At 37.6% G+C, this 72,089-nt stretch overlaps 1 protein-coding gene and 1 long non-coding RNA gene across 3 annotated transcripts; one reads left to right on the top strand and one right to left on the bottom strand.

Moving 5' to 3' along the window:
- Positions 1 to 21,409: 21,409 nt before the first annotated feature.
- LOC123628530 lies at positions 21,410 to 68,364 on the bottom strand. 2 transcript variants are annotated; one of them, XR_006731688.1, is made up of 3 exons: positions 68,260 to 68,364; positions 25,280 to 25,389; positions 21,410 to 21,857 (listed from the first exon to the last, which is right to left on the bottom strand). It is a non-coding gene; the product is annotated as an uncharacterized LOC123628530 (long non-coding RNA). The 2 variants fall into 2 exon arrangements; XR_006731687.1 differs by lacking the exon at positions 68,260 to 68,364 and adding an exon at positions 26,110 to 26,165.
- NAP1L3 (nucleosome assembly protein 1 like 3) lies at positions 26,865 to 28,965 on the top strand. Its single transcript, XM_045538287.1, has one exon. The coding sequence runs from the start codon at positions 27,086 to 27,088 to the stop codon at positions 28,457 to 28,459; it is 1,374 nt and encodes a 457-aa protein (XP_045394243.1). The 5' UTR covers positions 26,865 to 27,085; the 3' UTR covers positions 28,460 to 28,965.
- Positions 68,365 to 72,089: the final 3,725 nt, after the last annotated feature.

Below are 72,089 nucleotides of genomic sequence, written 5' to 3'. Positions count from 1 at the left end.
AGCTTCTCAGAAGTATTCCTGGCATACAAGATACGACCAAAACAAATTAAACAGTCATTTCAAATTCTAGCACAGGCAGAAAAAAATTTTAAGCTATTTACTTTCCAAGGTCTGGCTAGTTTAGGGAATTGGATTCCCTCAGAACAATGAGATCATTGTCCAGTTTTCCACGTTTGTCAGCTAAAATTGAATCTGAGGCTTTGAAAATTTTTCAAAAATCTCTGACATAAATTTATATATTCTCTAAATTCAGAAGTAGATGTATATCAATTTAAAATGTAATATAAATTTGTAAATTTCATATATAAAATAAACATATGCCCATTCAATAATATATATGCAAATTACATATTCTACTATGCTTCTAAATATACACACAGATAATTATAGAACAAGACTCTTACACAAGTTTTTTAAAATATATGTTTGTTACTCCAAAATATTAGTAAAACCTTGGTGTTTTGATATTTCTTCTCCCTTTTTCTTTTCACCCTTAAACATTATAGAAGTTAGTACTTATAATAGCATTGATTTTTAGAAAAAAAGTTTGTATTAGAATATCCATTTACATAGAATCATTATTCTAAATAACAAGAGCTTGAAGGAGTCATAGAAAGAATATCTACCAGTCATTGGCCCAGATCTAGCCCATATAGGACTACTTCGTATTTTAATTGATCTGACATTTAAAAATCAAGAGATAACACTTTTTTAAAATCCAATTTTCATATTTCTTTTGTAAAATCGAAAGGTCCAGTAATACCAGGTCTACATTCCAGTGTGACCACAATCAATAGGGACTGAGTAGCTGCCACTCCCTCCAAACAGGGCTGTGCTCTTCAGTATATCACAGCCAAACAGGCCACCTCAATTATTTGTTGCATGCTTGATCCTTAGGCTCATTTGAGTTGACAAGCCTGAATTGATCCAACCTTCTCACATTATAGAGGTGGACTAACTCAGAAGTCAAGTGACTTTCCTAAAGTCATTCAAGGGGAGAGCAAGATGAGTAGATATGGTCCTTGCCCTCAAAGAGTTTATAATCTGCATCAGGGAAATACAAATATTTATAATAAAGTACAGAATATGATAATTACCATGACAGAAGCATGAGTAGAACGCAGAGGAAGTTGCAAGAATAAATCACATCTTGTTGGGAACATCAAGAAAAGCTTCATAAAGGAAGCATCACTTCACAAAGTAGGACATATCAGAAACCAGTTTGTCAGGCTTCTCAGCATAAACTCTAGCTCTGACACTTACTAGCTTTGTGGCTGAAGCTAAGTTACTTAAACTCTCAGAGCCTCAGTTTTCTCAACCATAAAATGAATATAACAATCGAATTACTGAATAGAATTTTCAAGAGGATTAAACAAGAAAATAGAAGTAATAGAGTTTGTACATAATAAGCAACTAGCAAAATATTCTTATTTTTTATGAAGAAAATAGAGTATTTACAGATGGAAAAGGTGGTTCTACCCTTCAGAGCGAGCATCTAGTTGGGAAAGCATAGGGCATGGTCAGGAAACAGCAAGTACGAAACAGGGTTAAATTATAAATAAAGATGGCAGCTGGGTGAGCGGCACACTCTTCAGGTCCTTCTACCACACAGCAGCTTGAAGCACTCCCCACTGACACATTAACCAGGAACAACAAGCCACCAGAATCACATGATCCCATGGAAGCCCTGATCTGCCTCTCTGCTCCCTCCCTCCCTTCATCCTGCTCCTTCCTAAGACTACCTGGGCCACTGGGACTCTGCAGAAAAGGGGACATGGCACACATGCAAGACAGAGACCAGTGACGAAAATCAGAGTCCTCCCCAAAGCCAGGAGGTGGGGATGGGGCAGGGTGCTCCCTGCCAGAGACAGCATTTGAGGACAAAAGGGAAAGTAAAAGCCACTCCACCCAGCTGACACAGCATCTTCTACCCTGGCACCTGCAAGACTGGGAACCCCCACACTCCCCAGCCACACACGTGCACATTCTCACAAAAACAGGTGTCACCAATAGCTGAAAACCTAATTTATTCCCACCACAGAAACTGTGTCTTTCCCGGACTCTGCAATGGTGAATCTGTGAATCCTGGAGCAGGCCGCAAATTCCCGATGGTTTCTCTTATACAGTCAGTTCTGCTCTGAACAAGAGTTAGGTCACACTTAGATTCCAGTGTTGGGGCTGAGAAAATGATTCCGTAAAACGAAGGCCTCAGAGGTAGCCAAATTTCTCTCTGACCTTCTCCTGCCCTCCTCTCTCAGGCTCCTCCTTCTTCCCTGAGCCAAGCCACAGAAACTAGAATTCCTCTTCCTTAAGACTAGTCATAGAAACCACATCCCTGTTCCACAAAGCCAGCCATAAAATTTAAATATATTACTCTAATTTTCTGCCATCTTTTGTGTAAGAACTGGCCATAAAGAAATTAATACCTTCATTCCAGAAAGTTCCTACCCCATATATGAGAGGAAGAAATGCTAGAACAGAGAGGCTAAGAAGAATCTCAACAGAGAGGCCTTACTAAGTTTCCCCACTCGCCCTATTTTTATTAGCTCATCTCCTTTTTACCTAAGTACATTTCTAGTTGGCTGTCCTTGGTCATATAACCTAAGCATAAAAAAGGACAGTTTTTCCTGTATCTTTGGGTCTTCATTCTGACTTCTGTGTCACATAAAGCTATGATCAAATAAATGTTCTATGCTTTTCTCTTGTCAACCTGTCTTTTGTTATAGGAGTGTCAGCCATGGCCCTTATGATGGGGAGGAAGGAGATCAGCCCCCCAGCCCTTACACCACTAAACAAGGATTTCAAATACACACACACACACATACACACACACACTTACCTCTCACAGACACACAAATAGATCCAACAGACACAAGTGGGCACAAACATGGCACCTCACCCAACACAGACAAAACCAATAACTGGGAACTTAAAGTAACCTTACCATAGAAAATTTTTATTTTTTCTCAAGTTTTGCAACAGTGAATCTCATAAAAGACTATACTATGATTATACATCTTGGAAACCAAATTTTATTTTGAATAATATACGTCATAAGTGATAGACTAGGACTTCACAATATTTGTTCGATGTGACCACACTCCCTTTTACCTTAGTTGATTCACAGTTTTACACATGCGCTTTGCCTTCCATTTTGTTTGACTATAGTTATTAAGCAGATAATTACTTCAAAATAGCCAAGTTGGTATTCATTTAAGTCAAAACTCCACTATTTCTGTCTATTCAGTTTTCCTCAAGAAATTATACAGCACTTTCTATGTGTAGGCATAAAAACAATATCACTTATTCAACAAATACTTATTAAAAACCTACTTTATTTTCTATTTCACTAAACAAATAGTTCATGAGTATCTACCATGTGCAAGGCATTGTGGTATCACTAGGGATACAGTGGTGAACAAGACAGATATTGTCCCTAAAATAGTTGGAGTAGGGAAACTGCTGTTGGAAACAAATGTAAATTGTATATTTCATTCTTATGTAACAGTACCAGTGGGTCAACAGGTTGGCATGGCAGTGGTCCTCCATATAGTTAATAAGGGACATAAGCTGACAGAGGCTTGGCCTTTTATAACATATAGTTTCCAAGGTCAGTCTCAGGATCATCTCCATTCTGGCCAGCAGGAAGATGAAAAGAGAATGGAGGAGGCCACTTTCATGTGGAGGAATAAACAAAGCTGAGGTCTGTAGCTAGCACACATCACTTCCAATCCTATTCCATTGGCTAGAATGTCATCACACAGTTGCACTTGTGATGCAGTAGTCTAAGAAATTTAATTCCTATTAGTATTAAACTGCAGTGGTCTAAGAAATTTAAATCCTGACTGGACAGTCACTCTAAAGTGTGGAAAGTGGGCAGCTAGCTGCCTTTGCCCACAATCCCTGTCCTCATGTGGCTTTTGCTCTAGTGGAGGAAGCAGATATTAAGATGTATTATTGAAAACTGTGATAAGCATAATAAAGAGAAGCACAATAGAGTGTGAGAATGCAAGATAGGAAGAGCCGACCAAGTTGAGGAAGTCATAAATGTCTTTCTTTAAGAAAAATAATCTAAGATCTGAATGAGTATGAGTTAACCAGAAAAAATCGGGTAAGTGTGTGCCTTCCAAGCTAAGAAAAGAGCCTGGTCAAAGGCCCTGTGGTAGGAAGGAGCTTAGACAGACCAGGGATTTAAAGAAGTCTAATGCAGCTGGGGTGCAGGGAGCTAAAGCAAGCACAAGAAGAGATGAGGCTGGAGGGAGTGCATATGGGTCAGATCATTCAAAGCTTTGTAGGTCTTGTTAAGACTTTTGAACTTCCCCCAAGATCAATAGCAAAGAAAATCACATGTTCATATGTGTAATTTGAAATGGCTGTCCTGTGAAAGATCATTGAAATAGAGCAAAAGCAGATGCAGGAAGAAACTTATACAGTTTTGAAGTAGTCTAAGTAAGAGTAGACTGTGCTAGATTAATGGTGGCATAGCCAGAGAGAAACAAAATTGAGAGATACTTAAAAGGAGAAACTGAGAGAGTTAGTGATAGATCGAATATGGCAAGGAAAGGAGAAGAAAGAAGTATCAGAGAGGAATTAGGCTTGCCTGCCAGAATAGACAGTGGTGCTACTGGTAGAGACCATTATTTGAAGAGGTAAATTACAATTGTATTTTTGAACATGGTGAGTTTGAGATAGCTTCAGGACAAGAAAATATATCATGTAGGCAGTTAGCTCTAAAAGCCTGGAGCTAGAGGAACAACATATGCTAGAGATAAAATTTGGAGAGTCTTCTGAATAAGGTGGAATTTAAGTGTTACACGTGGATGGGGTCTCCTAGGGAAAGAGTACAGCTTGAGAAGAGAAGTCCTAAAACTGACTAGGTAGTATAAGAAGAACCTGTAAACAAAAGAGAAAAAGAAGGAAGCCAAAGATGTAGAGCATTTCAAGAAGTCAATGGTCTTAACTATAGAATGTTGGCAATCAGGGTCAAAAAAGCTGGCATAGTTGTTCTTTTCGCTGTTAATCATACAAGCTGATTTCTAAACCTTGGATCTTACATCTTGTTGGCTTTATAATGGTGAAAGTTTTAGTAAGGAAATTCCTTCAGTCCTCCTTCAATTTATTTAAAGAACAGAATTCTGAGTTATGGGAAAAGAAAGTAGGAGCCAAGAAATAAAAAAAGTACTCCAAGTTCCCCCATGTACACTTGAACATGGGTTTCTATATCCAAGTTTGCTATAGGAAAAAAAAAAAAAAAACATGTAACCTGTATTCTTTTTTTTCTTTTTTTTTTTTTGTTAATAGACCATAAAAAAGTATTTATTAAAAAACTGCTATTTCAAAAATGTATGCTTTCTAGAATATTCTGAGTACACAGATGTGACAAGCTTGCTTGGGTAACATATCTGATAATTCTCATTGAGTTATAGAGTCCTTATCTTCTAGAATCTAGAAAAAAAGAGCCTTCTCAAATAGTTTTCATCTTGAATAGCTCCACTGACAACCATATTCACTCTGGAATCATTCAGGCTGTTACTATAGATACAGATCTACTCTAAATACAAGAGGTTGGGAACACTGGAATAGGTAATTATATTCTCTATTTTTAGATGTGACCTTTTATCTCTGGTGTTTATTAAGTCATCTGAGGGGTCCTAAACTCCTTTAAGAATATGACCAATTATACAGACCCTGTCTCCCCAAAACTGCATATATTAACAAACACAAAATTTAGCAAATGGTAGCCTTCATGAACTTTTTAAGGATCAGTGAATATTAGATTAAGTGTTGCTGCTCTATAGGACCTATAGACTGTAAGTCTGTTGTAAATTTTTAAATTATTGTGAGCCTACAGAAAGTAGCTGTGGTAAATTTATTGTGCTATGTAGAATAATTCAATTGTCGGCTGGGTGTGGTGGCTCACACCTGTAATCCCACGGCTTTGGGAGGCCAAGGCAGGAAGATCACTTGAGGCCAGAAGTTCAAAACCAGCCTGGGCAACATAGTGAGACCCCATATCAACAAAAAAATGGAAAAAAATTATCTGTTGGGCATGGTGGCACGTGCCTATATTGCCAGCTCCTTGGGAGGCTGAGGCAGGAAGATCACTTGAGCAGAGGAGTTTGAGGCTACAGTGAGCTCTGATCACACCACTGCACTCCAGCCTGGATAAGAGAGTGACCCTGTCTTTGGGGGGAAAAAAAAAGTTTGATTGCGTAACCTGTATTCTTAATGCGGTTTCTTGGGAGCATTTTCACTTTTCCCATTTCTGTAATTGTGATTGCCTCTCCTTAAAATGGGACCAACTAATCAAATGGTTGCCTCTTAAAAAAGTAAAAGCTGCTGTGCACATTACAATAATCACCAATTAATGCTAACACAAGTTTTGTGACTGGATGATGTTCTCCCTTCTCCTTTCTCCACACGGAATGAGATAAGAACATTAGTTTAAAATCAGCATCTATTTGCAGAGTCAGTCTGATTTCCAGTTATGCCATTGCATTCCAAAAGAAGAAAGAACAAAGAAACAACTGCTATCAAATGGTCCCAGGCTGCTATCAAATCGTCCGAGGTTTTGTTTTTTTGTTGTTGTTAAGTAAATTTAAAGTAATAATGATAATCATAAAAATAAAAAAACTCAGGTTCTGCCAACAACCCACACTTTACTCTTCTTGTTTTGGAGGCTATCAGTTTTAGCAAATGTAACCGTTGGTCCCCGGACCATACCAGTCACAGAGAGTAATTAAGGACCCAGATTACATTGATTGGGCTCAAATTTCCCTTTTGATTTTCATTCCGCTTTTAAATTTTATTGAGCATCTACCATGTGCCAGGTACTCTTGTAGGTGGTAACAATAAAGCAATGAAACAAATAGACATGAAGTTGGGCCCTGACGGAGCTTGTGTTTTAATTTATTTTGATTTTGTAAGGCTAACTTCATCAGCACCACTTTGTGACTTTGCTTGTATGAAATTTGGATAATTGGAAGGAAAAAAAAAACCCTCAAGGATCCATCCCTTTACCTTTTCCTTTGTTACTCCTGCTGCTAGAAAATACATCCTGAGTCCCTTAGGAATTAAGACAGAAAATTATTTGTGTGGCCTAGCTCTCTGCATCACTTTTATCCTTCCTCTATCCTTCCTCTATATTTTAAACCAGTAGACTTAGCTTTTAATTCCCCACCACAACAGGGTGAATTCCTCTACTTCCCACAGGGTTTTATTTTGGTTTGGTTTTTGTGGTTTTTGTTGTTGTTGTTGTTGTTTTCAGTGGGGTGGGGGAAAGCAGACTTCATCTTCCCTTTTGTATCTCTCAGCCTATGTGCCCCCAAATTCCCTTCAGAGTCTTCTCCAAGCCTGTGTTAGCATGTTCTCCAGCAGACAGGACTCCCAATAACCTGACATCCTAGCACTCTCAAAGTAAACCATTTGCACCACTGTTAACAAAATAACAGGGAGAGTGGCTACCAATTCTTCAAACTCCACACCAGGAGTGGGAGCTATCATATTCCCACCTCTTCCACTTCCTGTTGCAACCAATAAAGGCCATTCCCACCATAAAATAATAAATGAATGAATGAATGAATGAATGCATGAATAAATAAATAACAACAATAATAGCAATGCAGCCAGGTGCCGTGGCTCACACTTGTAATCCTAGCACTCTGGGAGGATGAGGCAGGAGGATTGCTTGAGCTCAGGAATCAGAAACCAGCCTGAGCAAGAGACCCTGTCTCTATACAAAAAAAAAAAAAAGAAAGGAAAAAAATTTAAAAAAAAACCACCAACAATTCAGAACAAGAAAAATTCCCCCCGTTTTTGGAAATCTTCATGGTATTCTCACCTCCAAACAGCAACTGTGGGGTGATAGTAGAGAACATAAAAACAAAAAAGCATAAGGAGGAACATGTTTTCCTCTGCCTGCCAAAGAGGCAGCAGAATTGTGATATTAAAGGGCATGCGCATTTTTAAAACTTTTAATACTGCCAAATTGCCTCCAAAAGTTGTGTCAAGTGACACTTGCACCAACAGAGTGTGAATGATAATATATTAATTGTCTATCTTTGTCAACTTGACTGGTTAAAAAATTAGATCTCTCATTTTATTTTGCATTTTTCTATTAGTAATGAGAGAAATTCTTTATGTTTATTGAGTCTTGGTATTTCTTGTTTTGTGAATTGCATGTCTATGTCCTTTTGTCTCATTTCTGTTATCACTTCACTTTTCACCCACTGGCAGATACCTGAGATGCCTCCCCCAACACTCCACTCAAACTGCTCTCCGCAAGGTCACCGTCCACCTCCTTGGACACTCTTTGGTGCTATCTTACTCAGCCCCTCAGCAATCTTAATACAGTTAACCACTTTCTTTTTCTTGAACACCATCTACATTTAGCTTCCATGGCACAATACCACCCTGGTTTTCCTCTTACCTACCTCTCTAGCCATTCCTTCGCATCTTTGAGGACTTTTCTTCCTCTGTACATTCCTTAACAGTTCCATTTCAGAGTTCTGTCCTAAGCACTCTCCTCTCCTCTTCTTACAGTATTTACTGTCTCCAGATGACTTCATGACATACATTACCATTTCTATGCTGATTCCCAAATCTGTTTCCACACATCCTTTCTCCTGAATTCCAGACCCATATAACCAAACACATTCTGGAAATTTCCATTTTCATTCTTTTAGTTACCTACAACTCAATATTCCAGAATATTATTCATTATCTTACTTTCCAAAGCTGTTCCTACTTCTTTTAACCACCACCCCAGCTACCTCCTATCAATAGCCAAGTTCTGCTAATTCTACAATCTAAATAAATTTCAAATTCATCCACTGTTCTTCATTCCCATTGATGTCCCCCTTTTGTAGGCCATCGCTATCTTTTTTTCTAAGTCATGCAAAAATCCTTTTAAATGGTCTTCTGGCCTCAGATCGTGCCCACTCCAGTTCATTTTCCACATTATAGTCAGTCATATTGGCTAAGACCCAAGTGTAATTATTGTATTGCTTCCCTACTTAGAGCAATTCAGTGGCTTCCTTAAGAAAATTCAAACTTTTTACCATAGTTTGCAATGCTTACATGATCTAACTTCTACCCTCACACCCTTTGCTTCAGCCACACTGAAATGTCTTAATTTTCCCCAAATATACCGTGCTGTCTCTCAATTTTAGGCCTTCACATATGTTGTTAACGATGGCTAGACTACTACTCATCTACTCCTTCATTCTCCAGCCCCTTTCTATCTGTGTCCAGCTACTATCTACCCATTTTTAAACCTTTCAAATTTAGAGGTTACTTCTTTCAGGAAGCGTTTCTGGCTTCCCAAATATGTTTTACGTCCCTCTCCTATGTGTTCTGATTGTAGTTTCATCAAACTAAACTGTAATTACTCTATTTACTTATCTGCATCTCCCACTAGACTGCAAGCTCCATGAGGATAGAGAGTGCGCTGTTGTTGATTTTGTTGTTACCATGGTGTAAATATAGTAGCTGTCCAATAAATATTTTATATTAATGTTTGTTGATTTTTCTACTGATGTGTTAATCTTTTCTCGTTGAATTATAAAAGCTCTTTACATACTGAGGATTTCAGTCCTCTGTCATTTTGTTGCAAATGTTTTCCTACCAGAGAAACTACTTTTCCCATGTTTTCCCAACAAAGTATACCCTTTACTAACTCCTTTCTTTTATATGTGTTGTTCTCTTTGTTCATGAATTTACTCACTCCCTATGTATCTTTTACTACCCACTCAAATGACATTTCCTCTATGAGGCTTATTTAACTTCTTGGGAAAGAATTATTCACTCCTGCCTGTATACTCTCATAGTATCTTATAGGTGTGCCAATTTCAAGACCCAATGTTTTTATTTCTAGAGCAATTATTTTTTCGTATGACTTTCTTCTCCATTAGACTGTAAACTCCTTATACTCAAGAATTTTCTTATTCATTTTTGTACTTCCTATGTCTATCACTATGCCTGGAACGTATTAGTACCTTTAAAATATTTTGTTGGCCGGGCGCGGTGGCTCATGCCTGTAATCCTAGCACTCTGGGAGGCCGAGATGGGTGGATCACTGGAGGTCAGGAGTTCGAGACCAGCCTGAGCAAGAGTGAGACCCTGTCTCTACCAAAAATAGAAAGAAATGATTTGGACAGCTAAAAATCTATATAGAAAAAATTAGCCGGGCATGGTGGCGCATGCTTGTAGTCCCAGCTACTCAGGAGGCTGAGGCAGGAGGATCGCTTAAGCCCAGGAGTTTGAGGTTGCTGTGAGCTAGGCTGACGCCAGGGCACTCACTCTAGCCCGGGCAACAGAGTGAGACTCTGTCTCAAAAAAAAAATAATAATAATAAGTTAGTTTGGGGTCACAACTGAAAAATATTTAATAAAATATATAAACAAAATATTTTCTGTGAATAATCATAAATTCAGAACTTCAGGAAATTCCTGCCTGAATATTAATGTCTCACTTAACAGAAGCCTTGACAATGGTAAGGGGAAAGTCATAGTTGGAAACTAGGGAGAAGTCAAAGAAAGATCTAAGTACACATACTCTCTGTAATTGTGTCTGAAGCATTCATATAAATAGAAAAGTGTCACATACTAATTAAAGATCATAATTCAGAAATTGATCAAGAGTCATGTACATTAACTATAAACCCAGGCTGCAGGTTAAACAAAAATAATCCATATAACCAATAGCTTTAGCTGGAGCTCTCTAACAACTTTAGAGCTTACTGCTTTTAAGTCAAAACTGCAGTTTTGACTGAAGGAGCAAAAATAATTGACAGATATTTATCCTTGTTTGTTAAATTGTCCATAGGCAAAAACTTGAGATTTAAATTGTTTTGCTAATTACTTTTAAAAGCACTTTCTAATTGCCCTTCTTTAAGAAATTGTTTTCACATTTGTTTTGGGTTCTTTTTAGAATCACCTCTTGCTTCTTAACATTTCTAATTAGACTTTACTTTTCAAAACCTGCCACTTCTAATAGACTTTAGAAACTTTTTACTTACACAATTCTTAAAGAGAAGAGTTTACTTTTTTGCACTAAGCCTTTTATTCTGCTTAGTGAAAGCTGAAGGGCATTTGAACCTTGCATTTTAGGATCAGACTGGAGAGCTAGATAGGACCAGTTACAATCAAACTCATTCAACTGCCTTATATTTTACATGAGAAAACTGAGGACCAAGGATGCTAAGTGTCTTGATCAAGGTCAAATACCAAGTAGTGCAACCAGGGTTAGAAACAGATTTTTTGCCTCACATTTTCCATTAAATAACGGTGTCTTTTTCCAAGTTTGGCTAGCCATTTAGCCATGATTCAGTAATTCCAGTAAAAAATGATTCATGATTCAACAAATATATACTGAATATTTACAATGTGCCAGGCACTGTGCTAAGAGAATGTTTTAATTCTTTCAAACTTTGCAACTGCTCTTTGATGTGTTTACAGGGGATGCAGTGAGTGAATAAGATAGACAAGGTCCCTGACCTAACAGTCTGATGCAGGTGCAGAACTATCTCTTTCCTCCCTCGCCCCACCCCTACTTCCCACTTTCACTAACCTCTCTCTCTCTTTTTTTTTAATTTTCTTTTTTAGTAGAGATGAGGTCTTGCTCTTGATCAGGCTGGTCTGGAACTCCTGGCCTCAAGTGATCCTCCCACCTCGGCCTCCCAGAGTGCTAGGATTACAGGTGTGAGCCACTGCGCCCAACCTAACCTCTCTCTTCACTAGCACATTCTGTTCTCCTCACAGGAAGAGGAGTGGCTAATCTCATTGGTCGGATTCAACCACTCACTGAGCCATGTTATTCTAGCAGCCAAGGTCCTCTCGCCTCCAAAAGCAGGAATGAGGCTCTGCTTTGTCTCTTCCACTGAATGCCTTACCCACAGGTAAGAAAGGTAGTACTGTCACCATTTTGGGGCCCCACTGTGTCATCAGACTCTGCTCTTTCTTTTCCTGCTACTTGCCCAGGTTACTAAATTGTCCAGATCAGCACCAGGGCATAGGTATTGTCAATCCAGGTGGTGAAGGAGTTAGGAGGGCCCATTTTGACCTTACAATTAATCTGTGTCCTCTAACAATTTTCCCTGTACTTTGGGGATATTGGCCCCTGCTCTCTTTTCTTTGTGTGTATACTCTTATTGGTTGGAACCCTGGAGAGAGTGAATGATGAGCATACCCTCAAACCAGTCTAATAGGGAAGACAAACATCAAACTAATAACTAAAAAGTAATTAACTGCACTTATACTAAGTATACAGAAGTTTACAGTTCTACAAGGGCATATATATCAGGGAAGACTTCTCTGAGGTAGTGACATTTAAACTAGGACCTAAAAGATAATGATGAGTTTAGGTAGACAAAGGGAAGGGGGGAGGAGCAGAGCATTCCAAGAAGAAGGACCAGCATGTTTGAAGGCTCTGAGGTCATAAAAGAGCATGATATAATCCAAGAACTGAAAGGAGACCAATGAGTCTGCATCAGAGAATGTAGAAAAGTGCTACATCATCCACTATAAAAAATACAACACTTTATTATTACTATTTCTTAGCAATGCATAATCCTGAGTTGCATGACTGCAATTGTTTAAACCTGAATGAAACTGGAGAAGTATTATGCTTGTAGAAATGCCCATATGACAAGAGGCTTTCCTGCATAAATGAGTTAATAATATTCAAAACAACAATAAGACCAGCTAACCAAAATGCCCTTATCTCCAACCAAGCCAACCAATTGAGGTATGAGCCTAACATATCTATAAAATACCCATCCACGGTATATTGATTCCTATTTATTCAGCTCCATCTTCAAACATGAGAATCAATGTCCAATTTATCAACTTCTCAAGATTTGCTTTTGCCAGTCACTAGTGTTTTTTGTGTTTGTTTGTTTTCAGCAGGGCAAATATCAAAAATAATATACCTTTTTTTTTTCACTCATTAACCCTTAGACACAGTATCAATGTGCAATTCTTTTGCCTAACAATATGCTCTTCTCAGAAGCCCAGTAACAGACTACCAGTCTGACTGCACTGGCCACTCCTTACCCTTTAAGTGCTCCCTGAATTTCAATTTTTATCAGTCACTTCTGTTTTCTTTAGGAACCCTATCATCAGTCAGCTTCTGTTTATCTGAAACAACCTGTTTTTTTTTTCTAATTGCTGCAGCAAAAAGCCATTATGGTAGTATTTTAAATTAAGTCACAACTCAGGCATCCACTTGTTTATCTGCACTGTTGGCCTCACACACTATTTCCTTTCTTTGAGAAGTTTAAATTTTCACTCAAGACTCTCTTAATTTATCTTCAGTGTTCTAGATGGTTGAAAAAGCTGGGAAAAGGGAAAATGGACTTTTTTGTTTCATTCCCCACAGCAACAAAGCACAGATTCATAGAATTTATTGCTGAATGTGACCTTGGTGATCAGACCTTCTCCTCTTATCCAAACCCCAATTCCCCCTACTACCCCTACATTCTTGCTCTCAGCAAATGATCTATTTTCTTAAAGTGCAATCCCCTGAAAATGTGCTCCCTGATATACTCTTAACATGTCATTTTTATTTCTATAGTTATCCTTTCTCCCATCCTGTAAGTCTCAAAGGACTAGGCACTACTTCACTTTTTCTACTGCTGAAACATCTCTGATTCCACATTTTTATTTCTATATCCCACTAGCAGATGATAGTGATTATGATGACGAACATTATAATTAACATTTATTAAGTAGTGTTTTCTTTTTCTCTTCTTTCTTTCTTTCTTTCTTTTTCTTTCTTTCTTTCCTTTGTTCTTTTTTGGAGATGGGGCCTCACTCTGTTGCCCACACTGGAGTGCAGTGGTGCAACTGTAGCTCACTGCAGTCTTGAACTCCTGGGCTCAAGTGATCCTCCCACTTCAGCCTCCTGAAGAGCTGGGATTACAGGGGCATGCTACCACATCTGGCTAATTTTTAATTTTTTTTCCTAGAAACAGTGTCTGTCTATGCTGTCTAGGCTGGTCTCAAACTCCTGACCTCAACTGATCCTCTCAGCTCAGCCTCCTGAGTCACTGGGATTACAGGAGTGAGCCATAACACCCAGTTTTTTAAGCATTTTCTATGTTCCCAGAACCACTTTATTTTATTCCCACACCAATAATGTGATATAAATACTATTAGTATCCCCATTTTATAAAAGCAGAGACCATGATCCTCATAAATATCAGCACTCTAGGTGATTTATACTTTCTTCTTTGTATTCTCTGTTCTGTTTGGATTGTTTACAATAAGCTATATACAACTTCTAAAATAAAACACAATAGAAACAATAGAGATTTTTTTCATGGATGGGAGGATCAGGATAGTGTATCTCTAGTCTTTGATTCTTTCTCTACTACAACCACAAAATGGGCCATTCCATCCATTAAAAAATATTTGAGTGCCTACCATGTACAAGGCACCGTGAGGGAAACAAAGAAATATAAGAGGAATTGATGACATTTAACTGTGGTGACCATGCCATCAAGAGTTTAGAAGAAGGGCTGGCTGGGCTCAGTGGCTCATGCCTGTAATCCCAGCACTCTGGGAGGCAGAGGCAGGAGGATGGCTTGAGCTCAGGAGTTCTAGACCAGCCTGAGCTGGACTCCATCTCTACTAAAAATAGAAAAAATTAGCCAGGTATGGTGCTACGCACCTGTAGTCCCAGCTACCTCGGAGGCTGAGGCAGGAGGATTGCTTGAGCCCAGGAGTTTGAGGTCACCATGAGCTAAGCTGATGCCACAGCACTCTGGCCTGGGCAACAGAGCAAGACTGTCTCAAAAAAAAAGAGTTTAGAATTTTTGCATCTATATTCATAAGGGATATTGGTCTGTAGTTTTCTTTTAGAGGAAGAGGAGTTCACTGTGTCCAGAATGTACTAGGACTATAGCAAACCCTTTGATGTGAGGGTCTCTAAGATATATGGAAGAGGAGAGCAGTTCTCAGACAGAAAGCCATGTCCCTATTCTGATTCTCACCATTCTTTCAAGTCCCCTTTCCCCTCCTAATTGAGACAACATTAGTAAAAACTAACACTGGGCTATGGGCATAATAAGGAGGATATTTGAGCACTGGCTTGATTATTTTTCTCATCTAAGACTTTCCTGACAGTTTCTAAGTCATGAAACTAAGCCTTGTATTATTTCACATTAAACAAACTTCTAGCTTGCTTTCAAAATGGCTTTTATTTGCGTGCTTTAGGCTCAACTTCAAGCAGAAACTCTGAAAACACATATAGAAGAACATGTAACAGGAGATAAAAATAGCGTCTCCCTCAATCGTGCCTCCCCAAATAAATTGCAAGGTGTAGTTAGCACAGCTGCAAGCACAGTGCTGGGCACATTAAAGATACTTAATCACTTGTAAGACCATTGATCACTAACTTCTATACCTTTAATTACCTCCGTTCCAACAGTTCACAATAAATTACCAACTCCCACAAGAGTAGGATTTCATAAAACTCAGGCAATTTATCTCCGTTAAGATTTTGAGATTTTAAAAAAATTAACATTTTTTGAATTTAAGCTCTTTTCAGTACCAAAATAAACTTTAAACCATAAATAAAACCCATACAGAATCCGGGAGCTCACTATCTTAATCCTTTGATATATTTAATATATCTCTACAAAATCTAGATCAATTTAATAGATCAGAACATAAAAGTTTATTCTCTTCTTTCACCAACTATATAAATTCTACTGTGTGAGTTGCCACAGCAAAAATCATCTCAGAAATCCTTAAAGTTAGAAGTTACTTCAATTCCATCATATCCAAAGGCCGAAAGGTGGCTTCACTCTTTCTTCAGTATTGATCTTCCCTCTCATTTTTCTCCTCAAAACTGGCACTCTCTTCTAGTTTGGAGCTCTCATACCTGGAATGTCAATATCTGACAGTATCTTTCACAGTAGGCAAGCTCATTTTCATCACAAAGACCATAATTACAGGAGAGAACAGTAAAATCTGTTCCTCTAAAAACATGTTTATAAGAATAAAAAGGCATACAATTAATCATTACATCAGCTGTAGCTGTAAGCTTTGGTTTCATTTTTAAGTCCCCACCGCAGGTAGTTGCAAGTCTAAAAGGAAGGCGGCTCTAGATTTAACATATCAATTTCTTTACTGAAGAATTTTGAAGGAAAGATTGCATTGCAAAATTATAATTAATTTGGGAAAAGTCATTTTTCCACATTGGCAAATAATTAAAGAGTTTCATAAAATGCTTTTCTAGGTTGTATAATACAGTTAATGAGTAAATAAATGTATAGTGAGAGTTAAAAGGCTCAAGGAAGGTTCTTATCCAAGGAAGATCATCCATACAGACTGAAATTATCCTTTTCTCATTCCCTGTGGGTGTAGGCATAAGGCCTGATGGGGTCACAGCAGCATGTGCCTAAGGGAAGGGTGAGGAATAAACACCAGGGCAGGACAGGGTACCTCATACTTGGCTCCAACTGGCCTCATTAGCTAGCAGAGTAAATCTTCCCTGTGGCACATAGCGGCAAGAAGTTCCAAGCAGGCGATACTTGAAGCCAGCAAGGGAGAAACATCATGGTCTAAGGTGAGTAACTCATTCAGAGCAGGCCTCTTGAGCCAGCCAATGGTGGGTCCAAGGAACAAAGTTTGTTGCTTTGTGGGAAGAGACTAGTAGGGAGCTGCTATAGCCAGGCAGAGCATCAGAGCCTCAGAATAATAGAGTCTGGATGAGAAGAAGAAAGACCCAGGACTAGTAAGGAATTAGGTAACTTGAGACAGAGGCTCAGTTTTGCTGATCAGGAGAGGTTGTAATTCAAAGAGTGTACCAGATGATGTTGGGTGTGCCTCTTGGAGCTTCAGTTTTCCTCATGTGTAGAAAGGAGATAGTAAATGTTCCTGTTTCGTAGGGGTTTGGTGAGGGGACTTATCCCATCAAAGGACAGAGAGGCACAAATAGCTATTTCTCTATTTGAATATGTGTAGTTATGAAGATAGTTATATAACAGGGAAGCAAGGGGTTCATGGGAGAGAATATAAGAGCAATAAATTTTCAATGGCAATCAGAAGAGATAGGGATCACTGGTATAAACTAATAAGCAGAGGCATTGGGAATTGAACTCAGATCCATATCCACATGATTCAGAAGTCCATAATTATGCATTCTTGTATATATACCATTTACTGAGTGCTTACTATGTGTCAGGCACTATGCTAAGCACTTTACATAAATTATCTCATTTAATCTCACTAATACCCTGTGAGTAAGGTACTGTAGTCATCTCCATTTTACTAATGAGGGAACTGAGGCTAGTGTAGGACAATTAATTAAAGTAAGGGAAGAAAACTGATCACACTACTAGAATTGGATTCATTAATATTGAATGTCATAGGTGGAAGAAGTTTGCATGAAATACCTATTTGTTCCTTGAAAACAAAATTGATTGTGACATCAGTTATGAATTGAAGCTAGCTCAAGATGGCACCACAATGGGAAAATGCCAAGTATCAGGGAATTCAGTGTAACTAGTGGTCATTCAAGGGTATCAAAGTGCCAAGAACTGCCAAAGAATGGACATAAGGCTACTGACTTGAGAGGGGCAGCCTAGCTGGCCAGAGGGCAGGCTAGGACAGAGGTCCTGTTCTGAGCATCATGCTCCAGGAAGGGCTCTTGTTTTTCCTACAGATAACACGAAAAGGTTGGGACAGCATGAAAACATTGAAAAAAGAAGAAGATTTGAATTTATTGAGCCTTTATTAACTAGGCTCTACTAGATTTACATACATTATCCCAGTCACTCTTCCCAACAATGGAAGATATTATTCCTGTTTTACTAAAGAGCAAGCTGAAGATGAGAGAGAGTAATCCTTATTCCAGTGTTACAGAGCTAGAAAATACCAGAGCCAGGACTCAAACACAGGTCAGCATAACTTCCCTCCCGATGTTGCCACAGAAATTGATGCTCAAAAAGTTAACAGAAAAAAAAATAGCAGTTTAGAAGATCTATCATTGAACCCAAGTATAGACATAGCAAGGCTGTCATACTGAAGTGGTATGAAGGAGATATAGAATCTGAAGCTCATGCCCGAAGTATAATAATAATAGTAGTAGTAATAGTAAAGATAATAGCAGCTAACATATATTGACCACCCTCTATGTGCCAGGCATTGTTCAAAACATTTTACATATTTAACTCATTAACTTTTCACAACAACTCCCTGAGATAGATACTATCATTGTCCTCACTTTACAGTTGAATGAACAGATACAGAGAGGTTAAATATTTTACCCAAGTGGCGGAGCTAGTATGGGAAACTGGAATTCAAGATACGGTTCAAGGAAACTCCCCAAAAGGCAATTCTAACTGTACAATTGTAAATTATACTGATGTAGCAGAAAAAAATAGAAGCAAATACCTAAATAAGCCAGAGTAGCTGTCCAGGATGATGGATGACATGAGGAAAGTAGACTCCTTTAACTCCTATTTAGTTTCTGTCTTCCCTGTCAAAGAGAATTATTTTCAGGCTGAAAAGGGTGAAAAACAACCATTGCTAAGAAGTAACTGAAGCCCAAGATGGTTGAAGGGATTGTTTAAGAAAAAAGAGAGCCAAAAAACAAAAAAAAAAACCTACTGTTCTAATGTTTTCAATGGCTTTGGTCACCTGAGATGTAGGAGTTAAATCCAAGAATGTATGCAGTTAACGAACCTATATTAATGATCTTTGAGGAATCACGAAGAATGGATGAAATCTTGGCAGACTGCTAGAGATAATATACTGCTTGTTTTTCTATTTTTTAAACAAAAAAAGGTAGATTATACAATTAAATATAGGCAAAGTACCTCCATTCTACTCTTGCCCCCTTACAATTCATTCTCCATACACAGCAAATAGATTCTTGGAATAGTATAAATTAGACCATGAAACCTTGCTGCTTCCTACAACCCTGATTGAACTTAGAATAAACTTTACCCTCTTTCTGTCAACCGTCTTTTTTGAGAATGAGAGTTTACCCTCTGTACCATTGCCATTGTGACCTTACCTGCCTCCCTTTAAAACTCATTATTTATTTTTGCCCCATAATTTATTTTTTCACTATGCTCTAATCACATTGATCTTCCTTCTGTTCCTTGAACACTCCAAGATTTTTCCTACCCTAGGGCCTTTGCATTGCTAGTATTTTTGCCTGTATATTTGCCTGCATATTTGCAGACTAAGTCCCTGTCAACCAGATCTCAGTTAAGATATCATTCTCTAGTAGAAGCCCTTCTCTGACCTATCTAGTGTTTCTCACCTATCTAGTGTTACTGCCCTTCCCCAACCCCAGTCACTTTCCTTGTTTTATTGTCTTCAGAGCATCCATCATTATCTAAAATTATTATACTTGTGTGTTTGTTTATTGTCTGACTTCCTCCCTAGTACATAAACTTCATGAGAGTAAAGACCTTGACTGTCTTGTAAACTGTTTTAACTCCAGTGCTTAGGATTATTCTGACACATAGCAGGAAATAAATAACTATTTGTTGAATGAATGATTGGATATTTGAGTCATGAGAAAGATTCTATAATAGATTATTAAAAGAATTATTTATGAGCACCTATAAATGTACGTGACGGTTAGCTCAAACTAACTTCATTTCCGTCTCTAATACGGACAATAGTCTTAAAAATCAAAGATTCCATAATCTGAATGTGCCCAATCTTATCTGATCTTAGAAGCTAAGCAGGGTCGGGCCTGGTTAGTACTTGGATGGGAGATTTATTCTCTTTGATTATAAGTCATAAATCTAAGACCAAAGGTTATAAAAACACATTTTAGTTTAATATTAGGAAGTGCCTTCTAAATAATAAAAGCAGTCCAAAGATGGAATGGGCTACCTTTAAGCACTAGAGAGTGTCCAGCCCATCACTGACTCTGGTAAAGCCAAGGCTCCACAATCAATTAGCAATGATGCTATAGAAGGGACTCAAGTGTCAACAGGAAACCAGATACCTGTTGTAGTTCCTTCCTACGCCATCAGTCTCTGAGTCTAGGTACCAAGCAAACTAGTTGATTATAAAGAAAAGTGCTCCAAAGTCAACTATGTGAATGAATTCCACACTCAGCCTATCCAGGAGCCACTAAGAATCTGATAGTCACTCTAGTTTAGTATATTATGGAAACTAATTCTCTTTAAGCCTGTTAATCATTTTAGCTCCTTGAAAGTTTTTACCCAAACACAATATGTTGGAAATGACCTTTTCATTCAAACATATAAAAAATGTTCAGATATCTTCATAACACAAACAAAAGAATTGCATATGGTAACACTGGAAACAAAATAAAGCAAAAAATTATCTAGTTTTTTTCCAAAAGGCAGGCTGCTGACAATTTGATAGGTTAGGGGGTGTGCAAGGATAAATTTAATCCTACTACAGCTGCATCAATTTTTGGCAAGTTCTGATTGTAATTTGTAAAAATGCTTCATGTCTGTGACAGGATCATCGAAATATGTCACCCAGCAATGGCAAACAGATCCACTCAGTTGTGGACATTGCAGTGGTCTGGTACATGCACTGCTATGAAGACAGAACTTGCGAAAATTGCTTTCTAAATGTCATCCACTTAATAAACAAGACTGTCAAGCCACACAAAACATTCACAATTTCTGTATAAACAGTGAATCTTGGGAGGGAGAGAATGAAGGAAGGATTTAGTTGGGATGCAAATGGAAGAAAGGAAGGAAGAAGAGGAAGGAGATTATAAGATGGATATTGATTGTCCTACTAGTTCTATGCTTGGTGAACTCACACATATTATTAACTCTTCCCCAAAAACATGAAGCAGAAATAATCATCCTCATTTTTAAAGACAAAGTAGCATGATCCAAGTGAGGAGTTCAGGAATCTTTAGAAGGTCTGATATTTAGTAGCCTTCACTGACTTTCAACAATCTTCAGCAAATAAAGCCCTTACCCCTGCTTATTTTTTCAGATTCTTTCACTATCCCACTCCTCAAACTCTTTGTGGGTCCCCAGAATGCACCAGGATATCTGAGCCTCTTTGCCTTTGTGCATTGTTCTTTCTGATTTCTTCCTTCACCTACTTTCCAGCTTTTATTTTTCCTTCAAGATTAACTCGAACCTAAGTTCTCCAGAAAGGCTTTCTTGTCCATCTCAGATAGGTAACTGCCTTGCCTCTGCTATTCCTTATTACCTTTAGTATACTTTGATCACATCCTCTATCAGACTGTGGTGTTTGCTCATCTCTCTCTCCACTAGACTGCAACCTCTCCAAAACAAGAACTAGGATCCATTTTCACATTGTATCTCTAACATCTAGAATAGTGCCTAAAATGTAGTAAGCACTTATAAATGCTGAACAAATGAATGAATGAACAAATAGCAACAATAACAACAACAAAATGAACAAATAAGGTAGGCAGATCCAATTTAGTAGTAGATACACAGATTGCATGTGGTTTTAAATAAAGGATCAGAGATGAACAATTTCACCATAAATCAGGGAAAGCTCCATTCAAACAGGATGCTTCATTTTCCCTTTGTTAAAAGAAGAGCTGTATCTGGCAGCTAGACTTGGATCTCTTCCAAGTTGTCCTTATCCCTAACTACCAAGGTTGGTGTTCTTAGTAAGAGTGGTCCACTCCCTTAAATGTCAGCATCCACATCTTCTAGGCTCTAACCAATTTAGAAGCAGAGATCCTGACAGCTGCAACCTTGGTCCATATCTCCACTGAGGGAGATACATGTAACTTTTTGTTTACATTCTAGCAATAAGCAGATGTTTGTTTGCTTTCCCTGATGTATATGCCCTCTGCTTCATGGCAGCCGTTGGATTGCCTCGTCTTGCTTCCAACTGTTCTGCTAGCTTCCTCTTGATCCAGAGACAAGAACAGAAAGGAACAAAGAAATAAGCCACATATATCATTTTTCAGTTTTCTTGTGTGAAACCCTGTGACTGCCTCATTTCAATCAGAAGGAAATTAGTTCTTTGCCCTTTGAAGTGAGCTGAGTCACTCATCATTTAAAAACAATGAAACTGTGGAGAGACAGAGTAGTGCTTACAAAGGAATGCATGTAACATGACCATGGTTCTTTCCAGTCCTAGCTGTGCCACCAGCTAAGTATGTGACCTTGGATAAGGCACTTAACCTCTCCAGGCATTGGTTTCTTCATCTGTAAAATTAGGAGATTGGGCTATATGATACCTAAAGTCCCTTTTGCTCTTAAATTACATTTTGGACACATAAGCATGGATTTAAAGTGGTTTCACCATAGTACTCAACTCTACATTTTAAAGAATGACTGACTCATTCTAGATTCAAGCCTGTAAACCTATTCTCACAATTCCATCCCTCTGTCTTTCTAGTTGAATGCATGTTTGAAATATGTGATTCAAATTCAAATATGATATTCTTAGCCTGCTGAAAGGGCATAGTTGAAAGGGCATTGCTACTCTGTTCTAAGTGTCCCAGTCTGGCATCTGAAAACCCTGATTTCCTCTGTACATGCCATTGTTTTGATCTTATAGGGCAGTCTACATCCAGCATTCACCTGCCCTATGCCAACCTCTGAACTCACCTGACTGGGTTTTTTACTGTCAACATTGGGAAATTGTGTATCATGGAGAGAAGGTGGGGAACCAGAACTAAAGGTCTTCAGATGTGACATTCACAACCTTAACTGACAAGTTAAAGGTTGAAGAAGGCAATGAGTCATAAGTGAAGGATTCATAATAACCAGGCATATCATGGAGAACAGTGGGCCAGAAACTAGGTAGACATGGAAATAAAAACCTGGATGACATATATACCAATGGTTAAGGAAAGAAAATGGGGTAGTCAAAGTCTGAGCAAGCAGAAAAGAACCTAAAGTGGTCAGATTGCAAATGACAAGATGGCTAGTAAAGCTCTGGGCTAGTGCTTAGGGCCTAAGAGATCTTCCAAATCAAAAGCATAGGACAAGGCATACAGGAGAACAGATATAAGTTGCTGGCCTCCAAAGAGATCTTGATTCTGATCCAAGCAGACCCTTGCTGCTAGGAAAAGAATCATTCAAGAACATACACATAGGCAAGTAAATGAGTGAGGGCATCTGACTAGTCTGGGGAGTTAAAAGTCACTGGAAGTTAAAGGCAGTGACCAGCTGCTCCTGGCTCATGGAGTGTGGCACCATGGTGTGAGAAGCCAGTCTCACAATTCTTGGAGCATCCAAAAAGAAAAGGACAATATGATCACCATTCCTGTCCAACTTTCAAGGGGTGATTGCATCAATAAGCAGAAAAGTAGGTACATTGGTCTCAAAAGCCCTGTGATGCTCAGATTCCCTTCAGGGCTTCCTCATTTTTCAAGGGGCAAGTTCACCCTGGTCTAACACACTGAAGGTGAGGGAACCTGATTGAACACCAATGAGGAGCGAGTCAGGCAATACAGGACTGAGCTGATAGGATTGAGCCTATGAGACAGCAGAACTTCCAGTTCAGGAACGGCAGCCACTTGGCCACTTTGCACCCGCTTCCTATTCTCAGGTTTATGGCATACATTGTTACCTAATCGCAACCTTCTTTCCCAATGAACCCGGCAGTCCTTCTCAACACAAAGCTCTAGATAGCCACAACTAATGAACAGATCAATATTGGCAAGTGAAATCTAAGTATATTTTCCATCTATATTGCAATTAGTTGTTAGAACAACTACAGCCCCAGACTTGAGGCTTCAGGGAACTTTTTCTGTGTTGACTTTACAACCTCAATCCTCTATGCCTCTCTGTGGTTCACAGATACTACCTGGGGCTCCTGGTACTAAGGACAAAATCATTTTAATCATGTGATCCTGCTACATAGGTTCACAGTAATTGACACAGCCTATCCAACCATGCTTCTGCCTTGCATTTGGTGATTAACCCCTCATGACCCGTAACGCTGACCTTAAGGTAATGTAACACTCAGCCAGCACCACTGCCCTGCTGACCCAGCCACAGTGGATATGGTCTTAGATTTTAATTCTTCAGGACCTTTCTACATGCCATTTATAATATTTTTCATTTTTCTAAAGTGATCCAATTTCCTGGAAAAATCATTCTTGAAAAAGTTATTATCTTCTTGGTAATTCTTCAGGTAAAATAGGTCCAGAGGCTAGCTGCAGTGGCACCTTTCCAATTGAATATATAAATCAGAAGGTAGGCCTTACTTTAAAAGATTTCCTCCTATCAAATAGAACTCTTCCTCTGAAGGAGAAGATTTGTTTCTGGTCTTCTGGCCTCACTTACAAGCAACGTAAACAGAATACTCCCCTTCTCATTTGAAGATTCTTGTACAAATAAAAACAGCTTGTTAAATAGAGCAGTGATAGGGCCATTTTGCAAGGTTGTGCTGAAGAAAATCCATTAGTGATAAAATAGCTTTATGTTTTCTAGTAAGTTTAAAACACAGGAAGTCTTTATTTTTCCTACCTTTAATTTAGATGGAGCTCGATAATATTTGTCAGTTTAAAATTAACCAAAAATAGACAGGTTCTCAGAAAGACACCATATAACTTTGTTAAAATCTGGGAGAACAAAGATTATGAATTTTAGTATTTGAAAGCTACTTTTAAAGAGAAGTGATTTTATTAAGAAGTATTTGAGTCTGTAAATATATGTAGTTTTACTTTATGGGAAAAAATCTTTTGTTTCAATGAAGCAGAGTTACTTGTTTCATTTTGTTGTTTTGCTTTTAAACTAAACCCTACTACTTTACAAATAGATCCTGAGTGCTACAGAACTCTTTTCAAAAGTTAATGTCCCCTAAAAATTTAATGCAGTAATACACTACATATGATTCAGATATTTTCTAACAATTAGAGCAAACATTAACTAAAGCCCATTCAGTTATATGAGAACCATCGAGAGCTTTGAGATGCTTTTTTTAAATTTCTAGAGTGACTGAAAAAAACAACAATTTGAAAAAATAATATCATCTCACAATCCAGAACTAATATGTTTTAAACTGGAAAATAGTTAAAAGACTAGATTATTTGCCATACAAATATTTGGAATACATCAGCTATATTGCTGTTATATTAATACTGAAATAATTAAATTTAAAAGTAACATAATTTAGACCCTTCAAAGTTAAATGCCAGAATTAAACTTTCTATTCTAGAAATAAAACAGAGCTGTGGTTTTTTTAGCTTCAGATGTTTGGACCCTCAGCTATTCAAAGCAACCTAGGACCCCAAAATAAGAGAAATCATGAAAATAGCCAAGAGTTAAAGGTACATTGTTTATAGGTCTTATGTTTATGGTTATTTCACTAACCAGAGAAAAGGAGCCAAATTTCACACGAAACACTCCGCCCTCTCTCTAGGAAGAAGGAATATCTGCTGGATTAGCCCGGATAGCAAACTCCAGTACCATTAGCAACAAACCTGAAATGAATAAGAATAAAAAAAGAGAGATCAGAGAAAAACAACGGAAGGAGAGAGAAGTAGAGGGAAAGAGGATCAATATTATAAAATGCAAGAAGCATTAGACCCACCGATGTCAGTAATCAGAGATAGCAGAGCACAAGGAAGGGGACAAGCAGTACCTGCTAGTTAGTGATCTCGAGGCTTACAACCAAAGAGGAAACTAAGCCCTCACTAACAATGCAGAAAATCACTGAGTTGAAGAATCAGAAGAAAAAAAAAGAAGTTAGTCACTATCAGTTCATAGAGTATTCCAACCTTAATAATTTCCAAAGGTTTCCTATAATACAGAAAAAAAAACTGACATTTATAAAACCCTGAATCAATCATATTCAAAAAAACTCTTTACAAAGTCTGTGAAGCTTACAGTATATTTTAGTATGATTTCACCATAAAGAATCTTTTTTTTAACACTTGAGGGATAAAGCTTCAATTTTCCGAAAAAAAAAATCACAAATTCAAGACACTTAATGCCCACATCATGTAAGACAACTGAATAATCATTCTACATAGAAAATCCCAAAATTGTTAAATATTCCTTGAAGTAATACTAATGGGTGAATATGGATGGTGTTTTGGGAAATTATTGACTGGCACATTAGAGACAGTATACCATAGCAGTTACACATGAGGGTTCTGGAGCCAGACAGTCTAGGGCCAAATCCTCTCTCTGCGACTTACTGATCTCTCCTTTGGTGACCTCATACTAATTAACAGCTTATGTAAATTTTTTAATTGCTCTGTATCTCAGTTTCCTCCTCTGCGAAACATAGATAACAGATGTTGCTACAGTGGCTGAAGGAATTAAATGAGGTAAGATAGATAAAGGATTAGCATAGTGCCCAGGGTACAGAAAACACTCAATAAATGTTAGCAATTTAGCATTACACGTCATTGGGACATGTCAAATAATCTGCCCGCCTTTAGTCTCTCTTGATTCTAATCCCTGCCACACACCACCATCATACTAATTTTCTTAAAACTAACCTGCTAAAAAAAAGTTTGATGATTTCTTGTTGTGCTGCAGCCAAGTCTGAATGTCTTGTCTTTAAATTTAAGGTATTTAAGGTCCTCCTCAAATCAGGTACCTTTCTCTCATAATTACTATTAATTATGCGTTAGTATTTTCATCCCCATTTTACAGACAAGGAAACTGAGGCCCGTTTGGTTAAGAAAAATATTGCCCTGTGGAATAGTTTTACAGATTTACTTCCGGCTCAGCAAACCTGTAATAAATCTTAAAGTTACTCGTTAACAGTATTGTTTTTTTTTTTTCGGTCCCCAGCTAATCTTCCTCTCAGTTCACCGTAACTTTAAGCCATGGGGATGAATCCGACAAAGGGCTCGCAAAGGCTCGCGAGGGCTCGCGAGGCCTCGCGAGACCTCGCGATCTAAAACGAGAAGAGACTTCAGTGTCTCAAACTGCGCCATTTTCCTGCTGAACGTCTGGGAGAGGCTTTGTTGCCGCCGCTCTCGCTCAGGCCTCCGCCGCTGCAGCCCCCGCCCTGCCGTGCGCTGCTGCTGCCATCGCCGCTGCCACCTCCGCCACCCGGGCCTCGGTCGCTGCCACCCAAGCATCCGTGAGTCATTTTCTGCCCCTCTCCGGGCGCGCGATCTCTGATAGTCGCCACCGTAAAGAGATTTGCAGGCTTGCAAGATGGCAGACGCAGATCCTAAAATGGTCTCGGAATCTGCCGCCGAGGGGAATGCTGAAGAGGAGGAGATGGCTAGCTCGTCTAGTGATTCTGGGGAAGAATCTGAGAGCACTATCTCTGAAAGCAGTGGCTCTGAGAGCACTAGTTGCAGCAGCAGCTGCAGCGGCAGCAGCAGCGGCAGCCGCAGCAACAGCCGCAACCGCTTATATAGAAACAACAGGGCACCTGCGCCATTCAGAAGGGCCCCGCGGCCTGCGCGTGGTGCAAGTTTCCTGGATTCGCTGCCTCAGGCAGTTAGAAGTCGTGTGCAGGCGCTCAGAAATATTCAAGAAGAATTTGACAAGGTAGACTCCGTATTCTTAAAGGCAATTCATGATCTTGAGAGAAAATATGCTGAAATCAATAAGCCTCTGAATGATAGGCGATATAAAATCGGCAAAGCAAAATATAAGCTTACAAGAAAAGAATATGAACGTAATTCAGAGAAGCTCCGCAGTGATGAGGACGTGCAGGATGACGGCCCTAGTGAGATGCCTCCCTTAGAGGGTGAGGAAGAAGACCCTAAACAAAAACCTCGGGTGAAGGCTGAAAAGAAGGAAGTTCGTAAAAAAATTCCTGAGGTAAAGGCTGAAAAAAAAGCAAATTCTAAAGATTGTATGGCGGTGACACCTGAAGTAAAAGAAGGTCGTAAAGGAGTCCCCCAGGCAAAGGCAGAAGATAAACAGCCTAAAGCAAGAGAGGTTAAGGCAATGGCTACAGTAAAGGAGGCTCGTAAAAGAGTTCCTGAGGAAACGCTTCAGGAAACAGTGAATCTTAAAAGAGCTAGGAAGGAAAAGCCAGGAACACAAGATCCTAAACGCATTCCTCACTATTGGCTGACTGTTTTAAAGAAGGTTGAGAAGCTCGGGCCTATGATTCAGAAGTATGATGAGCCCATTCTGAAGTTCTTGTCTAATGTTACCCTGAGGTTCTCAAAACCTGGCCAGCCTATTAGTTACACCTTTGCATTTCATTTTCTGCGCAATCCATATTTCAGAAATGAGGTGCTGCTGAAGACATATTTTATAAAGTCAAAACCAGATCACAACAATCCCTCCTCTTGTGGATGGGAAATTGAAGATTGCAAAGGCTGCAAGATAGACTGGAGAAGAGGAAAGGATGTTACCATGACAACCACCCAGAGCCGCACAGCTGCCACTGGAGAAATTGAAATCCAGCCAAGAGTGGTTCGTAATGCATCATTCTTTAATTTCTTTAGTCCTCCTGAGATTCCTAAGATCGGAAAGCTGGAACCACGAGAAGATGCTATCCTTGATGAGGACTTTCAAATTGGTCAAATTTTACGTGGTAAGATCATCCTGAAATCAATGTATTAGCATACAGGTGAAGTCAATGGCACCTACTATCAAGATGGCAGAGATTAGGGAAACAGGAAATATCAAAAATAAAAAAGATGTTGAAAGATTTTTCAAGAATCTTAAAAATTCAAGAAGTGAAGCAAGTTCATATAGCCTTGAAAAAAGAAAAAGAAGAAAACCTGCCATATAATAACCTGAATGCTATTATTCCTTACAATCTCGTGTTTTCGTAGTTTCTTGGTAGTCTAGTTTAAAAAAAATTGTGCTAAAAAGTGTCTTAGTTTATTCTATCTAGCCTATTGTAGTGTAATATTCAAAATACATAAGCTGTTGTCAGTGATCTAAAGCATGTCAGTTTAGTGCTACAGAGTGTTGATTTTTGTGAAGTTCTTTTGTCATGTTCTTATTAGATTGTAGCTGTGAAAACTGTCAGAATTGTTAACTGAGACAAATATTTGCTTGAAAAAAAAAAAACAAAGTTTATGAAGTAGCAATGTAAGTGTTTTTTTTTCCTTTTTCCAGCCAGAAGACTAAAAGTTTAAATCTGCTTGCACTAGCTGTGCCTTCATTACTTTGCTATAGAAATAACAGCACTTATACTAATTAGAACAGTGTATTGTGAAATTTGCTTGAAAAAAAAGATTAGCTTACATTTAAGAATGTCTTTCAAGACCACATTTGATATGACTGTGAGCTTGTTTATGTGACTTAGTGATCTATAAATTTAATCAATATGAAGTTATTGTTTACCACTGAGGTGTTAGTATGACGTAGTATTTTAAAAAAGTGTTTCCTCATATTGTGTATTGTAAACTAACGATAGCACATTTTCTTTGTAATATGTTCTACTTTGCTTTTCATGAATATCACTTTACATCATTTGATACTGTTTTTCATGTTTTATTGCAAGTAAAATTAATAAATGTCAAATAAAGTGTGTCATGCTATGAAAATAAAAAGATTCAAATGATTCTATGTTTTCCATTATCTCTGTTTTTGGTGGGACGTAGGGGAGATATTTCAAATCTTTCATAACTACATGTTTCTGTGTATTTAATAACATTAAGGAGAAGGAGAATTAGATTGATTTGAAGTAAAGAAAGTGCATGAGGAGGAGAGGCAATGCAGGAGGAGACAAAAACAAAAAAGAAGGAAGGAGAAAGGGATAAACAAAGATGGCTGAATCACTGTTTGGTATACATTTTCTTTTCCTTTCCGAGAAGAAATAGGCAAAATGTCTACATGTGTGCACCCATAACAACATCTTTCACAAGAGGGCACTGGTACACAGGACCCATGATATATATGACTGGGTAAACGGACCTTAGAGCAACAGAAAGAAGGTAATCCTCTCACTGTTTGCCACTTGCTCTGCAGCCATTCTTTTTATGAGTTTCACATCCTCTGCTATCCAGAGTATGCTCTGGGGCACTTGGAGAGTAAAAAGCCTCATCTGTCATTACATCCAGATGAACACAAGACCTTTTTAGCTCCAGATAGAAAATGAAACAAAAAAGTAACATAAATACTGTAATACCAAAGAGAGCTGGGCACTGTAAACTATTAGTATCATGTGAATTGGTTGGTACTTTGGAATAGTCTTAGAACATCCTTTTTTTTTTTTGAGGCAGAGTCTCGCTCTGTTGCCAGGCTAGAGTGAGTGCCGTGGCGTCAGCCTAGCTCACAGCAACCTCAGACTCCTCGGCTTAAGCAATCCTACTGCCTCAGCCTCCCGAGTAGCTGGGACTACAGGCATGTGCCACCACGTCTGGCTAATTTTTTCTATATATATTTTTAGTTGGCCAGATAATTTCTGGGTTTTTTTTTTTTTTTTTTTTTTTTTGAGACAGAGTCTCGCTCTGTTGCCAGGCTAGAGTGAGTGCCGTGGCGTCAGCCTAGCTCACAGCAACCTCAAACTCCTGGGCTTAAGCGATCCTACTGCCTCAGCCTCCCGAGTAGCTGGGACTACAGGCATGTGCCACCACGTCTGGCTAATTTTTTCTATATATATTTTTAGTTGGCCAGATAATTTCTTTCTATGTTTTGTGTTTGTTTTTTTTTTTTTTTTTTTTTTTTTTGAGACAGAGTCTCGCTCTGTTGCCAGGCTAGAGTGAGTGCCATGGCGTCAGCCTAGCTCACAGCAACCTCTGACTCCTGGGCTTAAACGATCCTACTGCCTCAGCCTCCCGAGTAGCTGGGACCACAGGCATGCGCCACCATGCCCGGCTAATTTTTTCTATACATATTTTTAGTTGGCCAGATAATTTCTTTCTATTTTTAGTAGAGACGGGGGTCTCGCTCTTGCTGAGGCTGGTCTCGAACTCCTGACCTTGAGCGATCCACCTGCCTCAGCCTCCCAGAGTGCTAGGATTACAGGCATGAGCCACTTCGCCTGGCCCTTATATGAAGTAACAGTTTCACTGTCGCCCAAGCAAACCCACAAAAATTGTATTATTGATAGATCTATTTTGAGGGCTTTTCTTAATATTGCAACACAATTCAGTAGGCCTGTAAAAAAATAATAATGGTTGTTTTCTTAACTCTTCTCATATTCCAGCCTGGAAGGCCACTTTGAGAGGCCATCAATCAGGTCTGAGTGAGATTCTAAGTTGGAAGTCAACACTGATGGGAAGCAAACACCGCACTTAAATTAGGAAACCCTCAAAAATGCAATTCTGTCTACTGCAAATGATCCTAACAGAAAGGAGGGAAGGTGGCAGTGTCTAAATAAACCAATGTCATCACACGAGTAGCTAGCTTTCTGACAAATTGTTTTAGAAGAACATTTTTTAAAATGGAAAGAATGGAGAGGCCACTGTAAAACATTTATATAATCGAAGTATGAGTAACAGTCTACAAAATATTTCCCACATGAGTATTGTCTGAATCCAGAATTCCAATCAGCAATGTGCATCCAGAGATTCACTAAATAAAGCAGAAGCGGCTGTTTGTCCTGGAGAATAAAATAACAATGAATAAACCAGTTAAAAATTTGCAGAGTGCTTTTGTGTGCATTATTTAATTTGCTCTGCATCAGAACCCTCGAGGAAGAAATCATTAATTTCTCCATTTTATAGAAGAAAGAATTAGAGGTAAGAAAAAATAATTGACCTGAATCACATTACTAATAGGTGGTGACCTAGAGACTGAAAGCCAGGGCTTCTTGCTCTAAAAGTTCGTGTTTGTTGCTCTTTGCTATTTCCTTTTAAAATGAATGTTATTGCCATGCAGTTGAGAAAAGACATCAATTTTATTTATGCTTGTGTTTCACAGAAATTGACATATTTATATACAATTATATGAATATATAGTTATTTAGTTATACAACTCTTAGAATTCTGTTCATTCTAAGACTTAGCAGGCCATGACTATAATTTTGTATTATTTCTACTTGGGCAACAATTTCAAGGAATTCCGTTTATTTTCCATCAGCATGAAAGTATATTTTCCTGGATTTACTGGATGTTTTAATTACATAGACAGCTTCAGCATTTTTTACTTAGCCTGGAAGAGCTCTTTTTAAAAATAGTGTTAGCCACATATTGGTGGCTCATGCCACTTTGGGAGGCAGAAGCAGGAGGAAACCTCAAGCCCAGAAGTTGGACGTTACAATGAGCTATGATTGTGCCATTGCATTCCAACCTGGGTGACCAAAAAATAAATAAATAAATAAAATTTAAAAATTTAAATAATTTTTAAAAATTTAAATAAGTTTTCTCTATTTACAGAAGTCATACATTATTATTGTAGAAAATTTGGAAAAGACAGAAATTTAGTGCTTTTTAAAATATATTTTCAATCATGCCTAAGTGATTATATTCACAATTTGGTTTTACAAAATTACAATCATATTTTATTTTATAGCAATATAACTTAATTTTTATTAACAATATATCTTGATCATTACCCACATTGTATAAAATATTCCTTGAAAATATCTTTTTATGGTTATAAATTATTCATCAAATAATGTACAGTACTCTAATTTTTTTAACCAAATTCTGATTGTTGGAAGGTGAAGTTTTCCAGTGTTTCATCATTTTAAATTGTAGCACTCTTAAACATGCCTTTGCATAAATATTTATGTAGAAAAGATAAATTTGCATGAAGCAGTTGGAACTGTTGAATTTCCACCATCATCCAAATAGAACAATTTTACTGCTTTCTTATTCTTGAGTAAACAAAAATGCATTATTTTAGGTTGTCTAACTACTATAAACAGAAATAAACAGAATCTACATTGGGGAGATTTTCTTTACTTAAAGGTTTTATTTTGAGATAGAGTCACATACAGTTGTAAGAAATAGTACAGAAAAATCCCATATATCTTTTAAATAGTTTCTCCCAATGGTGCCATCTTGCACAACTATAGTATAGTATTAAGACTGGAATATTGCCATTGATGCAGTCAAGGTACAGAACAATGTCATCACCACAAGAATCTCTCATGTTGCCATTCTGTAGCCTCTCAACCAACCCCCTCCTTCAATAACAACAACCATTACTATGTTCTCCATGTCTATAGTAGCATCATTTCTAAAATATTGTGTAAATGGAATCATGCAGTATATAACCTTTTGGAACTGGCTTTTTTCATTCAGCATAATTCTCTGAAGATTCATCCAGGTTGTTGCACATATCAATAGTTCATTCCTTTTTATTTTATTTTATTTTATTTTATTTTTTAATTTTTAGTAGAGATGGGGTCTCACTCTTGGTCAGGCTGGCCTCAAACTCCTGAGCTCAAGCTATCCTCCCATCTCAGCCTCCTAGAATGCTAGGATTACAAGCATGAGCCACAATGTCCAGCCAGCCATGATTTCTTTAAATACTTTTTTATCCCCTCTCTCTTTCTCCTCTCATTTTGAGACTGATGACATGAATGTCAGATCCTTTTTTGAATTTCCACAGGTCCCTGAGTCTCTGTTCATTTTTTTTTCAGTCTATTTTCTCTCTGGTGTTTGGACTGGGTAATTTCCATTGTTCTATCATCAAGTTCACGGATTCTTTTGTCCCCACTATTCTGCTCTTAAACTCATCCACTGAGATTTTTACTTTGTTTACTGACTGCATTCTTCATTTCAAAAATGTCAATTTGTGTTGTTTTTTGTTTTTTGTTTTTTGTTTTGTTTGTTTTTTTGAGACAGGGTCTCACTGTGTTGCCCAGGCTAGAGTGAGTGCCGTGGCGTCAGCCTAGCTCAGCAACCTCAAACTCCTGGGCTCAAGCGATCCTCCTGCCTCAGCCTCCCCAGTAGCTAGGACTACAGGCATGCGCCACCATGCCCGGCTAATTTTTTCTACATATATATATTTTAGTTGGCCAGATAATTTCTTTCTATTTTTAGTAGAGACGGGGTCTCGCTCTTGCTGAGGCTGGTCTCGAACTCCTGACCTCGAGCGATCCACCCGCCTCGGCCTCCCAGAGTGCTAGGATTACAGGCGTGAGCCACCGCGCCCGGCAATTTGATTCTTTTTTATATCTTCTCTTTCTTTTTATTTCCTTTTTTTAATGGATACTCACTATATCACCTAGGCTCATCACAACTCCTGGGCTCAAGTGTATATCCTCGACTTCTTTGTTAAGACTTTCTATTTCTTTTCTGAGGCTTTCTATTTTTTTTTGTTTCAACTGTATTTATAATTGTTTGCTGAGCATTTTTGTGATGGCTTCTTTAAAATATTTGTTAGATAATTCTAACATATCTGTCATCTAAGTATTGGCATCTATTAATTGTCTCTTTTCATTCAGTTTGAAATTGTCTTCATTCTTGGTATGATGAGTGATTTTCTATTGAAACCTGGAAATTTTGCATGTTATGTTTGTTATGAGACTGTGGATATTATTTAAACCTTATATTTTAGCCTGCTTGCTCCGACACCACTCCAATGTGGAGAAGAAGGGGGCTCTACCCTGTTACTGCCAGGTGGGAGTAGAAGTGTAGTTTCTTCCCTTGGCTTGCATTTCCAACAAGATGTGTGGTACATTATTACTGCTGGGCTAAGGTCAGAGTTCCAGCTCCCCATTAGGTCTCTATTGATACCTCCCTGGCTAGGACAGGTAGGAATTCCTTGTTACTGCTTCCCAAGTGTCCTACACTGACATCACAGGGCCAGGGAACAGGAGAAGGCAGGCTTTATTACTCACTGAGAAGTGGTGAAAGTCCTAACTAGGCCTCCTCTGACACAACCCCCCGTGGGGATAGAGTGGAATTCCCATTACTGCTGTGTGAGAGAAGTCGTCCAGAATCCCCATGTGGTCTGCACTGACACTGCAGCCTAGAGAGGGGGGTCATTGATGCCTGCCAGAGATAACGTCCTGGCTCCCTACTTTGCCTTCTCTGACAGCACTCTAAGGTGATTTAGGGTACTTTTTTACAGCCTATCAAGGGTAGAAGTCTCACTCCCCACTTGGCCTTTGCTGGTGTGGATAGGGATGGGACCACAGTTTTAATCTCTGCTGTTTGGCTCTAATAGAGCCGATATTGTCTAAAAGTTTTCTGTCTTGCTAGGCTGCCCCTTTCCTTTTCCTCTGGTTGGAAAGAGAGCAGGCTTTTGTTGTGGATTTTTCTTTCCGTGCCATTTGGTATTTCTGAATTGCAATCTTTTTCCAAATCTATGATGTAGGAGGCAAAGACAAAACAAGCCACTCAGGAAACTCACCATCATGTCATCATATCATTCCTTGGGTTTAGCCACTCTGCCTTTTTCTATCTACCTCTCAGAGACTTCTTACGTTTGTTGTATATATAATTTCCAGAGCCTTTTGTTGTTCTCAGCAGGAGGGACAGAGAAAAGTATGTCTATTCCATTGTCAGTGGAAGAGAATTCTCAAAACCAACATTTAAAAATGAATGGGTTGAATTAACTTAAATTATAAGATATATGAAAAAAAACAATAACTAATTGTTTAATTTCCATTGTTGTTTTCAAGGTAACTGATGGAAGAAATGTACTACTAAGAAGCAATGCTACAAATATATTCCCAAAGGTACAGAAAGAGATATATTCAAGATTGTCATGCACACATTTTTGTAAACTTCAACAAAACTAGAAATAATATAAATGTCCATCAGTAAAGGATTGATTAAATAGATTATTGCACATCCCTGATTGATGTTTTTCCAGCATGCACAGTGCAGGTAAACTAGTTGGCAAAAGACTTCAATAATTCCAAACATCTTAATAGTTTTGGCCTTGATTTTGGACACTGAGTGCACCTGTCCATCTTGGTCCTTTGCCTAGGATACCTTGAGCCTCCACACAATCTAGCAAGTAAAGGCTTAACACTTGCATAACAGGGGGCTTTAGGGCCATACATTACCACTATAACTGATGCCTATTCCAGTTGGTTGAGGCTAAAGCCCTTAACAAATATTAAATATCTTGTATATCACTGCTAGGTCCATACACACTATAGAATACCACATAGCTATTAGAATGAACAAAACCACCTCTAGGGAAGAACAGCAGATTGAACAAATATATTTATCCCCACTCACTCCTAAAATCTCACTAAAATGACAGCAAAGAATTTTTAAAAATTCTTTATGACTTTATGACCCAAAAGGACAAAGAGAACATGAGAGGAGATGACAGTAGAAGAGAAATGTCAACACAAGTTTTGTAAGCTGGAAAGTAGATGGACAGGTGGTAACTGATTTAGCAGTGCAGATAATACTGCAACTTAAGCCTGAAACTGGGGAGAAGCCAAGGAAAATCAAGGCAATGCATGCTGCAGAACCTCAGAAAGTCTTAGGATTTAGAGGCATCAAGAATGTCTAGAGGCAGGGGTGTGGGTAGGACTGAAAATAGAAAGATAGATTGGCAGTTGTTATAAGGAATATATAGCCCCCCTCTTCAGTTCACTCGTGTACTCCGTGGAGTAATTTCCTTTTGCCAATGCATGTAGAAGACTGGAGGGTTTTTTCCTGCTGAAAAAGTTTGTATGAGTAAGAACTGGGATGAGTTGCCACACTGAAAATGAGGATATAAAATCTGTATGTCAAATGGTTTAATCTTCAATCTCCATCCTACTCCTCTTGTATATCCCAGAATACTGGCAGCTAGGCTTATATCACGTTATAGGAAATTGGACTGTTTCTCTCTGTGGAACCTAAATTGTTCAATAAAAAAAAATACTGACATTTTGGAGAATCCCAGTGAAAAAGCCTCCTGAGCTTAAAGGCAAATGTACCATATAACAGTGCCTACTCATGTATACAGAACGTCTAATCAGCTTCTTAATATCTTACTGTAATATAAAAATGGATGACAAGATGTTAAGGGAATAGGTAAAAACAATAGAATAGAAAAGGTGAACTTGTTAGAAAGAGAGACAATACAGGGAACAGAAGAAAACTTTAAGATGACTTACCTTTCAGAGAGATGAGAATATACAGCATTCATGAACAATTGGCTAAAAAAATATTCAGAGAATAAGAAATAGTTCTTGGAAATTAAAAATAAGATGAAAATAGAAGTGTTAGAATATAAATTGGAGGAGACCTCGTGGAAACTAGAACAAAAAGACAAAAAGGTGGAAAATAGGGAGAAGAAATGACCTGAGGATCAATCTAGGATGTCCAACATTTGGATGACACTTACTAGAGAATACAGAAATGGGAAAAAATAAAAAATAAAATTATCCAAGAAGTAATGCAAGAAAAATTTCTAGAACTGAAGGAAATGACTTTCCTGACTGAAAGGGCCTACTGAGTACCTAATATGATGAATAAAAATAGATTACATCAGGGCATAGTGAAATTTCAGAACTTCATGGAATAAAAGTGGCAATGTTGAAGAAGCTAGAAAGCAATGAATCAATGCTTTTAAAAGTTTAACGAAAGGCTATTTCCAACCTAGAAGTCTACACTCAGCCAAACTTAATAGTAGAATAAAGGGATTTTCAGATTTGAAAAGTTTCAGTTAACATTTTCTCTCTCAAGTAACCTTGCCCAGAAAGTTTTGGAGGTCGTATTCAATCAAGACAAGGAGTAATCAAAAAAGAGGAAGAGTATGTGGACAATAGTAATGAGAAGTGTTTTCAGAGCTTTTCCCAAGAAGCTGTAGAACCTGTACTAGGCTCCCTCCCACCAGTAGGTCAACCAAATAAAATCCATTTTTGAGAGAACATTTAGTGGGAAAGGTTGAATAGGATTGCCTTGATTAAAGAGTAAAGCACCAAAAACAATAGGCAATGAGAAGTTTTTCAAGGAAAACTTTTCCAAAAACGGCAAGAAAACACCTATGGAAGGTGTGAAAGGAGGAAGATATTACAGAATTGTATTTTAGCCTCCTGCATAGAGAATATTTCAGCCTCTAAGATACTCTTGAAAGTTATTCTGGTGGGTGGATGGCAGAGTGGCAACCAGGTAGCTCAACCTTCTTTACAAGTCACAGAGATGATTTTCAGGAAAATGAGGGATTAGGCCAAGTTGGTGTGACCATGCTATTACTTCTCTTTCCTGCTTACACTCAAGTGCCCTATGCTAAGCATGCTTTCCTTGCCTAGCGAAAACTTACCATTAACTTGAAACAAACCTGCCTTTCATTTAAACCAATATCAAATCTTGTAGATCTCTTATCTACCTTAACCAGTATCAAATCTTGGTCTTGCCAGTCCCTTTTAACTAATTTTCAGAGGTCTGCTAAATAAATCCATACTAAGATGTTAATGACAGATAGTAGATTGGTGTACTACCCATCCAGAGATATTTGCATTTCATCATACTACCCATAGAGACCAAAGACTGGGGATCGATCTTCTAATTTCAAATGAGCTAGTGAGGGTAATAATATTTAAAGGTAGGAATCATCAGATCTCACAACATACACAGCCACTTACTTCACCTCTGGGCGAAACTAGCTGGAAATTTGCATGTGAAACCATGTCAACGTATTTTCTGGAACTTACTTATTCACATAGTCTTGGTGAGCCACAAATTGACCCCAAAATCAATCAACCAATTAATCAAAAAGAAGAAACATTTTTGAGATTATCACAAGGTTATTCTGGCTTAAGGTGGGGGAAAATCTTGAAATAATTTTAAACATGATCCAAGACATGTTAGAGGTTAATGAATTTGTCATTAAAACATGTCCCAAATATAAAATCTGGTATGTTTTGAATTAAAGCACTGAGAGAAGATTAAGTCCACTTAAAACTGCTTTATTCAAGATGTCATATTATAATCTGAGACAATGAAATGTCTAAAAAGTAATATGATGTTATTATGTAATATAAAATACAAAGGAATCACATGCAATCAAGTGATTTATATTGGTAATCCAAATAACATTAAAACATGTGAACCAATGTAATTGGCAACAGGATCATGTCCAGAATAACACTTGAGTCACATCAGGTCATCCTGAGCAAACATACTGGACAGTCCCATAACTTTGAAATCTAAGGAAAGTGATAGGGGACTCAGGGATTTCACTAAACGCAGCAAGTACATATCTCATATTTAGAGCTATCAAATTCACATTGTGAACTTTAGCACAAATCTCACTGCAACTCAGGAAGAATGTTCTAATTCTGGTAATAGCATTTACTGAAGTATTCTGAGGACTTCAGCTAAATCATACCTAACTCAAAATATGAAATCTAAATTAGGGCATAAGGAAGAGCATGAAAATAAATATATTAGTATGTAAAAGGTGAGGATGTTATTTAACTACTTTGTAATGTATGATGAAGCCAGGAACTCACTTTGGTATGCTGGGTATAGTGGCAAGAACCCAGTACTCAATACCACATTCTCTGAGGGGCAGGAGGCAGCAATGCCATAACATTCCACAAATGTCCTTTCACACAGTAAAAATATTTCTGACAGTCACTCTGCCCAAACTTTCCTATTCATAACACTGTCAGCTGGTGTGTCACTCACAGTGACAGGAAAGCAGAGAGGGAAAGATGATTGTGGTGAAAAAGATGGTAGGAGTTAACTCACTGCATGGTGAACAAGCAAGAAGCACCTCAACTGCCCATTGTCACAAAGACTGCAGGCACATTCCTGGCTCAGATGGTTGAGAGGGAAAATATTCCAGTGGCCTCAGGGAAACAGGTAGTCCCAATATTCAAATGATTGCAATTCAAAATGATGATATGAAATTGAGTTGAATTAGAGCGTCAAAAGTGATAGAGCTTGAGGGATCTTGGTGGGCAGGGTACTTTTTCCAGTAATGGGGTGGGGGAAACCTGTGCATCCATTCAGGCTGCTATAACAAAATGCCATAGACTGGGAAGCTTATAAAGAATAGACATTTATTTCTCACAGTTCTGGAGGCTGGGAAGACCAAAATCAAGGTGCCGGCAGATTCAATGTCTGGTGAGGACCCTTTTCCTGGTTCACACATGACTCTTCATTGTGTCCTCACATGGTGGAAGGAGTGAGGGATTTCTCTGGAGACTCTTTTATAAGGTCACTAATGCCATTGATGAGGTCTTTGTCCTCATGACCTAACAACCTTTCAAAGGTCATACCTCCTAATACCATCACCTTGGAGGATAGGATTTCAACATAAGAATTTGGAGGGAACATAAACATTCAAACCATAGCTGGGCCTGTGGAAGCCTAGCTTCAAATTAAATCTTACACAGAAGTTCAGTTTGTTAAAAAAAATCAAAAAGAACAACTTTGATTAAAGGGGCCATCTAGAACTTCCTGCTCATTCTCTTCTTTTTTCTGTTAAATGTCACTAGGAACATTTTTATTTATTTTTTTTATTTCAGCATATTATGGGTTACAAAAGTTTAGGTTACATATATTGCCTTTGCCTTCCCCCCTTTTAACTATCAGTTATCTCTAAGGTGCTTCCAAGGAATTCCAGGGCTGTTCAACACATCCTTGGAAAATGGCATATCTAAGCCCAAAATTATTCTGCCCAAAGTCACCCATCTTGAGCTTGTATCAAACCAGATGTTTTCCCATCTCTTGACTCCCAAACCTATGCACGATTCCCAGCTGTCACCCTTATGTCAAAAGGCTCTCCTTAATTTCCTTGTATGAGCACATGACATTGTTATCACTACTTCACTGAGTAGCTCCAGCAAATCAGAAAAGCTTTTACTGTAAGTGAGATCTTTAGGAATATAGATTATACATAAATGGAAGTGATGTTTATTTCAAAGAGGTGTTCATAATGTTAGAAACCAGGCCCGGCGTGGTGGCTCACGCCTGTAATCCTAGCACTCTGGGAGGCCAAGGCGGGTGGATAGCTCGAGGTCAGGAGTTCGAGACCAGCCTGAGCAAGAGCGAGACCCCATCTCTACTAAAAATAGAAAGAAATTATCTGGCCAACTAAATATATATATATAGAAAAAATTAGCCTTGCATGGCAGTGCATGCCTGTAGTCCCAGCTACTCGGGAGGCTGAGGCAGGAGGATTGCTTCAGCCCAGGAGTTTGAGGTTTCTGTGAGCGAGGCTGACGCCACGGCACTCACTCTAGCCCGGGCAACAGAGTGAGACTCTGTCTCCAAAAAAAAAAAAAAAAAAAGAAACCAACTAACCAACTATGGTTAGTCTTAAGTGTAAGAAATTTTCTATAGCGTTTGTTTTTATATCCTAGCAAAATTAAATACCTAACCCAATGCAAGCCCTCAAAGAACAAAATATGTTTGCGTTTTTTGATTAGCTTATAAATTGGCATTCTGTGGCGTTTTCAGAAAGGATCCATGATGTGCAAACTGAAATATCACCTTTTTAGATATGTATAAAATAGATGTTTGTTAGGAACTTAATTGTCTTTGTAGAAAAGTATTACCCAAATAGTTGTTGCATATTTGGATATAACAACCTGTGACATATGTAAAAATATAAGTGTGACTAGCTGTGAAGTTTATAGTCTTTTTTTACAGTTTGCTCCAGAGTCTTGCATTTAAGTATCTTTGTTTCAAGAAGGGAAAAAATTGAATAGTCTTGCCTTGGGGCATCTTAGCGACCAAAACAATCCCATTGTTTCATTTCAGACTGTTCATGTAAGGTGGTAATAGATGAAATCCAGAGAGATCTTTTTTTTCCCCTTGCCATGACCATATAATAATGGTCTCTTAAGACACAGAATCGATTAGACTGATTTTGCTTTTGCCTCTACTCTTGTGTGTTCCTTCTGAAATGACCCTCACTTGGCCTGTGGTCAGGAGTTTTACAGCCACAGGAATTACTTTCTCCGGAAGCTGACCTTTCTTTGTTTGGGATTTGTTTTTAAGCAAGCTGAGAGAGGTTTGTGGCCCTTCTGCTGTGGGCTTTTTTCTTTCATTTTTTAAAGCAGCTTTGATTTTCTGCTTTAAGTCTGTTTGGTTTTGAAGTGAGGTAACAAAATGACCCAGGAGGGAAGGCATGCACATCCACAGTTGTCTGAGAATTTTTGTTAGCTCTATGATTTCCATCTACCCAGCTCCACCACCCCACTCTGGATGGCTTCTGCCACTTCTATAGGCCATGCAGGGAACTAAGATCTCTTCCCATCTATCCTGAGTGATGTCTGGAAAGTCCTTTTACTGTGGATTCAGTCAAGATAAGGTTGACTCATTGTAACCAGAGCCTTTACAAAGAAAACTAAAGGGCAATAAAGCAAAATCAGAGATAAATAAAGAGACAACACCTCAGAGCAAACTTGTTATTCTAACTTAAAATCCACTTCAGCTCAGTTTGGCTAGTGCAATTTCAAAAAAAATCCAGGTTTCTTTCCTTCACCTAACTCTTTCTAGGCAAACAAAAGTATGCTAGAATGACCTATTCTGGCTTTTAATCTGGGGTTGATTTGAAATGCAGGATCCTTGATTTCTCTTAAAACTTATTTCCCATTCCTTTCTGGACACGAGTCCTCCATCTCATACTCTCTGACCCTTGGTTTTGCCAGACTTTCATTTGGCAGATGCCTTCTCTTGAGTTTTACCTCACTTAGTTCTTGGTACACTTCAAAAGGAAGGTGAATTCATATCAGGTCTTAAAGATTTCTTCTTCAGCTGCAAGCTGTCAATCATTGATCTTTCAGTTACCTTTTTCACAGGTCTCAGAGATCTCTATGACCATAGTATTCTGACTTACTGCTCTTTTCTTGTTCAGTTCATTTCAGACACATTCATAAATCAATTAAACTTCTTCTCTTTATGTTCTAATTATGTTATTTCCCTCAATTTATCAAAACTACTTCTCCCTTTGGAGAGCTCTGTGCTCTGTTCTGGAATAATGAGTTCCATTTGTTCTCAGTGCATTCTCAGAGTAGAGATCACTGGCATGCCCTCAGCCCAGTGATGGCCAGGAAATTCCAGGTTACCAGGTGTGCTGGTTTCTCCATGTCCCCAGGAGGCAATTCCCCAGAAACCATGACCACAATTTTATGATGCCAAAAATTTTTACATGCTCATCAAATACAGCACTTTCTAACAAATCTAATGTTCCTCTGAAACTACATTTGTCTTTCTACTGAAATTATAAGAAATCACCTAAGTATTCATTTATTTTGTTAACACATAAATAGCTGGATTGCAAGAAGAAGCTGGTGTGGAGAAAGTCCACTCAGAGAGAATTAGTGTTATTCCATATCACAGAAATTCCTTCTCAACTCTTCGATCTGCTCTTTCCTTGGATAGGCTCTACTAAACTGAATCCAGAGTGAATTGGTAAAAAAGTAATGGTACCCCACATTACTTATTCACACATACACATAAACAAAATATAAGTAATATGCAACTTTAGCCTTAATAGAAGCTAGATAGTTAAGAAATGCAACTTTCATTAGAGTATTACATTTAACATATTTCGTAGACAAAGAAGCATGTCGTCATAGTTTATTAGTTTGTGTAATACTATAAAAACATATACATTATTCTTTAAAGAGATCCACTATGGTTGTAGTGTGAGTGCAACAAACATGGTAGTTTAAGATCAAAAGCTTTTGCCTCTTAAGGGCTCATTTGGGCATTCCTCTTACCAGCCAGAAATCATTAACCAAAATTTGACAATATCCATTCTTCCCCACCTCCATCCCTTGTCCACACTGAAGGCAAAATGATCATTTAAAAAATGTAAATCTAATCACATTATTCCTCTGCTTGAAACCCTTTAATGGTTTTGCTTTGCATTTATAATAAAGTGCACATTCTTTAACACAGACATCAAGACTCTACATAATCGTGTTTCTGCCTACCATTCCTACCTTGTCTCATGTTCCAGCCTAGATCTCTCTCCAATCTTTAGCCACAATGACTTTTCAGTTACTTGAGCATGCCTAGATGTTCTTTACTTCCCCAACAGTCCTCCACCCACTCTCTGCATGGCTGGAACTTCTCATTCTTCAGATCTCAGCTTAAATATTGCCTCCTCAGAGAGGGCTCCCGGGTCACCCAAGCTAAACAACCACATTAAAGTATGTAATCCCAGTTGTTTTCTCTCTGTGTCCTTTGTTTCTTTGATAGAATTTATCAGCATTTGTAATTAAGTATCTGGCCATATAAGTGTCTAATGTCTGTCTCTCCACTAAACTAAAAGCTTCATGAGGGCAGAGAATGCATTCATTTTATATTGTAACAATGTAATACCTAGTAGAGAACCTGGCACTTAGTAAGCAATCAATGTATATTTCTCCATTAAATTAAGATAAATGGGAGATTTATTGCCAAAATATAGTTTTATTTAAATAGGGAAAATAAGACAAAATTACCCAGCCTAAAGCAAGGACCTGATTTCATTCATGGTTATAAACTTGAGTGTAACTCCTGAATGTTTTTGAAAGATTAGTTCCAACAGTAAGAGAAGATAAGGAGGTAAAAAAAATATATATATATTTTTAAAAAATTTTTTTAAATTTAAAAATAATGTTTTTGAAAGAAACAAATATAATTTTAGATGGCATCAATTTCAAATGTTTCATAGTATCTTTGATTTACAAAAAGAAATGTAATTTAAGGTTTTTTAAAATGCTTTCTGTTCAATTTAATATTAATTGGTTGAGAATAATTTTACTATACAGATGCTCAGATACAAATATAATTTCATATATTATAAATCAATTTTTAAAAAAGAAAGATACATATTTGGTCCCATACACATTGTAGAGTAAAGCAAAGGATCTGCAGCTGGAATCCATTTGTCTCCTTTGCTTTTAAAATGAAGCCTGCCAAAATATGACTCTGATGCTACATTAGTAGATGTGCTAATTGAAGTAACTGCCACAAGAAAATATCATTTTCAAATTGCATTTTAAAAGGCTCCTTAGATCAGAGGGTAGGAATGGTGAAATACCTCTGTTTTAATCTGACATCTGCAAAAGGAATATCCAGAAGTAGTGCTAAACTTCTACATATTTAGGCCATCTGCCAAAACAAGCAATTAAACAGTTGTTGCATGTACACTCACAAAAGGAGAAAGAAGCATTAGAAGAAATCCTTGGTCCACGAAAACTATGCCCACTAACTTTCCCCAGGAGTTTCTGAACTGTCAAGGACTCTGACTTTCTGGTAGTGTTCCCTTCAAAATAATCCAGGAGCCCAGCAGGAAAGTAACAGCTGCCACAACACAAATCATTTTATCATTGTGTTAACACATGTCCAAAATAACATATGCCTGAACTTGTGAGGGAACATGCTAAGCTCCATTTCACTATTTTGGGGCTCTAGAGTTTGATACATTTATGTTTTTTTTTTAATCCATGTACCAGTACCATACTGTTTTAGTTATTGTAGTTTTTGAGCCAGGTTTTGTTATTTATTAGAGCAAGTCCTCTTCATTAGTTTTTTTTTCTCAGAAAATATTTGTTATTTTTTACTATATGTTCTTTAGGATGGAGCTCAAAATCACTTTGCCAAAGTGCAAAAATAATCTCTGGGATTTTTATTGTGAATTTTATTAAAACCATTTCAACAACTTAAACATTTTTGTCTTCTTATCCATATTTCAGAATTTTTTTGTAAAGTTTTATCATTTTCTTCATATAGGTCCTACACATTTCTTGTTGAGGTTATTTCACAGGTATATTACATGTTTTGGTGTTATAGCAAATGGGCTCTCCACTGTGTTACTGAAATGGTTACTGAAATGTTTAGAAAAACTGGTAAATTTTAAATTCTCATTCTAAATATATTTCATTCAGATTCTTTAGGGTTACAAAATCATTGCATCTGCAGATATTGTGTCTTCTGATTTCTAGTAGTGATGGCTCTTATTTCTGTTTCCTGCTCTATTGTTCTGGCTAGGGAATAAAAAATTAAATTATAATGGTGATAGCAGGTCTTCGTATCTTGTTTCTGATTTTAGTTGGAATACATCTATAGTGATCTACCATTGCATATGATGCTAGCTGATTGACTCAGGATAGACAATTTCCATCCCAGTAAAGAAAAAAGAATATATGATATTCTTTATGAATTAATGTGTCATCCTTACTCTTCCAATCTTTGACATTGTTCCAAATTTAGCACTTGGGCTGCAGAAGAAGGGACTGCATTACTCATTAAATAAAACTGGCCTGTCATGTTTAAATATCTCTTAAAATATTTTGAGATGAAAGGCCAAAGCATGTTTTAAAAGTAGTCTGCATTAAAAGTAGGGCTAGTAGAGGTGTGTAGCAGGTTGTACAATATTCAACCTGAGCATTATGATAATGAGGCCTTTTTCTATGGATACGAGCCATTCATCTAGAAGAAGGGAAGCCAATTGAATGAGTTGGTAACTTGGTTTCCACAAGGAACTTTTCTCTGATTAGAGGCCAAGCATTTAGGAGGAAAATAAACAAAAAGGGGAGAGAACTAAAAAGCCTTTTTTCTCTAAATATTAAAGAAAAGTAGGCAAAGAACTGCCACCATCCCACAAATGTAATTAGCAGCACTAAGAAAGAAAGTTGTTTCTAGAAGGAGAAGAGATAGTTAATAGCTTTTGACACCTGTAGGAGAGAGAGGGAGGGAGAACTTGGAGATTTAACCATTAATGATTGGTAGTTAAAGTAGTACTTAAAGAAAATTGCCAGCCCTTGTCAGGATGCTGTGAAAATACAGACCTTTTCAATGCCTGGAAGCAGTGTAGCTGAGAACAGTAAACATTTCCTTGAGCATAGAACAAAAACACCAAGCTTTATTTAAGGTTATTAGCAAAAGTTGAACTTGATGAAAAAAGAGGCCAGACTAAGTAGGTGGTAATACTTCTTTTTATTCCTTACATATTATATATTTAGGTAAATGTCTACTTGATATAATGAATATTAAATGCCTACCCTGTATTTTTCCCTGTTGTGTACAAGGTCTTATTCATTCTAATTTAAGCTATCATTTCCACAACACATTTTGGTATTTAGAAGCATTATATTTCACATTCTACATATGGACTATCATTGCTTGTAAAATAAATAAGCATTTTTACATGTTTGAATCTAAAAGTCTAAGAACCTTTATTAACATTGTCTATGTGTACTATTTGAATTCTTTATCACGTGAGTATTATTTTTTCAATAAAAAAAACTGGTCCATTAAAAATATTTTACAAATAATATTCATTGTGAAAAATTCAAAACTAGAAAAGTATACAAAAGTGAAATTTGAATGTAGCTGCCACATTCAACTCCACTACCCCTGATAGCCACTGTTAAGAATTTGCTGTTTATTTCTATGCATATAAAAACATGCAAATGTAAAGGTTTTTTGTTTTTTCTTTTTAATGTGATCACACTATATAGATTTTCTGCAATTTGCTTTATTCCACCATGTAATTAATATCTTTCTATATCTACACAGCCATTTCAGTAATAATGATCTTTTTGTAGAAAAAGCAGAGAAACTTAAATTCCTACTGTTTTAAGTTGACCCTGTCTGAGTAAACTTTACTATTGGACCAAACATGTAAACCTAATTTAACACCATCCACCTTGTGGCAGCTACTGGGATTGTTGTCCAACATGTTAAAGTAGTAATTCTCAAATTTTAACATCCATCAAGGTTGTACCACATTCTATATATGAATTGCTGTCCCACTCAGTCCGAGAGAAATGATTTATAGGAGCAGGGCTTTGAAACCAAGAAAATAGAATCTTTCTTTTCTGAAGAGCACTCTATTTCCCAATTACCCACAACAAATTGCCTATTAACAATTCATTAATACAACACAGTTGTCCTCATAAGTAGAACAAGGAGACAAGACACAGGTCCCTTGTCCCCCAGGATAGCTTAGACTAATGGTTCTCAAACTGTAGTGTACACCAAAAATCAACAGGAGGGCTTGTTAAAACACAGACTATGGGGCCTCAAACCCAGAAGTTCTGATTCTCAGGCCGGGGTCCAAGAATTTGCATTTCTAACAAGCTCCCAAGTGATGGAGCTGCACCTGCTCCCAGAACCACACTTTGAGAGCCACTGACCCCAGGAAATAATCAACCTCTGCATCCATTTTCCAATGTATTTGACACTGTCTACTTTTGACACCTATGGCACTATAGCAAGCCAACCTGCTTGCTTGTTTAGTCTTCTTGTTTGGAGTTTTGTTATTACTTGTTATTCTCTATAAGACTGAGATTCTTTCCTTACAATGGGATACACTTTGAACATGTTTAATTCGAGGTATGCATAGGACTATAAGACATCTAAATGGAGGTACACATGCCTGACCTTAGAAAAGAAATCAGAGATAAACATATATATTTGAAAGACATTAGAGACTATAGGTGACAGTTTAAAAAGATGGCTAAGTTTTCCCACAGATAATATGAATAAAAAGAAAATAAGAGAACCAGGAATGTGAGATCCTGGGAAACAAGTACATTTAGAGTAGTGGTTCTCAACTGGGGCTGATTTTGCCTCCCAAGGGACATTTGGAAATGTCTGGAGACATTTTTGTTTATCACAACTAGAAGAGTGCTACTGGCATCTAGTGGGTAGAGGATAGGAATGCTGCTAAATATCAGACAATGCACAGAACAGCCCCCCACAACAAAAAATTTGCAGCTCAAATGCCAATAGTGCAGAGGTTAAGAAACCCTGATTTAGAGGGAAAGAAGAGAACAACAAGAAAGAAAATAAGACCCATGGAGCACACCCAGTGCCCAGATCTTGTACTCTAATACCATTCCTAATAAAAGGAAGCAGCAATCCTCAAAGAAGTGGCTTATGCTTGGACTGGGGTAGAAAATGGACAAGTGAATCTGGAGTGTCTTGTAGTGCCAGGAAGTAAAGAAGTGCTAACACACACACACACACACACACACACACACACACATTGATGATGTCAAATGGACAAAGGAGCCAACTGAAAGAGCTCCCAGTGGCCAATTTTAGAACAATTTGAGCAAGAAAATAAATACATTATATTGGATTATAACCCAAGAACAAAATAAATATCCATGAGTCCATACTAAGTGAATGACTGAATAAATAAATAGGGGAAAAGAGCCAAATCTCCAGTGCAAAAGGATTCCAAATATTTTAGGTAGGGTCCACCCAAAAGGAAGTAGAGCACCACTACTCACTCTTTACATGTGGTATGGGCTATGCAGAGTGACATCCTTGCAAATATAACAATTTGGAAAGGGAAAAAAACCACTGCTTCAACCAGGTGATCAAGGTCAACGTCAATTGTGATAAATCATGTTGATGTTAAGTACCCTTGATATAATACAAAGAGAATAACAATTTACCTCTGCGGTCTTCCTCCTCAAAACCCAGAACCCGTCTATTCAGGAGGAAAACGCCAGAAAAGTCTCAATAGAGGGACATTCTACAAAATATCTGACCAGTACTCCTCAACACTTTCAAAGTCATCGAAAACAAGGAAAGTCTGAGAACCTGTCACAGCCGAGAAGAACCTAAGGATATATGACAAGTAATTGTAATACAGTATCCTGGATGGGATCCTGGAACAGAAAAAAGACATTCAGTAAAAACTAAGGAAATCTGAATAAAATGTGGACTTTAGTTAGTTATAATGTACCAATATGATTTCATTAATTGTAACAAATGTACTATATTGTTGTAAGATCTTAATAATAGGGAAAACTGGGTGTGGGGCATATGGGAACTCTCTGTACTATCTTTACAATTTTTCTATAAATCTAAAACTGTTCTAAAATAATAATAATAAAGTTTATTTAAACATTAAGGCCCAGGAGTGGCCAGAGATGTAGGATAAATGTAGTAGCAATATAGGAAACAAGGAAGAAGAGGGTTTCAAGGATGAGTGAACTATGTGAATTGATAAAAAAATAAGACGGCATTGAAAAGTATCTCATAGAGTTGGCACTTGAGACTGTTGCCTAAATGATCAGTATACTATTCTTTCAAAAAGTTTGATTTTAAGGAAAAAGAAACATACAAGGGCCATAATTAGAAGGTAAGATTTATTGGAAGGATAGATTTCCTCTTCTTTTAAGGTCAGAGAATATACTTATTTTCTACCTCTGTATCGTTTATTTAGCTTAAAGAAACCACCCTTCTCACCTCTGCCTCTTTATTTTCTACCATATCTTTTAAGGCTCAACTCTAGCCCCATCTCCTTTGATTAGCTTTCTCCAATTATTTCCATGCACACCAAGTTTCCCTCCCCTAATTTTGATTACACTTTGTCTTTGTCACACAATTGATCCCTTGTTATTCTCACGGGGATAAATCTCTTGAAAGGAGGGCCTCCAACACACACTTTTGCATCTCCTGCAGTACTTATCACAACGCTCTATATGTAACAGCTACCAGATGAGTGCAGACATTCCAGCTAATGCTAGAAAGTTTTCGCTGATCCACCTCCCTGGATTTGCCTTAAGCTTCACCCTGCAACTATGCTGTGTATTCAGTTTGTCTTTATGGTGCTTTGTAAGAATCTTCCTCTGTCACTCCTTACAGTGTCTGCTATGAAATACATGTTTGTTGAGTGAATAAATGACCATGCATTGTGTCCTTCTCTCTGGACAAGAATCTTCTTGAGGGAAGATTTTGTTTTCCTGATATGTCTCCCTAGTACTCAGTACAGAGATCTGTATACAATGGATTGAAAAACTACTATTGAAAGATAACTAAATCACTGATAATAAACATGATACAACCTTTGTGTTTGTGCACTGATGTAGATGTTTCCCCAGCACCTAAAATGGATGCTTTTTAAATTATTAATATTATGAAAATTTTCAAACATTCATAGAAATAGAGAAAATAGTATAATGAATCCCCATGTTTCTATGACTTGGCTTCAATAATTACAAATATTTTGCTAATCTTACTTCATCTATCCTCTATCCTCAATATTTTTTTTTCTATTTTTTTGAGGGAGCAGGGCATTTTAAAGAAAATTCCAGACATAATGTTATTTGAACGGGAAATATTTCAGTAAATATTTATAATAGAGATTTTTTTAAAACAAGGCATGATACTATTACCATACCTAAAAAAATAAAAAATAGATTATTAATATCATCTAATCTGAGTTCAAATTTCACCTATTGCCTCAAAAATGTATTTTCAAAGTTATTCCAAGTCTATTTTAAAGTTATTCTGATTGGGTAACTTTGATAGCTTAACAGCAAACACTTGTGGCTATCATAGAAGGGGGAGCAGGAAGTTCTGGCATCAACTATTACACCACAAAACCTAACATGTGATAGTATGCTGTCTTTTATTGTTCTCCAGATATATCATAGATGTGTTTTATTTTAGTTCCACAGCAAGATTGGAAGCTTTCTGAGGACAAGATTCTTACCTCTCTGGATTCTCCACAGTGTCTGTCATAATGCTGGACAAACGGTGTTTGGATTTCTTACCCATCTAGCACTTTTTAATTCTTTCTTAGAATTTCCATCTCTCTGCTTACATTGCCCATCTGTTCTTGCATGCTGTCTACTTTTTCCATTAGAGTTCTTGATACATTAACCATAGCTGTTTTAAATTCACAATCTGATAATTCTTTTTTTTTTTTTTTTTTTGAGACAGAGTCTCGCTTTGTTGCCCGGGCTAGAGTGAGTGCCGTGGCGTCAGCCTAGCTCACAGCAACCTCAGGCTCCTGGGCTCAAGCAATCCTTCTGCCTCAGGCTCCCGAGTAGCTGGGACTACAGGCATGTGCCACCATGCCCGGTTAATTTTTTCTATGTATTTTCTGTTGTCTGGCTGATTTGTTTCTATTTTTTTTTTTAGTAGAGACGGGGTCTCGCTCTTGCTCAGGCTGGTCTGCAATCTGATAATTCTAAAATCCCTACGATATCTGAGTCTAGTTCTGATGCTTTCTCTGTCTCTTCAAACTGTTTTTTTTTTCCCTTTTCATGTACCTTGTAATTTTTTGTTGAAAGGCAGATATGATGCACATGCTAAAAGGAAATTCTGTAAGTAGGCCTTTGATGATGTGGTAGTAAAGCGTAGCAGTGAGAGAGGGGAACATTCTATGATCCTTTGGTTTGGTCTCAGATTTTTAAAAACCTGCCTCTGGACTGTGAACTTCATAAGTGCTTTTCAATTTTTTTCACCACTTATGTGGGACAGGATGCTAGAGTCGTCTGGAGTCGTATATTTGTTTTCCTCTACATGAAAGGCTAGACGGGGCTGGAAGACTCAAACATTTCTTGGGTCTGAGTGCTTATAGAAACTGTTTTACTTTCTATTGTTTAGTTACTTACTTTCGATTAAACTTGCCACACCAAGGGACATGATTGCTTTAAAGGCAGTCTCAGAAAATAGGTCATCCTCTATGTCATGCTACCTTCATCTCCAGGAGTGCTTCAGACCACTCCCAGCAGACATAGACATGTCTTTTTTCCAGCTAGCTGATGGGAGCACTTCCTTCTGAACCAGATGCTGTACTGTTAATTTGTTGGAAGATATACTATTATTAGCAAGACTGGCCTTATACAAAGATGGAGTAGGCAGCCTCTTAGTGTTATTTCAGTGACAATGGGAAGGCACCCTTTGACAAAAATATCTCTCCGGCCTGTTTTCTGAGGCTTGAAATCATTTAATGAGGACCTTGCATTTTCTTTCAGAATTAGAGATAAAGATAATAAATCAGATACTCTTGAGAGAGAGCCAGGCTCCCACAGCATTTGGCTCATATCTCAATAATAGCACTTAACCATGTTGCTTTATAATTTATCTCTTTGCTTGTCTGTCTGCCCCCATGAGGCTGTGAATTCCTTGAGGGCAGTGACCATGCCTCACTCATCTCTGACTCCTTAGACTTTTTACCAGAGCATGGCAGAAAACACTCAGTAAACAAAATGGCAAAGGAATGAATTAATGCATGAGTAAATGTATATTTACCGTGAGGTCTAAAAAACTAAGACGAAACCCTTTCTTAGGAATAGGGATGGGGAAGAAAACAAAAATGCTATCAGGGCTCCAGAAGAGGTGTAGGGAGAGAATAATGATAGTCATGACTATAGAATGCCACTGTTAAAGAGATTGTCACCTTTTTCTGGTTCAAGGTTAGTTCATCCATTTACTTTTCAAGGCACTACATCTGTGTTGTTTGATATAAGAAAAAAGTAAAACCATTGTCAGAAATGTTTCATTTCTAAAGAAACCAGAAAGACCTAGCTGAGTTTGCCCCTAAGGATTGGGCTTTGCTGCTCCTTTAGAAAATTAGCTCTCACTGCAAGAAGTGATTTGTGAGCAGTATGAGAGAAGACTAACATTAAAGTCCAACCTTGTATGAAATGAAAACCTGTCCAAAGTCCAGGTCTGTACTGGGGAAATTGAAAACCCCAGCCTGGCTGGTTTATTCTTACATGCTGTCTTTATAACAAAATGCATGTCACACAAATTATCCTATTGTAATAATCAGGTAGGTTCATGATATTTTTATACAAACAAAAAGAAAATACAAGCCATTAAGTTTTCATCCTTAAAAGTTATCAAATAATTTATTTATTTTTCAAGTATTTATTGAGCGCGCACAACATGATAGGCTCTGTGCTAAGTGCTGGGCATTTAATAGTGAAGATCAACAAGGTTGTGTCCAATCACAGACCACCTTGCTCCATTTATAACTCCCAATCCACGTGTGAGGTTGATCGTTCTTGAGCCTGGGTCACAAGAATATGGTGGATGGTATAAGTGTTGAGAATGTCTGTGGCACACCTGTTGTTAGTAAAAAGCAGGGTTTTTAACCCAGTTGTTTTATCAAAATAGTTGCCACAAATTGGCTGTGTCAGTAAGAATCCATTGGTCAGGAAGACCATGGAGGTCCTTTAGAGACTCTTTACTTCAGGCAGAAGCAGCTCTGGCTGTGGGCCTAGATTCTAGTCCTGGCTCTATCATTAACAGGATTTTTTTTTTAAGGAGACAGGGTCTTGCTATGCTGCCCAGGCTAGTCTTGAACTCCGGTGCTCAAGTGATCCTCCCACCTCAGCTTCCTGACTGAGATTACAGGTGTGTGCCAGCCACCAAGCCCAGCTTCACAAGATGATTTTGATGATAATATTTATATTAATAAATAACAATAATAATAGTGAACATTTGGACACACCATGTGCTAGATGTGTTCTAAGCCCTTTATACAGACTCATTTAATGCTTTCAACTCTATGAGATTAGTGTTACTATTTTCAATTAGCTTACAGATAAACAACCTAGCTCAGAGAGGCTAGGTGACTTGCTCAAGATCACACACTTAAGTGGAAAATGGAATTCAAACTCAGATCTGTCTTATTCCAGAGACTGACCTAGATGTGAAAGTATATATATATATATGAGCTCTGGAATCTGAAGGAAAAAAATGAGTTAATCACACTCTACTTGATGTTCTAGACCTATCCCCCTTCTCTCAACCTACTCTAAGCTAACTATCATTGGGAAATATGATCACAAAATTCACACTAAGATACTACTGCCTACTAAACAGTTTACTATGTTATCCTTCTCGGGGACATTGAATTACAACAGGAGACATGAGACACATAAATTGTGAAGAATGCATTTTTAAACTTGGAAGTGTCCTTTAACACTCTTTGTACTACATTCATAGGCAATCACTTACTCAGTCTATGCACGGAACCAACACTGCAAAGCTTCACTGTAATTATTTGTATAAGCTGGGACGAATACTACAAACTGAAAACTGGGAACATAGTTAGAGGTCTGTTGTTATTCTAGAGCCATGCCCAATCTGTTTATGTGGAAAACATTTCCTGATTCTCTACTGTATGTGAGGCATTTGTATAAGCAACATTTCATTTGATGCTCGTAGCCACACTGTGAAATAGGTATTATTATACCCATTTTTGCAGATGCATTAAACTGAGAATTAAAAAATTAGATAATTTGTCCAAGGTAGCATAGCTAATAAACATACACATCAAAATCATAAACACTCTGACATATGTGATTGGTGTCCCAGGCAATAGTCATTGCTTATTCTTTTTCTCCTAACAGATCCCAATATGTCCAGACCTAGAAGATGAATCATAAATTATTTAAGCCAGCAATGGCAATCCTGTACCCCTTTGCCAGTGACTAAAAATCAGCTGGGGCTTCTGAGAAAGACGTAGGAGGAAAAAGCTATTTTGGTGCCATTGTTGCCCTCTTGTATCCTATCTTGGACACTGTAGTATAATGATATGATATGTGGAGCTACAGTAGCCAATTTCAAACCATGAGGAAAGACATCACTGACTCACTGAAGAAGGCAGAGTGGAAGGATCAAAGCAGCCTGCCTCCTTAATGACATTATTGAGATGCCAGATCAACACTGGGGCCATTTCATTCTCCACTGCCCTGTGGTTCAGCTGCTATTAGTTAGGTACTCTAGTATTTGCAGCCAGAAGCAACTTTAACAAGTACTAAGAAATAGAATATATTATAAGAGTCAAATGAATGGCATACAAATGAAGTGCTAGTTGAGAGCAAGAAGAGGTCCTGTAGGTTGAATTTCTCAAAGAGAGGGACATAAAATAGCAAGAAAGCATGGAGTATTTTAGATAGATAAGGGACAAGGAAAAGAGTATATGGGATGGGGAGTGGTGGGAGCTAATGTAGGTTACAGGCAGAGGATGGAGGGTTGAGGCTGTTCCTGGGGAGGTGTGCCCTTTACCTTAACCCATCCTTACCTACTCAATCCTACAATCATAATAAAATCAAACAGGGAATTTGGCATGGTGACTTACAGTATATCAAGTGTATACTTGGGTGACAAAACAAACAAATTAACAAAGTCATGGGTCAGAAGCATTGCTGGGTGGCCTTAAAAACCCAAATACCACAGACAACATTAAAATAAAGAACTCAGCATCTGGAAAGTGACTAATTCTGCCTTTCAGTTTAGATACTAAGCCCCAAGCTCCCACCCCAGTGACTTTTCCTTGAGACAAGAAATATATCTGCCTTGAGAAAGTCTTTCTCTATGTTAAATAATTGCTTCTCTTCTGATAGCAATTTCTTAGAAAATGAGCTCTGACACCCTTAAAAGTATTCTTTTACAGTTGTCATATTAAGCACTCTGGTCTAAGAGACAAAATAATTTATCAGGAGCCATTACTTGCTTAAAAATTAGAATTAGCATATCAGGATCATTTTCTTCCCTAATGGAGTCAAGAAAGTTAATTTTTTAAATGTAAAATAACATATAGATGTAGAAAAATAAACATCATTTGGAAAGAGACTTATCTAAACTTAGCAATCCTGGCTCAGGGAAGACTTTGAAACTTGTCCACAGCAAGATATCAATGTCTGATAATAACAGCTGCCATTTATTGACTACTTTTCATGTGCCAGGTATTGTTCTGAGTGCTTTACACGTATTATATTAACTTATTTAATACCCACAAGCCTATGAGATAGGTGTAATAATCATCTCACACATTACAGTTGAGAAATGAAAGTCTGGGAGAGGCAAAGCAGCTTATCCAATATCACTCAGTAAGTGGCAGGGCTTACTTATGAACTCAGGCATTCCAACTGGAGCTCCTATTAGCTTCCCCACCATCCTATGCCACCTCTTCATACATTTGTTTTGCTTTCTTTTAATCTCAAAGTTAAAACCTTAGAATAAAGAAATAATATCCTCTAGGCTGAATTTCAAATATTAGGTATTGTCTTGGTATTCAAGCACATTTCTGTCCATGTTGAGTAGGCTTTAACTCAAAATCTCCAGACTGAGACCACCATTTCAGTTTTTGTTGAGTTACTTTTTCCAGAAAGATCATTTGGCTCTTGAAATCAACCACATTAATTTGATTGGTGCTGTGATCCATCTTCTCATACAACCTATCAAATGGCTTATGTGCTGATTGGGTATAAGGTCATGTTGATTTAACAAGAGAGTTAGTGGTCTAAGGTTATTGTATGCTATCTTCTCATATTTTCATGTTTATTTGTATAGTTCTTGAGTTTCTAACTTGATTCCTTGACTTTCTGTCCTAGTGTTTGTCTCACATGTAGACAGCATAACCCAGACAGAAACAGAACTTGCTACAGTACCACTGTGGAAGGAATACTCATTAGTTTGTCTGCCCATTCTGTGGACAAGAATCATGATCGCAATTCTCGAAGGAGAACGTCCAGTTTAATACATCAGTAATAGCAGGAGAGATTCTTAAATCAAGACCGACAGGTTGAGAGGAATAAAACCAACCCTGTGTAATGAACTATGTGTGCAGTTTATTAAACAGTTAATTTTAACGTGAATATGTATACACCAATATCCAAATAATTTCAAGCATCACTGACAGGGATTTGGGTTTTGACTTACTTCCAGTCCCTTCATGAAACCCTTAGCTAAAAGGCTCTGTCCTGGTTCCTGTCCAAGTCTTCTCTAACTTTTGTTATCCTTTGTTCATCCATGATCCGTGCCCTCATTTTCTTATATGAAGGCTAATATGCAAATTTCAAACAATTCTCAATCTGTTTATATGCAATTATTCAAAATTCCAACTTCTAAAGCAGTGGTTCCCAAACCTGGCTGATCTTCAAATGTATTAAATCAGAATCCCTGGATAGTGAGGCCTAAATTGTATTTTTTAAAGCAATCCAGGAGATTCAGTCAGGTTTGGGAACCATTGATCCAGGTACAGTTTTGATCAAATATATTTCTATAGCTCTTGCTTTCTATTTACTGCTGCAATGATTTTTATAAATGTTCACAGAAAGTGGTGAGACTCTTCCAGCATGTGCTTTGTTCAATATGTTATCTCCAAAATTGAATTTATTACAGCTGCCTGGAAATATTTTCTTGTCTCTACACTGTGGTAGGAGAAGATCTCTGTGGACAGCATTGTCCAGACTATAGTCCACGTTACACCAAAGTCCTCCAGAATATTAGTAAGTGTTCCTCATTAACAATCAGAGAAAAGTCCCATTGTTAAATGAGTTTGGGAATTGGTGGCATAAAGAAAGCTAAACAAGTTTCCTTATTGGAGTTATTCTCAGTGCTAATAACATGCTAATATTCAGGGTGAATGCCTCCCAAAAGATTCAGTGTACAACATTTCCCAAATTAAGCTTTCTATTGTGGTAAAAAAAAACAACACAATATAAAATTTACCATCTTGATCATTTTTAAGTGCAAGTTACATTAGTGTTAACTATCTGACATAGTTGTGCAATAGATCTCTAGAACTTTTTCATCCTCTATACCCCGTTGCCCCTCCCCCCAGCTCCTGGCAACCACCATTCTACTTTCTAAGAGTTCGACTACTTTATATACCTTACATAAGTGTAATCATGCAGTGTTTATCTTTTTGTGGCTGGCTTACTTCATTTAGCATAATATCCTCAAGGTTCATCCATGTTGTAACATATGACAGGATTTCCTTCTTTTTAAGATTGAATAATATTCCACTGTATATATACACAACATTTTCTTTTCCATTCATCCATAGATGGACATTTAGATTGCTTCCAGCTATTGGCTGTTGTGAATTGTGGTACAATGAACATGAGTGTGCTAACATCTTTTTAAAATCCTGATTTCAATTCTTTTGGATTTATACTCAGAAGTGGGATTGCTGGTTCATATGGTAATTCTATTTTTAATTTTTTAAGGAACCTCCATAGTGTTTCCCATAGTGGCTGAGCCATTTTAAATTCATTTCTCAAATTAATTTTGAACATAGAATTTTTTTCTCTTGGAACATTTATTGCTATTTCATGGGAAGCCAGAATGCCAAAGGACATAGTCTGGGAGACATTGTTATAGGGTGCCTTGGATTTTGACAAGGAAAAGAACAACTTCTAGGCCAAGTGCTACCTCAAAATATTCTCTCATCATGCCGGATATTTTCTGTGTTTTGTTACCAGATATCCTGCCCTCGGGAAGCCTACAATCATTTAGGGGAGACAGAACTTATTCACATTTAACAATTAGAACAATAAAAGCATTTATTCAAGCCTTAAATTTGATATAAGTATGTTATTTTTAATAATAAAATAATACAGAAAAGATTTCCATTGGAACACTTCAGTAATACTGATCTCATTTAAAGGCTCTCAGTTTGCTTTGGTTTGTGGCAAACACAAGGACAGGTGGTTCTTACTATCTAAGTATCCATTATCCAAATCTAGGAGATTAAGAGGATGTGAAGGGAAGCAAAAGTCATTATAACACAAATTATTCACTCATGAACTGACCACCTTAAAATTAGCCTCTACTAAAGTACCTTATCTTGCTTAATATGAGCCTATGTTGATCAGTCTCTGGCTGATTTTCTAATATTTTCAAACAATAAAATGCAAACAAATTTCAGGGTTGCAAATCTTGCAAAACATTAAGGATTGCATGAAATTGATAAAAATGATGCTGAATAACTACTCATCACACACAATGCCATTGACAACTGAGGATCTAGTAGAGTAAGATCAGTTAACAAATGAAGAAAAGAAAATTAATAAGAATAGTACCAAGATAGACACATCAAAATAAAATAATTTGAATATCAAAGGATTAAGAGAAGTCCTTAGGACAATTAATAAAGTCCTTGACTTTTTCAGTCTTTTAAACATTTTGTTCTGAAAATAGCACAAAACTATAAGTTTTTCCTGAGTTTTGGTACATTTTAGTGAAAATAAATTTTATTTTCATAATTTTTAGCTTCCATTTTATGAAAATTGGAATTCATTGTCACTATCAGGGTTTGACTTGCACAGATATCATCACCAGTCAAACAGAACACTCCTTTATTCTGCTTGGAAAATTAGCCAAACACATTGCATCTTCTCAGCTATTTTGGGAAAGAATGGTTGCACATGGAGGCTTCTTTATTTACTTCAGTTGGCAAATATTCTAGACATTTGCAGGTGCCAAATATCTATGTTCTAAATAAACAAGGTAGCACTCTACTTCATTTATCTTCCCTTTCAGATGCAGCACCTAGCATAGTATTAATATTGAGCATTTAGTTGGTGCTAAAAAAATGATAAACTTATTTGAACTCCCTTCCCTGAAGATTCACAGTTGAGAAAGTTTAGCCACTTTGATTTCCCAACTAGAAAAAATAAGCTCCAAAGCAGTTACAACTGTGTACTTGCTCAACAAAGAAAGGAGAACTTGGCAGCCAGGCTCTCTCCTGAGATGCAGTCATCGTGAGAACATTGCGGATGCCACAACCTATAAGGATGCAATCAGTGATTCCTGGATAATATGGCAGTTTGTGTATGTAGATGAGAATACCCTTTAGTTTCCTCCGATAGATTTATCTGGGCCCAAAGCATATAATCTGTTAACTAAAGTTAGCATTGTATAGACATGATCTGAATTGAAAAAAGCCAAAGGTTGTAAGTTCCTTTCCATCTTTTTCATAACAGTCATGTCTTTACAAATACATGGTATTTAGATGCATTATTATTAAATTATTATCATTCACAAAGTACAAAAAACATATTAATGTTTTTTTAAAAATTAAATGTTTGGATTTATTTTACTATTCTTGGTGAAATATCTGGAAGGAGTTTTCTATCAGCAAACTTAACATAGAGATTCATGATTACTATATTTGCTTAAAACTTTCCTCCTTTGAGGAGGCATTTTGCCCATTATAAAAGAGACTATAAAGACAAAGTACCTTGGTAGCTGAATTCTGGGACCAACCACTGCCACAACTAGAAGTATAATTTCCTGCGTGGATAGGCTTTTAAAGACATGATCAAGCCAGTAAAGAACCTTGAACAATGATTAAGTTATCCTCCCTCTGCATTCTGCAGAGTTGTTTATACATTCTCCACTACTCTGACCAAGTCTTCAGTGGAGTTACTGCTAGTAAACATGGTGCCTTCTCAGGAGAGAAATCAGATAAAATGATTCACATATTTTTCCTCATCACTGGAGAAGAGAAATAATGAGGAAAGAGAATTTTCTTAAAAAACAATGATCAAAATTGCTTTTGCTTTCAATAAATAATTGATGACTCTCTTTATTAAATGTATGAGACCTTTGCAGATGTCAATGTCTATGTAGCACATTCTATTAAAGATAACAGTTCTCAAATTTTCTCAGTTTTCAAGAAAGAAAAACAAAACGAGGGTCCCTACCCACTCATACACTTTTGTATCCCTCAGCCCATCTATATATCCACTCATGCAGCCAACATAATTTATTGAGCAGCTTAATATTTACCTGCCATTTTAAACTGGGATTTTGAGATTGCTTAAAGATAAATCAGTCTGCAGAAAATTTCAGGTTTCCTAAGATACTCAAAGTTCTTATGACAAGCAGAAAGTTCTTAGAGGTATTTCATTCACAGGAGCTTCCTCATGCCTGGTATTTAGTTCATGTTTCACTTATTCTGAAGATATCCAAAGTAAATGGTCATTTGAAGAAAAAAAAAAGTGTTAGACTCATACCTCTTTTTGGCTTTGCTGTAAAAGTAAAATCCTAAAATGAATATGTGCTCAGTGTGCCACATGTTGAAGAAAAGGAACATTTATCAAGCTCATTTCCTGCAGAGCAAACTCTCCCACATCATTCTGTCCATCCACATCTGGATAATTGGCCTCAGCTTGGTGGGAGCCACCACCCCCAACACACACGCATACACAAGATCTCTGGATAATTCTTAGGCATGCAAACTCCTGCATGCTCACCTCGAATGTCTTTTCTCCTCTCTGTCTCTTCTACTGTCTGTAGTTTCAGCTACTCACCAACTACCAAAGAAATTCAGGATAATCTTTGAGATAAATGCTCTTTAAGAAACATACAAAACCCAGAGATGATATGAAAGTTTCTTTCCCTTATGGTGATACAGATGATATTCTCTCTCCTTTCTAACCATTACTCTTAAGGATTTAATTAACTCAGTTGTTCTTGTCCAGCTCTTTGGGGCTCTAGAATGGAGGAAAAAAATTCCTCCATTATTTGTATAATCTTATACAAAGGAAAATCCAGTGCTTATCATTTTTAGATTGTTCAAATCATTAGGATGAGAGTTTCTCATCAGCCCAGAGTATTTATCTTTCTAGATTTAAGAGAAAATTGAAGTTAGTTTCCAAGCCTCATATAATTCTAGGACTAGATTATAAATTCCTTTAGATCACAGGTCTTATATAACCAATACTTTACAGAGTGTGTGGCATACAGTAGGTTTGCAATAAATATTTATTGAATAAATGAATGAATAAATAAAAGACTGTCTTTATGTTTGTAAAATACTTTAGAATACATCTGGCTGAAATGTTACAGCTAGGGCTAACATTCAGCTGACATGTAGTTACAGCCTTATAGGTTTTTAAGGCTTGCAAAGTCACCTTTGACTGCTGGTGCTCATTGCACTCTGGTTGTTAAATATTTTGAATATTTCTCTTAGCAACAGAATGTCATAGAACCAGACAATTTTACTTTAAACATGTTTTTATAGAGTGTTTAGGACCCAGACCCTTCCTTCTGAGTAACAGTGACTGGGTTTATCTGAGTTTAGAAGTGGTCAAGGACAAAGCAAAGAGGTGAAACTTTCAGGGACAAAAGGGTAGGTGGAAGTCTGTGTGTGACATTATTGCATCATGCCTGCATTTTAAAATGGAGATCAGGATGTAGAGCTGTGCTTTTCCAGAGATGAAAGTGTTAGGCACACAGGAAGTCAGAGTAAGATTGTTATGTGAAGGTCAAGAACAAAAGAGGTCAGAAGCACAGCCTAAAATAAGATGGACTACCCTGAGGCCCACCCTGTCCCCAACAGAAAGTACAGACTTTGCTGACACCTAGCACCCACTCTTTGTCCGCCTAGGCCGGGTTTAATGATTTGTTGCCCCATCAGCCTACTCCCCCACTTAAGCCTTAATAATATTTCAAATCTAGACTGCTGGCTCAATGGAAAGTTTAAATTTGTGCCCTCCAGGGGCAATTAAATTTTCCTCTTCCAGTAACAAAGCCAATGTTTTGTACAAATAGGGGAGTGGGATAGAGGGATGGCACTCTGGTGCTAGGTTAATGTTGTTTCCTTGCATGCCAAATGAAGTCAATTGTGCCAAGAAATTCCACTGGACTTTGAAATAGATTTTTGAAATTCTAGACAGACTGATACGGTGCATCTGACCATTTATAGGTACCAAACATATGCCATTTTCATCTCTCACCTTAACTAACTTCACCTGAGATCAATATATTGGGTAAAATTGTCAGTGTACTGAAGAAGCACATTTCCACCCTAAGTTCAGATATCTAGGCATCAAAATCCCAATCCACAGCTTTCATTGCTCACAACCCAGAGTTGCACCATTGGGCTCAATATTGCATGATGATTTCTCAGATAATATGCTGCAGAATCACCTTGTATATGGAGAACATGATGAAACTCTTGGCTGGGTTCTATTTGACATTTTTGATGGCCCAGTAAAAGGTTCTAGATGGTAAAATAGCATCACTAAATGCGTCCTTAATCAAAAGGGCAGTTACCAATATTAGTCCTGCTCAAAATATACACGCAGAGAGTTCTGATCAACTGAGTCGATAGAACACACGTGGTGCCTGGCTGCCAAAATCGACAGGTCATCTCAGACACACCAACCCCCATTCTGGCTCTGGAGGATTATATTACCACTATGCTTGCCGACTGAAGGTCATAGAGCACAACTTCCTGAAGAGGAAGGACCATTCTTAGAGACTTTGCCATTAAAATTCCATTTAAAAAATGTCCTAGTAGTATCACATACCCTCACATCACCTTAGTTTAAGTAAGCATTTATGCTTCAAGGTAATAAAAGACAGAAGTCATAGAATATTCAGAGAGTTGACAGAAAGATGCCTCTAAATAGTGCTGTATTTGCTGCAGTACAAAGCAGTGGCCATGAGTGTGAGATGGCATGGCCCTAACTTGTTAAGACACTATCCACAACTCTGTTTCAAAAGACCACTTTCCAACCTTGTTGACACTCGGGAGTAAAATAGTAACAGTTGATGTGAATAGAAAGCTCCCCTACATATATGCAGCGTGGCTCCTCCACAAAGATGTTTGCACTTGTAGTGGTAAGATGGTGGTACAGAAACCTCTTAGGAAGTGACTAGAAAAACACTCATATTCTTAGACGTGCTCGTCATTGGAGGTGATAAATTTCCTACAGTGTCCTCCAGAAAACTGGGCGGTTACAAGAAGTCCATGCAATCAGCACCACTTATATGTACTTACTTATCACCACCTCCTTCTGGAAAGTATTTGAGGTTATAAGCATGTATAAAAGAAGAAAAAACAAATAGTTTAAAGAAACAGGGAAAATGGAAAATAATAAAGCCAGGGAAAGATTAGTGACTAGAAATGCATATCTATGGTTGGATGAAGTCACTGAAAGTGGGCTTCAAATTTGATTTGAAGCTATCTACTGGCCAAAAATAAGATGCAAACTTGATCAGTTGTAAAATTCACTGAGGGTAGGGAATAATTATTGGAATAGCCTTTACATTTATGTGCCCGAAAATTAGAATTGTATCTTTACATTAAAGAATAAAATGTGTCAGCATATGAGCCTCAAGTATTCATACCCAAAAGACCATAATTTATAGTGTCCATCCTAAAAGTACTAAACAGGTACTGAAGGGGCAAAGATACTAAAATGTAATTTCAAATCCATGAAAAATAAGCTTGATCAATTGATGGATGAATTCTCAAAAATCAAAACATCTTGCTTCATAAAAACAGAAAGCAAAAAACCTTGGAACTCTCTGCGATCAAAATTCAGATTTTAAACCACACATTGAAGTTCTTTTAAAGAATTTTCTTATTGCCCAAGAGCAGAATGCAAGGAAAAAAATCACAAGGAACTGCGGGACAAAATCAGCTGCTATATAAATTGGCCAAGAAAAAAGCTACAAGCTACCCCAGAACTAAAGGAAACACCAAGTATTAATTTTGATCCAGACTTAAAATGGCAGGACTCACAAAAATTGCTTCACTGAAGCAAAAAGAAAGGGATCCTGACGATGAAATCTAGATGTTAAAAGCCATTTAACTTTTTATTATACTTCCTGAGGAGCCTCCAAAGCCACAAAGAAAAATAAGTAATATTTCTTACATGGCTGCTACAGCCGCTGAAGTAGGATAACCTGGACATTCTAAGCAATCTCTTTCTAACAGAAATGTTTTCATTCCAGAATATTACCCCGCCCAGACACAAACCGTTGCTGGTTACAAGACTGAGTTACTTGGGGTGGGCTGAGTGTGTATGTTTCAGGAATCTAGTGTAATTTATTTGTATGCTAGTGGAAACATGGACTACATGTTTGTGTGGTTCTTAGTAGAGTTCTATTGCTGAAATCAGCTCAGCTTTTTACAAGAATCTCAAAACTCTAAGGAAAACTGACAAAATCAAATTGAAAATTTTGACTCAGATTCAGTCCAGTTACTCCCATGCAGATACACAGCTAGTCTTTCTCTTCTAAAAAAAAATGATGAGGCAAAAAAATTGAAACACAGAAGAAACAACAACAACAAAAGCCTAGCAAATGTGAACTGTTCAGCAAAGTCTTATTAAATTCAGAACCTAGAATCCACAGGGCTACAAATGTGATACTGAAATTCACAAGGTATGTGTCTATAAAACAGTAATTTACCCATTTGAATTATTGTAATGAAAACACTAATTCATCTCTTGTCCTAGATTTAAAATTTTATTGCCTTAGAGTTGAGAAAGTCTAATAAAATAAAATTAATTAAGCTCTGCCAAATCGATACTGATAACAAACACTCTTAGAACTTGACATGATTTTACATCATTTTTAAAAAATGCTACTTGGTTCTTAAAAGACTTATCTACAATTCCTCTGGTTTACTATTAATGACTTAAACTTATTAAAAGTATACAAAATATTCTTAGGAAATAATTTTAGAACCCAAGGTGCATCAAATGGCCAACCCCTCCACCCATAGATCAGAGAGAGAGCATTCTGCAGAGTTGTTCCTAATCTTTCCTGTTCAAATCCCCAGCCCTACCCACAGCAATCTCATCCTCTCCAGACACAGAGAAGACTCAGACCACCAGAAGTGAGTTTTCTCTTGTGCCCTTTCCTTTCTATCTCCAAACCTCACCTTTGCCATACCTTCCTTCCCTAACTTACAATATTTTTGTATTGCCATCCATCCTTTCTTCCTCACTCTCAGAGGATGTGGTGCTCCACTTGTACTCTTCTTCCCATCCTATATTTCTCTATCCATCATTGTTTCATCATTTACTCCTTCTCTTGGGGCATTTTCAATCTCTCTTCTCTCTACATAAAAACATGCACAGTTTCCTCTCTCACCCCCACATTTTTTTAAAAAGCCTATTATTCAACCTGTGACTTCCTTCACCTAGCATCCTAATCCTCCCACCTCTGTTATTACCATTTTCTCAACCAGCACCTTTCATTTTCTCATCATCCATTTATTCTTCACCTTTTGCAGTCTGACTTCTGTCACAAAAAGTCCACATAAATTCCTTTTTCTGACATCCTTTGTATTCATTCTCTTAACAAATATACATTGACCACCTACCATGAGCCAGGTACTGTGCTGGGAATATAAATGTATTATAAATATTGATAAAACTCAATCTTTGCCATAAAGAAGTAAAGTCTCAAAAATGAATAGACTTCTCAACCTCATCCTTGATTTATGTGCAGAATTCTGTATTTGAAACGTTGACTCACTACCCCTTCTAAAAGGTGTCTTCTTTTTGTTTCATGGAGGTATTCTAGTTCTACTTCTCTGACCTCTCCTCTATTGACTTTTCTAGCTTCTTCTCCTCTGACTCCATAATTGTGAGTTTTTTCCAAGATTCAGGCCTGCGGTCCTTTTCTATGCTTTCTCCCAAGATGGTCTCATTTCTCTTTCAGCTTCAGCTCTTACCTCTCCATAGTTTTCTCCTCAGTCTCTTTCTCTACAACTCAATTACTATCCTAAGAGGCAATGTACATTTAAAACAAATTTCTAGATAGCATCACAGAATATTTTACCTGCACATTAAATTCAATCTGCCAAAAACAGACTTACCATCTTTCCAAACAAACCACCAGTTCTTTTTCCAGACTTCCAACTATCTACTAATAAAACATTTTTTAACTAATAATAACGGAAACAATAATAATGAAAAACATATCTTGAGCACTTTCTATGTGCCAAGCCCAGTTATAAAATGATTTACATTGAATATCATACAAACTTCATAATAACCTTACAGAATGGACACTGTTATTATCATAATTTTACAGAACAGGAAACTGAGACACTAGAAATGAAGCAACTTGCACAAAGCTAATAGCAAGTGAGGGAGGCAGGCTACAAACCCAGACATACTAGGTTAAACAGTTAAGGACCAGTAAGCCAAGCAGCAAGAGTTTGGATTTTTCAAAAATTAATGCTCTGTAATGATTCATTTTCAAATAGTTCATTCTGCTAAATGCCAAGGACATCATGACCCAGCAGCTGAGGTTATAAGGAGTTGACTAAGAGAGAGAAAGTTATGATCCTTTTTTTTTCTTTAATGGGTACCAGTGAGACATCTAAAAATCTCCTTTATTGTACAAGATAATTACCTCTGAGCTCGTCCATTCATTCATTTGTTTACTATGCATTTGTCAAGTAGTTCCTATGAGCCTAAATTTGAGGTCAATCTGTAATTTGCCACAAAAACACAGAGAAATGAACAATTGAGGGGGTGGGAGACTCTTTTATGAACACTCCATGGGAGCTTTTCAATTTTCATGGCCAATAAATACTTTGGTATGGTAATTCAGTGACTCTGCTTGTGCTCTTTGATCATAAGGGCATTAAAGACTTCCTTTTTATGTCCAGCACAAATAATGACATATGAGCCTAACAAGAAATGTGAAGACATTAGCCCTTTTCATATAGGGAAAGAGAAGAAATACTTTGAGATTTATTCGATCTGTGTATATCCCACGCACAATCTGTACCAACAAAACCCCCAAGGGAATGGATCAGAAAGAGCAAACATATTTTGAATCAACTGAGGTGCACAATGATGATAAATCACTTTTACATTGACACTCCAGACTTCAAAGTATGCTCACAAAGAGACATCATCTCATTTTATGCAAATCAAAACACAAAGCTTGCCTTCAGCAGAATAATAAACTATACTAAGTCTATCATTTAGGCATCCATCCAGGCCCCTTAGTTTACAACCTCAAACTCCACCCCCACATTCTTCTGCCATTTTCTTCTCATTCTACACATCCTCTGGATTTTTTTTTTCTGTCCCTATGGCCAATTACCCAACTCAAAAGAGTAGCTCTTTGAGAAAGAACATATTTCAATCATTTATTCACTCAACAAACATTTATTAAACCACTACTATATGCCAGGCACTGTGGTAGGTGTTGGGAATATAACTGTTTGCAAAAACATACAGTGCCTTCTTTAATTGGGGCTTGCTTCACCACTATCTTAGTAAGTTTGGGCTGCTATAACAAAATATCATAGACTTGGTAGCTTCAAAAATAAACATTTACTTCTCACAGCTCTGGCGGCTGGAAGTGCAAGATTACAGTACCAGCATGGTCCGGTTTTGGTGAAAGCTCTTCCCCGTTTAAAGATGGCCATCTTTTTGCTGCGTCCTCACAAGGTGGAGAGAGAGAGAAAGAAAGCAAACTCTCATGTCTCTTCTTAAAAGAGCACTAATCTCATCATGAGGGTTCCACCCTCGTGACCTAATTACCTCCCGAAGGCCCTACTTCCTAATAGCATCACCTTGGGGGTTAGGATTTCAACATGTGAATTCTGGGGAGACACAAACATTCAGTCCATAACAACCACCAACACAGAACACTACAAATTGGTCCAGAAATAAGTGTTTCAGCTTCACTTTGTTGGTTCTTACATCAGATTTGTTCTCCCATCTCTAGCTTTTGTTTGCTTTTGCTCAGATTTGGAGAAACAGTTTCTTGAGCTGGTTATCAGAGTTTGGTTCATCTGAAACTCTATTTTTACACTACTTTCAGTCTTTGGCACCCTGCATCCTGTCTATTATATTCACAGGATCTGCCCATCTGAGCCCCATTATGGAAACTAAAAAAGAATCTCTGCCTCCTTTCTTTAAATTTCTGCCCTTACATTTCTCTCATTTGTCCTATTATCTTCTTTTCCATATTGGTCTCATTTTCCTCTTCCATCCTTCTTGGTTCACCCTCTGTGTCCTCTAGCCTGCTCTCTTTAAAAGTCTGGTAATCTACCCTGGTAATCGCCCAAGTCACTCTATGATAAGGCCTGAAAATTCATAATACATTTCTTAATGGACTGTAAATATTTTCCAGACTTCCTGGATATCAAGGCTGCCACAGCTATCATGGAGTCCAGCTTGCCCAACCAGAGAAACCTGTATCAGTGAAGTCATCAGAGTCTCTCAAAGCTAACTGATCTTCTCTGGAATGTGGGAATCTTCTTCAATAGCCTTCTAGAAAACACCATCATCTGGGTCATTTGCACTTCATAGTCACCATCATTGTTGGGCAAACAGCCAAGCTTCCTGGTTCGGTAGAGGTAAGGTTTCAGTTTCTGGTCCTCACTGAAAGGTTTTGAAAATCCCCCCAAATTTCACGGCATAAGAAGATGCGCATATTGCTATTAGGGACAGAAAAACAAGAGGTAATGGAATGTTAGGGACAGAAAAACAAGAGATAATGGGATGATAGGAGCAGAAAAACAAGAAGGAGGAAACAGTTAAAGAAAAACAATAAGAAGGAAATAGTTATAGAAAAATAACCAGGGAAAACAGTTATTTCAGCCTTAAAGAATGGGGTAATTAGACTATGGAACAGTGACCATCAATCAGAAAACAAAAAACCACCATAAACGGTGATTTTCCCCCTCACAAGTATAAGAGAAAGGAATGTCTGGAATATAACCTTTAAGTTATGTTCATACCTGGAAAAATCCAGACCCCAAAACCCATGACATATAGTCATAAGTAGTCATAACTGACATTCACATCAACATATACTACTAGCATATACAAGGAAAAACATAGAAGAAGACAGTATCTTCTCCACACACGGAGACAGACCCATTTCCCCTTAGAAAATGTACTTTTGCTTTGCACCCTTAAACTTTCCTTATAATAAAATCTTCACGCATACTTGCTGAGTGTCTGTCATCTCTCTCCGTAGCGTGGGGCAAGGCTTGCGATTCTTCCAAGCCAAGAGCCCAAGAACTGGGGAAATACTTCAAAGTCCAGCCATAGACAGGACCGTGACATTGCCTCTATGAAGGCTGCTGCCTGGTCATCAGACATTTTCTGGAAACAATGTAATGTAGCAGAATAAACACTGGACTGTATGTCAGAAAATCTGTGTCCTCCTTGCTATACCACTTAGAGACTTTGGACAAGTCATTTGTAACAGGCTTCAGGGAGCTCATATGTACAATATAGAGGCCATTCTAGGTCATACTATGGTTATTTCCAGCTCATAATGTCCACAATTCTATTTCTTTAGCCTCTGTAACCAATAAGACATTTTTCTGTACCCAGTTCATTCTATTTGAAAAGTCACATAATGTTTATAGTTTCCTGGACCATTGTAGCTGTGCTGGGTAGAGCTATATAAAAACAAACAAATAAACAAAACCCAACAAAACAGAATACGAGACTGGCTGCAAGTGCTTCTGTTTTACACTCAGACAGACTAATTCCAGAAAAACAGAGTTCAAAGCAGTGAATGTCATGGAAACCGCCTGTGAATGTTACAAGAATTGCACATAAACTGAAAGCACCATTGCTGGTTGAGGAGACAGAAGTGGATAGGCCTTTGTGCTGATGATTTTCTTCTTTTAATTGAACCACTATAGTAGCAGGAACCAAACTGCAACTCCCTTAGACATTTAAATGACTCACATATTTTAATGCTTGAACATCGGCTCTGTGAATACCTAAAATGGGGCTAAGTGAAAATTTGATAACATTTGCTTGACACTGTCATTGGCTTTTTTCTAATGTGAAAGATGGATTTGCATAATTATGCTGAAAGCTAGGAAACTGCACCCAGCATGAGGTTTCCTGGCTAGTGTTAGGTTTTAGATCTACTCCAGCTGTGACTCTCAAGATGAAGAAAATCTTTCAAAAAGGAACAGAGTGCACACTTCCTAAGACAGTATAGTAACAACCTAACGACAATTTAACTTGCATACTGATTTCCAAGGTATAATTAAGATAGGCCTGATAAGCAACTGATTGACTGAACAACATTTTGCTTGGTATCAAAAGGGCTTCAGAGAGTAGAGTCCAAGAGATGTCCTCATAAACCTCTTCCTGATTAAAATTCTTTTAAACTGGCCAGTTGCCTGATAGGAGCAAACAAACTTCTAAAGACTGCCACTGTAACAGGTGTGTGTCTATGGTGCAATTCTGTCTTTCCAAGGTCACTGCAGTCATAAAATGTCTCTAGAATGCATCGAAAGGGAAAAATGTTGAAGCAGGTGAGGCCTCTTTTGGCTCCAACTTTTACCCCTTCCATGGGGCACTTACTAACCTCAGACACTCTTTCCCTATATGCTTTTTCATTTTCTTTTCGAATCCTGCTCTCATAAAAGGATTTGAAACCCCATAACACCCTAGAAAATCACTTCTCTTAGGCTGTCAGGAAATCATCTTAATTTTTTTTTTTACGTTCAGTTGTAAATGACAACAGATCTGTTTTGCTATAATTTTAAATAACACACAAGTACTTGTGATATGTTAATAAGAAAAATCAGAAGAAGAGTAAAATTTTTAAACTCCTAGAATGAAGCTCCAACTAAAAGTGAACATCCAGATTGCAGTCAACTAACAGAGAGGCACATTTCTGAGGACAGAAGGCTCATCTGGCACTTGTGAAATCATATAGCGTTTAGATCAGCAATAAGATCAAGTTGTCCAAAGCAATATATTCACACAGATCTAACAATATATTGCACATTGAGATCTCATGGCTTATAAAGCCTTATGTGCTTGTTGTTCACTCTCCCGTTGATTAAAAGAATGACTATGCTACCTCTGGGTTTCACTACAGAAGTCATAAATACCTAGGATAATTTCATGAAGAAAAGCACAGATGAAAAGTAGCCTTTTCTCTTTCATTTGTACTACCTATTAGGTTCAAAATGTGATTCTTTCTTTCGGTAGTTTTACTGCTTATATGGCACTATTAAACAGAATTTGCATGTGTAGTTCCCCTCTGACCATGTTATCCTTGTCTTGTATAGAAAGAAATTTTACCAGACTTCAAATGCTGTGGAACAGAGCATATCTTCCAGTTTATTTCTGCTATGAACCACAGGTTGCAGTTTGTGCAATTTGCTAGACAGCAAT

The sequence above is a fragment of the Lemur catta genome, chromosome X, assembly GCF_020740605.2.
Source record: "Lemur catta isolate mLemCat1 chromosome X, mLemCat1.pri, whole genome shotgun sequence".
Classification (NCBI taxonomy): Eukaryota; Metazoa; Chordata; class Mammalia; order Primates; family Lemuridae; genus Lemur; species Lemur catta.
This window is presented reverse-complemented; position numbering and strand designations above follow the sequence as displayed.

Excerpts from the sequence above, each read along its gene's own strand:
- NAP1L3 (XM_045538287.1), top strand. The coding sequence starts at position 27,086 with ATGGCAGACGCAGATCCTAAAATGGTCTCGGAATCTGCCGCCGAGGGG.